At 64.2% G+C, this 53,249-nt stretch overlaps 1 protein-coding gene and 1 pseudogene across 1 annotated transcript; one reads left to right on the forward strand and one right to left on the reverse strand.

The window, feature by feature from the left end:
• Positions 1–2,405: 2,405 nt before the first annotated feature.
• LOC128814275 (sphingomyelin phosphodiesterase 5-like) lies at positions 2,406–16,189 on the reverse strand. The gene is made up of 9 exons (XM_053989948.1): positions 16,128–16,189; positions 9,919–10,653; positions 9,053–9,486; positions 8,907–8,979; positions 7,099–7,239; positions 6,738–6,827; positions 5,831–5,894; positions 3,635–3,779; positions 2,406–2,503 (listed from the first exon to the last, which is right to left on the reverse strand). Exons 1-9 carry the CDS (start codon positions 16,165–16,167, stop codon positions 2,408–2,410), a joined length of 1,818 nt encoding a protein of 605 aa, XP_053845923.1. The 5' UTR covers positions 16,168–16,189; the 3' UTR covers positions 2,406–2,407.
• Positions 16,190–26,268: 10,079 nt separating this feature from the next.
• LOC128808069 (myosin-6-like) lies at positions 26,269–45,874 on the forward strand (annotated as a pseudogene).
• Positions 45,875–53,249: the final 7,375 nt, after the last annotated feature.

A 53,249-nucleotide genomic window follows, 5' to 3' on the forward strand; every position in this document is an offset into this window, starting at 1 on the left:
CAATGCCGGATCAATACTGAGCTAATGCCGGATCAATACTGAGCCAATGCCGGATCAATACTGCACCAGTGCCGGATCAATACTGAGCCAATGCCGGATCAATACTGCACCAGTGCCGGATCAATACCGGATCAATACTGAGCCAATGCCAGACTGGTGCTGGATCAGTGCTGGATCGATACGGAGCCAATAACGGATCAATACTGCGCCAGTACTACGCCAATGCTGGTTTAATGCTGGATCGATACGGAGCCAATGCCGGATCAATGGCGGATCAATACTGAGTCAATGCCGGATCAATGCTGGATCAATGCCGGATCAATGCCAGACTAATGCCCAATCAATGCCCGATCAATGCTGGATCAATACCAGATCAATGCTGGATCAATACCAGATCAATGCTGGATCAATACTGGATCAATACCAGATCAATGCTGGACCCATCCTGGACTGATCAATGCTGGATCAATGCCTGCATCGATCCTGCCCCAATACCAGATCAATACTGGATCAATACCGGATCAATGCTGGACCCACCCTGGACTGGCATTGGATCAATGCTGGATCAATACCTGCATTGATACAGAACTGATCCTGCCCCGATACCGGATCAATACTGGATCAATAGCAGATCAATACCAGATCAATAGAGGATCAATAGCAGATCAATGCCAGATCAATACTGCACCAATACCAGATCAATACTGCCCCAATAGCGGATCAATAGCGGATCAATAGTGGATCAATAGCGGATCAATGGCGGATCAATAGCAGATCAATAGTGGATCAATGGCGGATCAATAGCAGATCAATAGCAGATCAATAGTGGATCAATGGCGGATCAATAGCGCACCAATAGCGGATCAATGGCGCCATTGATCGTCCCCAGGGTCACCCTGGTCAGTGACGTGTGGGGACACGGCCGGGAGCCGGGGTCACGCCGGGGTCACGCCGGGGTCACGCCGGGGTCACGGGGGTCACAGCAGTGTCCGGAGTGTCCGGAGCAGTGTCCGGAGCAGTGACCGGTGCAGTGACCAGTGCAGTGACCAGTGCTGTGTCCGGAGCAGTGACCGGAGGAGTGTCCGGAGTGACCAGAGCAGTGACCGGTGCTGTGTCCAGAGCAGTGACCGGTGCTGTGTCCGGAGCAGTGACCAGTGCTGTGTCCGGAGCAGTGACCGGAGGAGTGTCCGGAGTGACCAGAGCAGTGACCAGTGCTGTGTCCAGAGCAGTGACCAGTGCAGTGTCCGGAGCAGTGACCGGAGCAGTGACCGGAGCAGTGACCGGAGCAGTGACTGCTGCTGTGTCCGGAGCCATGGTCACACCAGGGTCAGAGCAGTGACCGGTGCTGTGTCCAGTGCAGTGACCAGTGCTGTGTCCAGAGCAGTGTCCAGTGCTGTGTCCAGTTCAGTGACCAGTGCTGTGTCCAGTTCAGTGACCGGTGCTGTGTCCAGTGCAGTGACCAGTGCTGTGTCCAGAGCAGTGTCCAGTGCTGTGTCCGGAGCCATGGTCACACCAGGGTCAGAGCAGTGACCAGAGCTGTGTCCAGCACCATGTCCAGAGTGTGGCCACTCTTGGGTCCGAGCTGTGTCCAGCCCCGTGTCCAGCCCCGTGTCCACCCCCGTGTCCAGCCCCATGTCCAGCCCCGTGTCCAGAGTGTGGCCACTCTTGGGTCCGAGCTGTGTCCAGCCCCATGTCCAGCCCCGTGTCCAGCGCCGTGTCCAGCCCCGTGTCCAGTCCTGTGTCCAGAGTGTGGCCACTCTCAGGTCTGAGCTGTGTCCAGCCCCATGTCCAGTCCCGTGTCCAGCCCCGTGTCCAGCCCTGTGTCCAGCCCCATGTCCAGCCCCGTGTCCAGCCCTGTGTCCAGCCCCATGTCCAGCCCCATGTCCAGCCCCGTGTCCAGCCCTGTGTCCAGCCCCATGTCCAGCCCCGTGTCCAGCCCCATGTCCAGCCCCGTGTCCAGCCCCGTGTCCAGCCCTGTGTCCAGCCCCATGTCCAGCCCCGTGTCCAGCCCCGTGTCCAGCGCCGTGTCCAGCGCCGTGTCCAGCCCCGTGTCCAGCCCTGTGTCCAGCCCCATGTCCAGCCCCGTGTCCAGCCCTGTGTCCAGCCCCATGTCCAGCCCCATGTCCAGCCCCGTGTCCAGCCCTGTGTCCAGCCCCATGTCCAGCCCCGTGTCCAGCCCCATGTCCAGCCCCGTGTCCAGCCCCGTGTCCAGCGCCGTGTCCAGCGCCGTGTCCAGCCCCGTGTCCAGTCCCGTGTCCAGCCCCATGTCCAGCGCTGTGTCCAGAGTGTGGCCACTCTCAGGTCTGAGCTGTGTCCAGTCCCGTGTCCAGCCCCGTGTCCAGCGCCGTGTCCAGCCCCGTGTCCAGCGCCGTGTCCAGCCCCGTGTCCAGCCCGTGTCCGTGCGGGGTCAGAGGTCAGCGGGCCCCAGGCGCAGCCGCAGGGCCAGGGGCAGGTGGTCAGACAGAGTGGCCAGCTGGGTGATGACCGAGAAACCGGTGACCTCCTGTGGGGACAGCGGGGTCAGGCCGGGGGCACGGGGGCACTGGGGGTCACTGGGGGTCACTGGGGTCACTGGGGTCATGGGGACACCAGGGGTCACTGGGGGTCACTGGGGTCCCAGTGGTCACTCACGGTGGCCAGCGCGGGGTCCCAGGGGTCATTGGGGGTCCCAGGGGTCACTGGGGGTCACTGGGGGGTCCCAGCGGTCACTCACGGTGGCCAGCGCGGGGGTCCCAGGGGTCACTGGGGTCCCAGGGGTCACTGGGGGTCCCAGGGGTCACTGGGGGGTCACTGGGGGCTCCCAGCGGTCACTCACGGTGGCCAGCGCGGGGTCCCAGGGGTCACTGGGGGGTCACTGGGGGGGTCACTGGGGGTCACTGGGGGTCACTGGGGGGGTCCCAGGCTCCCAGTGGTCACTCACGGTGGCCAGCGCGGGGTCCCAGGGGTCATTGAGGGTCCCAGGGGTCTCAGGGGTCACTAGGGGGTCACTCACTCCCAGTGGTCACTCACGGTGGCCAGCACGGGGTCCCAGGGGTCACTGGGGTCCCAGGGGTCACTGGGGGGTCACTGGGGGGGTCACTGGGGGCTCCCAGTGGTCACTCACGGTGGCCAGCGCGGGGTCCCAGGGGTCACTGGGGGGGTCACTGGGGGGGTCACTGGGGGCTCCCAGTGGTCACTCACGGTGGCCAGCGCGGGGTCCCAGGGGTCCCAGGGGTCACTGGGGGTCACTGGGGGGGTCACCGGGGGGTCCCAGTGGTCGCTCACGGTGGCCAGCGCGGGGGTCCCAGGGGTCCCAGGGGTCCCAGGGGTCCCAGGGGTCATTGGGGGGTCACTGGGGGTCACTGGGGGGTCACTGGGTCACTGGGCTCCCAGAGGTCACTCACGGTGGCCAGCGCAGGGTCCCAGGGGTCACTGGGGGGTCACTGGGGGGTCACTGGGGGTCACTGGGGGTCACTGGGGGGGTCACTGGCTCCCAGCGGTCACTCACGGTGGCCAGCGCGGGGTCCCAGGGGTCACTGGGGGTCACTGGGGGGTCCCAGCGGTCACTCACGGTGGCCAGCGCGGGGTCCCAGGGGTCATTGGGGGGTCACTGGGGGTCACTGGGGGTCACTGGGGGCTCCCAGCGGTCACTCACGGTGGCCAGCGCGGGGTCCCTCCGCAGCAGCGCTCTGTCCACTCTCCGGCCCTGCCACGGCCGCGGGGCCTTCGTGTCCAGCGCCCCGCAGGACAGGATGGGACCCGCCAGGAACCGCTCGCGTCCCCAGGGCTGGGACAGCGTCCTGCGGGGACAGGGGACACGGGACATGGGGACACGGGGACACCGTGGGACAGAGTGACAGGGGACATGGGGACATGGGGACATGGGGACATGGGGACATGGGGACACTGCCGGACATGGGGACACAGTGGGACAGAGTGACAGGGGACATGGGGACATGGGGACACTGCCGGACATGGGGACACAGTGGGACAGAGTGACAGGGGACATGGGGACATGGGGACACTGCCGGACATGGGGACACTGCTGGACACGGGGACATGGGGACACTGCCGGACATGGGGACATGGGGACACGGGGACATGGGGACATGGGGACACTGCTGGACATGGGGACATGGGGACATGGGGACATGGGGACACTGCCGGACATGGGGACATGGGGACATTGCTGGACATGGGGACATGGAGACATGGGGACACTGCCGGACACGGGGACACTGCCGGACATGGGGACATGGGGACATGGGGACACTGCCGGACACGGGGACATGGGGACACGGGGACATGGGGACATGGGGACATGGGGACATGGGGACACTGCTGGATGTGGGGACATGGGGACACAGGGACATGGGGACATGGGGACATGGGGACACTGCCGGACATGGGGACACTGCCGGACACGGGGACATGGGGACATGGGGACATGGGGACACGGGGACAGGGGACATGGGGACATGGGGACATGGGACACGGGGACACGGGGGACATGGGGACATGGGGACACTGCCGGACATGGGGACACGGGGACGCAGTGTGACAGAGTGACAGGGGGCACGGGGACATGGAGACACAGCCAGACACAGGGACATGGGGACATGGGGACACTGCCGGACATGGGGACACAGTGGGACAGAGTGACAGGGGACACAGGGACATGGGGACATGGGGACACTGCCGGACATGGGGACATGGGGACATTGCTGGACATGGGGACATGGGGACATGGGGACACTGCCGGACACGGGGACACTGCCGGACATGGGGACATGGGGACATGGGGACACTGCCGGACACGGGGACATGGGGACACGGGGACATGGGGACATGGGGACATGGGGACATGGGGACACTGCTGGATGTGGGGACATGGGGACACAGGGACATGGGGACATGGGGACATGGGGACACTGCCGGACATGGGGACACTGCCGGACACGGGGACATGGGGACATGGGGACATGGGGACACGGGGACACGGGGACAGGGGACATGGGGACATGGGACACGGGGACACGGGGACATGGGGACATGGGGACATGGGGACACTGGGACATGGGGACATGGGGACATGGGGACACTGCCGGACATGGGGACACTGCCGGACACGGGGACATGGGGACACTGCCGGACATGGGGACATGGGGACACGGGGACATGGGGACACGGGGACATGGGGACACTGCCGGACATGGGGATACGGGGACATGGGGACATGGGAACATTGCTGGACATAGGGACATGGGGACATGGGGACATGGGGATACAGTGGGACAGAGTGACAGGGGACACAGGGACATGGGGACACTGCCGGACATGGGGACACGGGGACGCAGTGTGACAGAGTGACAGGGGGCACGGGGACATGGAGACACAGCCAGACACAGGGACATGGGGACATGGGGACACTGCCGGACATGGGGACACAGTGGGACAGAGTGACAGGGGACACAGGGACATGGGGACATGGGGACATGGGGACACTGCCGGACATGGGGACACAGTGGGACAGAGTGGGATGGAGTGACAGGGGACATGGGGACACAGTGGGACAGAGTGACAGGGGACACAGGGACATGGGGACATGGGGACATGGGGACACTGCCGGACATGGGGACACCGTGGGACAGAGTGGGACGGAGTGACAGGGGACACGGGGACATAGAGGAACACGGGGAGACAGCAGGACACGGGGACAGAGTGGCACAGGGACACTGTGGGACACAGGGACACAGGCATGGAGGACCCCCCACCCCCGCCAGGCCGATGGGTCAGCTGGACCCTTCTTGTCCCCAGTGTCCCCCTGTGTCCCCAGTGTCCCCATTGTCACCTCCTCATCTTCTCAGGGGTGGACACGGGCTCCTCGTAGATCTTGAGGCAGTCGAGCAGCGTCCCTGGGGACAGGAGGGGACAGGAGGGGACAGGGGGGGACAGGGGGGGACAGGAGGGGACAGAGTGAGCACGACCCTGGACACGGGGAGGGGACAGGAGGGGACAGGAGGGGACAGGGGGGACAGGAGGGGACAGGGGGGACAGGAGGGGACAGAGAGTGAGCATGACCCTGGACACGGGGAGGGGACAGGAGGGGACACGGAGGGGACAGGGGGGGACAGGGGGGGACAGGAGGGGACAGAGTGAGCACGACCCTGGACACAGGGAGGGGACAGGAGGGGACAGGGACATTAACGGGTCCCCAGACATGGGAAGGTGACAGCGGGGGCTTCAGGGGGTGACAGTGGGGATCGCAGTGGAGGTGACAGCAGGGTCTCTGGGGAGGTGACAGTGGGGTCCCTCAGGAGGTGACAGCGGGGTCTCTGGGGAGGTGACAGCGGGGTCCCTCAGGAGGTGACAGTGGGGTCTCTGGGGAGGTGACAGTGGGGTCCCTCAGGAGGTGACAGCGGGGTCTCTGGGGAGGTGACAGCGGGGTCCCTCAGGAGGTGACAGCGGGGTCCCTCAGGAGGTGACAGCAGGGTCTCTGGGGAGGTGACAGCGGGGTCCCTCAGGAGGTGACAGCGGGGTCCCTCAGGAGGTGACAGCGGGGTCTCTGGGGAGGTGACAGCGGGGTCTCTGGGGAGGTGGAAGTGGCATCCCCGGGGAGGTGACAGCAGGGTCCCCAGGACGGTGAAAGTGGGGTCCCTGGGGAAGTGACAGCGAGGTCCCCAGGCACGGCCAACACTGGGGTCCCCGGTCAGGGGGTGCCACTGGAGTCCCCGGGGAGGTGACAGCGGTGTCCCCACCGATGGCCCAAGGCTGGTCCTGGCCCGATCCGCGGCGCGCGGGGTCCCAGAACTCCTTGAACAGGGGGTGCTGCTGGTTCAGGGCGTCACCTGCGGGGGACACGGCGCTGCTGTCACCCCCGTGTCCCCCTGTGTCCCCCGATGTCCCGCTACATCCCACTGTGTCCCCCCCGTGTCCCTCCATGTCTCCCCATGCCCCTCTGTGTCCCCTGATGTCCCCCTGTGTCACCTCTATGTCCCCCCATGTCTCCACCATGCTCCCTCAGTGTCCTTCCATATTTGTCCTCTGTGTCCCACCCACGTCCCACACCTCTGCCACCGTCCCCCCAACTCCGTGTCCCCCCGTGTCCCCTGTCCCCACCCTGGGAGCAGTTGTCGAAGTTGAGGTCCCCGCAGAAGACATCGAAGGCCACCAGGTCCCCAGGCCGCTCCTGCTCCCGCCGGAACTCCCGGAGCCACCGGAGCACCAGGGACAGCTGCACGTCACGGATGGTGGCATCGGCTGGGACAGGGACACGGGTCATGGGACATGGGGACATGGGGACATGGGGACATGGACATGGGGACATGTTCAGACACAGGGATGGAGACACAGGACATGGGGACAGTTACAGACACTGGGACAGGGACACATGGACATGGGACATGGACACATGGACATGGGACATGGGGACATGGACATGGGGACAGGTACAGACACCAGGACAGGGACATGGGACATGGGGACATGGGGACATGGACATGGGGACATGTTCAGACACAGGGATGGAGACACAGGACATGGGGACAGTTACAGACACTGGGACAGGGACACATGGACATGGGACATGGACACATGGACATGGGACATGGGGACATGGTCATGGGGACATGGACATGGGGACACCAGGACATGCGGACAGGTACAGACACCAGGACAGGGACATGGGCATGGGGAAGTGGACAGACACTGGGACATGGGACATGGGACACAGGACATAGGGACATGGGACATGGGGACATGGGGACATGGGGACATGGACATGGGGACATGGACATGGGGACATGTTCAGACACAGGGATGGAGACACAGGACATGGGGACAGGTACAGACACTGGGACAGGGACACATGGACATGGGACATGGGGACATGGGGACATGGGACATGGACACATGGACATGGGGACATGGACATGGGGACAGGTACAGACACCAGGACAGGGACATGGGACATGGGGACACCAGGACATGCGGACAAGTACAGACACCAGGACAGGGACATGGGCATGGGGAAGTGGACAGACACGGGACATGGGACACGGGACATAGGGACATGGGACATGGGGACATGGGGACATGGGACATGGGGACATGGACATGGGGACAGGTACAGACACCAGGACAGGGACATGGGCATGGGGAAGTGGACAGACACGGGACATGGGACATGGGACACGGGACATAGGGACATGGGACATGGGGACATGGGGACATGGGACATGGGGACATGGACATGGGGACAGGTACAGACACCGGGACGGGGACATGGGACATGGGGACATGGGGACATGGGAACACATACAGACATAGGGATGGGGACATAGGACATGGGGACATGGACATGGGGACAGGTACAGACACAGGAATGGGGACACGAGACGTGGGGACATGGACAGACACTGGGACAGGGACACGGGACATGGGGACACATACAGACACAAGGACAGGGACATGGGGACATGAGGACATGTACACAGAGACAGTGACACGGGGACATGGACATGGGGACACGTGCACACACAGGAACGGGGACACAGACATGGATATGTGGACACATGGACCTGTACCGACACAGGGACGTGGACACGGGGACATGGGGACACAGGGACAGGGGACACAGGGATACGGGAACGTGGAGATCTGGAAACATGGACATATGGACACATACAGACACATGGACATGGGGACACGGGGACGTGGGGACACAGGCACAGGGGGACCCAGAGTCACAGACAGGGGCATGTGGACACACACGGGCAGGTGGACACAAGTGGACACAGACACCCGGACACAGCTGGACAACACCACACAGACCCAACGCCCCGAGCCCCGCCCAGTGTCACCCCCCAGTGTCACCCCCCAGTGTCACCCCCCAGCGTCCCCCCCGCCGTCACCGTGTCCCCACTCACGGGCGGGCGCCTGCAGGTGGGTGCAGCCCAGGTAGCCCACGACGCGCCGGCCTCGCCCCGTCCCCAGCAGCACCTGTGGGGGACACCAGCCACGTGTCACCTCAGCCACTGTGCCCCCTCAGGTGCCCCCTCAGGTGTCCCCTCACCTGTGCCACCAGCAGCCCCTTGTTGGCCAGCGCGTCCTCGCGGGCGCCGTTGGGGAAGGGGTGGAAGCGGGCGGCCAGCAGCGGGAAGCGGCTGCCCAGGACCAGGCCACTGCCCAGCACCCGCAGCTGGCCACAGCGCAGCCCCCCCGGGCCCACCCCCCACAGCACGTGCGGGAAGCGGTGGCCGAGCCGCCGGCGCAGGGTGGTGGCCGCGGTGGCATCGAACACCTCCTGCAGGCACACGAAGTCGGTGTCCGGCGGGATGTGGTCGGTCAGCACCGGGGGCATCGGGTCGGGCAGCGGGATCGGCCGCTCCGGCCCCGGGCTGGTCACTGGTGATGGGGTAGGTCCCAAGGTTGGGTTGGTCATCGGCAACTCCAGCGTTGGCACCGAGTCAACGGTTGGCCAAGGGTTGGTCATCGGTGTTGGGTTGGTCATTGGTGTTGGGTTGGCCATCAGTGTTGGGTTGGTCATCGGTGTTGGGTTGGCCATCAGTGTTGAGCTGGTCATCGGAGTTGAGTTGGTCATCGGCGTTGAGTTGGTCATTGGAGTTGAGTTGGTCATCAGTGTTGGGTTGGCCATCAGTGTTGGGTTGGCCATCGGTGTTGAGTTGGTCATCGGTGTTGAGTTGGTCATCGGTGTTGAGTTGGTCATCAGTGTTGGGTTGGCCATCGGTGTTGGGTTGGCCATCAGTGTTGAGTTGGTCATTGGAATTGAGCTGGTCATCGCTGTTGGGTTGGCCATCAGTGTTGGGTTGGCCATCAGTGTTGAGTTGGTCATCGGTGTTGGGTTGGCCATCAGTGTTGGGTTGGCCATCAGTGTTGAGTTGGTCATCGGTGTTGGGTTGGCCATCGCTGTTAGGTTGGCCATCGGCATCTCCGGCCACGGCATCGTGCCGGCCACCGGTGCTGCCGGACTGGCCACCATCCACGGGTCCACCCTGGAATCGCCGCCCGGCTGCCCCGGAGCCGCGGTGCTGAGCGTGCCCCCGTAGCCCCCGCCCTGGCCGCGCCGCGGCTCCAGCAGCCCGCGGCGGTGCCCGGAAGGTTCCGCCGGCGCTCCGGGCGCCAGGAGCCGGGCGATGAGCGCCGCGCGCCGCCGCGTGCCGCCCAGGTTGCTGAAGCGAGCCAGGCCGCTGGGCAGCAGGCACAGGTTGGCGGTCAGGAAGGTGAAGCCGCGGGCTCGCCGCGGGTCCCAGGGCTCGGCCGCGGGCGCGGTGGCCACGTGCTGGTGGACGAAGGGCCGGCGCTTGGCCTGCGCCGGGAGCCACAGCAGCAGCCCCAGGAGGGCCGGCGGCAGCGCCAGCAGCAGCGCCAGCAGCAGCGCCGGCGCCGCCAGCAGCCGCGCGCCCACGGCGAGGCAGCGCCCGGCCCGGTGCCGCCGCCAGCGCGCCCGCTGGGCCGTGGTGGGCTGCAGGGCCAGCAGCCGGTCCAGAGCCCAGCAGCCGGGGGCCAGCAGCGCCTCGGCCACCGCGGCCACCGCGGCCAGGGTCCGGCTGGGGAAGGGCGCGTCCGGCAGAGTGGACGGGGGCGGCCACGGCATCGGGGTGTCCTGGGGGTCCCCCCGGTCCGGTTCGGAGGCTCGGGCGCAGTAGGCACAGCCTGCGGGACGAGACCCCGGTGAGTGGGGAGGGACCCCGGCCGCGCCCCTGTCACCGGGAGAATGTCCCCGGATGGAGCGGGACCCTCCGCGTCCCGCGTGCCACCGTGGGAAAATCGGGCGTGACCCCCCCCGTCCCGGTCAGTGTGGGCAACTCCCGTGGCCAGAGTGAGACCCCTCCCCATCCTGGCCACCACCGCGGGAACGTCCCCGGGCCCCCCCCCTCCCCACGTCCCAGTCCCCGTGGGAAACTCACGTGGCCGGAGCGCGACCCCCCCCTGCCCCCGGCCCATCCCGGCCACCGTGGGAAATTCCCGCGGCCGGCAGTGGCCCTCCCCCGCATCCCGGCTGCCACCGTGGGAATGTCCCCCGGCCGGGCCGTCCCCCGCGTCCCCGGCATCCGGGACCGTCCCTGGGATCCGGAATCATCCCTGGGATCCGGGACCGTCCCCGGGATCCGGGATCCAGGACAATACCCAGGATCCAGAACCATTCCCGGGATCTGGAATCATTCCTGGGATCCGGGACCGTCCCCAGGATCCGGGATCCGGGACAATACCCAGGATCCAGAACCATTCCCAGGATCCAGAACCATTCCCGGGATCTGGAATCATTCCTGGGATACAGGACCATCCCCGGGATCCAGGACCATCCCCAGGATCCGGGACCCTCCCCAGGATCCAGGACCATTCCCAGGATCCAGGACCCTCCCCAGGAATCCAGGACCCTCCCCAGGATCCAGAACCGTCCCTGGGATCCAGGACCATTCCCGGGATCCAGGACCATTCCCAGGATCCAGGACCCTCCCCAAGATCCAGGGCCATCCCCAGGATCCAGGACCATCCCCGGGATCCAGGACCATCCCTGGTGTCCAGGACCATTCCCAGGATCCAGGACCATTCCCAGGATCCAGGACCCTCCCCAGGATCCAGGACCCTCCCCAGGATCCAGGACCCTCCCCGGGATCCAGGACCATTCCCAGGATCCGGGACCCTCCCCAGGATCCAGGACCCTCCCCAGGATCCAGGGCCATTCCCAGGATCCGGGACCCTCCCCAGGATCCAGGACCATTCCCGGGATCCAGGACCATTCCCGGGATCCAGGACCATTCCCAGGATCCAGGACCCTCCCCAGGATCCAGGACCATTCCCAGGATCCAGGACCATCCCTGGTATCCAGGACCATTCCCAGGATCCAGCACCATTCTCGGGATCCAGGACCATCCCCGGGATCCAGGACCATTCCCAGGATCCAGGACCATTCCCAGGATCCATGACCCTCCCCAGGATCCAGGACCATTCCCAGGATCCAGGACCATTCCCGGGATCCAGGACCATTCCCAGAATCCAGCACCATTCTCGGGATCCAGGACCATCCCCGGGGATCCAGGACCATCCCCAGGATCCAGGACCATTCCCGGGATCCAGGACCATTCCCAGGATCCATGACCCTCCCCAGGACCATTCCCAGGATCCAGGACCCTCCCCGGGATCCAGGACCCTCCCCAGGATCCAGGACCATTCCCAGGATCCAGAACCATCCCCGGGATCCGGGACCCTCCCCGGGATCCAGGACCCTCCCCAGGATCCAGGACCCTCCCTGGGATCCAGGACCATTCCCAGGGATCCAGGACCCTCCCCAGGATCCAGGACCATTCCCAGGATCCAGCACCATTCTCGGGATCCAGGACCCTCCCTGGGATCCAGGACCATTCCCAGGATCCAGGACCCTCCCCAGGATCCAGGACCATTCCCGGGATCCAGAACCGTCCCCGGGATCCGGGACCCTCCCCCTGTCCGGGAAGCAGCAGAGGGAGCCGGGAGTGGGGGGGTGACGGGCACGGGACCCCCCGTCCCGGTGTCCCCGCAGGGTCCCCGCGGGGTCCCCGAGGCCACCTCAGGTGGGTGCAGCCGGGAGGAGCCGCTGCGGTCCCTTCCCTCCTGCCCGCTGGCCCCGGTGGCCCCGGCAGTGGCCACCCGCGCCCCCGGGTCCCCCCGCAGCCGCCCCCTCACCTGTCCCCGGGCTCAGGGGGGTCGGGGGCCAGCAGGACCCCGCACAGGGTGAGACCGGCCAGGTGAGGCACGGCCCCTCCCCTTGTCCAGGTGAATCCCGGCCCCTCCCCTTGTCCAGGTGAGTCCTGGCGGATGATCCCGGCCAGGTGAGGCCCGGCCCCTCCCCTTGTCCAGGTGAATCCCGGCCCCTCCCCTTGTCCAGGTGAGTCCTGGCGGATGATCCCGGCCAGGTGAGGCACGGCCCCTCCCCTTGTCCAGGTGAATCCCGGCCCCTCCCCTTGTCCAGGTGAATCCTGGCGGATGATCCCGGCCAGGTGAGTCCCGGCCCCTGAGCCTGTCCAGGTGAGTCCTGTCCGGCCGGGCTGGCCCGACAGGTTCCCGGCAGCTCCGAGCCCCCAGGGCCGGACACACGGCCGGTGACTCCTCACCTGGGCCAGTGACTCCTCACCTGGGCCAGTGACTCCTCACCTGGGCCGGTGACTCCTGCCTGACTCCTGCCCCAGTTCTTCCCGGATCCTGCTGACTCTGCCTGAGTCTGCAGCTGCCCAATCCCAGCATGGGATGGTGCCGGACACTGGGGGCACTGGGAATGCTGGGCACACTGGGAATGCTGGGGATACTGGAAATGCTGGGGATACTGGAGTCACTGGGGACACTGGGAATGTTGGGGATACTGGGAATGCTGGGGACACTGGGAATGCTGGGGACACTGGAGTCACTGGGAATGGTGGGGACACTGGGAATGCTGGGAATGCTGGGGACACTGGGGGCACTGGGGGCACTGGGAATGCTGGGGACACTGGGGGCACTGGGGGCACTGGGAATGCTGGGCACACTGGGAATGCTGGGGACACTGGGAATGCTGGGGACACTGGAGTCACTGGGAATGGTGGGGACACTGGGGGCACTGGAGGGACTGGGAATGCTGGGGACACTGGGAATGCTGGGGATACTGGAAATGCTGGGGATACTGGGGCACTGGAGGCACTGGGAATGCTGGGCACACTGGGAATGCTGGGGATACTGGAGTCACTGGGAATGCTGGGGGCACTGGGGTTACTGGGAATGCTGGGGACACTGGAGTCACTGGGAATGGTGGGGACACTGGGGGCACTGGAGGCACTGGGAATGCTGGGGACACTGGGGACACTGGGAATGCTGGGGACACTGGGGACACTGGGGGCACTGGGAATGCTGGGCACACTGGGAATGATGGGACACTGGGACACTGGGGTCACTGGGGATACTGGGAATGATGGGACACTGGGGTCTCCAGGGACGCTGGGGACACTGGAGTCACTGGGAATGCTGGGGACACTGGGGTCACTGGGGATACTGGGAATGATGGGACACTGGGGTCTCCAGGGACACTGGGGACACTGGAGTCACTGGGGATGCTGGGGGCACTGGGGGGGGGGTGATGGCCATACTGGGGATGCTGGGGACACTGGGAATGCTGGGGACACTGGGAACACTGGAGATGATGGGGATGCTGGGGACACTGGGGATCCTGGGCACACTGGAGGGGGTGACGGCCATACTGGGGTCACTGGGTCACCCCCAGGGGTCCCCCCACTCCCAGCTCATCCCTCGGTGCCGTGGGTGGCAGGGCTGGCACGTGCCACAGGTGACTCAGGCCAGGTGTGGCACCTCCGGCCACGGGACGGCCCCGACACCCACGGGGCGGAATTTGTGTCACCGGAGCCTGCGGGGACCGTCCCCAGTGTCCCCAGTGCCCACCCAGAGGGGTCCCAGTGTCCCCAGTGCCCACCCAGAGGGGTCCCAGTGTCCCCAGTGTCTACCCAGAGGGGTCACACTGGCCTCCCAGTGTCCCCAGTGCCCACCCAGAGGGGTCCCACTGGCCTCCCAGTGTCCCCAATGCCCACTCAGAGCGGTCCCAGTGTCCCCATGTCCCCCAGTGCCCACCCAGAGGGGTCCCGGGGTCCCAGTGTCCCCAGTGTCTACCCAGAGGGGTCGCACTGGCCTCCCAGTGTCCCCAGTGTCTACCCAGAGGGGTCCCAGTGTCCCCAGTGTCCCCAGTGCCCACCCAAGGGGTCACACTGGCCTCCCAGTGTCCCCAGTGTCTACCCAGAGGGGTCACACTGGCCTCCCAGTGTCCCCAGTGCCCACCCAGAGGGGTCCCACTGGCCTCCCAGTGTCCCCAATGCCCACTCAGAGCGGTCCCAGTGTCCCCATGTCCCCCAGTGCCCACCCAGAGGGGTCCCGGGGTCCCAGTGTCCCCAGTGTCTACCCAGAGGGGTCGCACTGGCCTCCCAGTGTCCCCAGTGTCTACCCAGAGGGGTCCCAGTGTCCCCAGTGTCCCCAGTGCCCACCCAAGGGGTCACACTGGCCTCCCAGTGTCCCCAGTGCCCACTTAGAGGGGTCCCAGTGGCCCCAGTGTACCCAGTGACCATCCAAGGGGTCAATGCTGGTGTCCCCATGTCCCCCAGTGCCCACCCAGAGGGGTCCCAGTGTCCCCAGTGTCCCCAGTGTCTACCCAGAGCGGTCCCACTGGCCTCCCAGTGTCCCCAGTGCCCACTTAGAGGGGTCCCAGTGTCCCCAGTGTACCCAGTGCCCATCCAAGGGGTCAATGCTGGTGTCCCCAGTGTCCCCAGTGCCCACCCAAGGGGTCCCACTGGCCTCCCAGTGTCCCCAGTGCCCACTCAGAGGGGTCCCAGTGTCACCAGTGTACCCAGTGCCCATCCAAGGGGTCAATGCTGGTGTCCCCATGTCCCCCAGTGCCCACCCAAGGGGTCAATGCCAGTGTCCCCAGTGTCCCCAGTGCCCACCCAAGGGGTCCCACTGGCCTCCCAGTGTCCCCAGTGCCCACTCAGAGGGGTCCCAGTGTCCCCAGTGTCCCCCAGTGTCCCCCCAGGGGGAACAGTGCCAGTGTCCCCAGTGTCCCCAGTGCCCACCCATCAACCCAGGGGTGCCACCGGGCCCTGTCCCAGTACTGGGGCCAGCAGCACATGGCCCGTGCTGGCCCGGTGACACTGGATTGTCCCCTGGGTGCCGGCAGTGTCACTGCCATTGTCCCCAGGGTGCTGGCCCGGTCACACCGGCATTGTCCCCGCGGTGGTGGCCCGGTCACACCGGCATTGTCCCCGCGGTGGTGGCCCGGTGACACTGCCATCGTCCCCGCGGTGGTGGCCCGGTCACACCGGCATTGTCCCCGCGGTGGTGGCAGTGTCACCGGCATTGTCCCCGCGGTGGTGGCCCCGGGGCCGCGTTCTCCCGGGTGTGGCGACCAAGCCCTCCCTGGTGTGGCCCTTGCGGTGGCCGGGGGGCACGGGTGGCACCGCGCCCCGGTGGCCCGCGGGCTGGGCAGCGCCCGGGCCACCCGTGCCAGCTCCGAGCCCATCCCAGTTCCAGTTCCCAGTTCCAGTTCCCAGCTCCCAGTTTCCAGCTCCCAGGTCCCCGCCAGCGCCACTTGTCGCAGCGCCACGTCCCGGCCACCCCCTCACCTCCGCACGCCGCCATGGCCACCACCACCGGCTCGCTCATGGCCACCGGGGGCTACCGGGGGCCACCGCTCGCCCCGGGCCCCCTGGCGCCGCCGCCACCGGAGGCTGCAGGTGACAGACAAACATCCGCCGGCCGCGGGGACACCGCGGCGCCGCCCGGCCGCGTTCCTGTCCCGCTGCGTGGCCGCTGCCACCCCCGGACACGGCGCCGCAGCCCCCCCCGGGCCGCCGCGGGGGACGGTGGCCACCGAACCGCAGCCGCAGGTTGCCCGCAGGTGTGGCCAGACCGGTTCTCCCGGTAGCCCCGAGGAGGAGGAGGAGGAGCGGGGGGGCTGTGGTGGCACCTGTGTCGCTGCCGTGGCACCCGCGCCACCCCCCCCTCACCTGCCCAGGTGCCACCCCCGCGGAGGTGACACGGTCAGGGGTGCCCCGAGCTGTCCCTGTCACCTCCTGTCACCCCCTGTCACCCCCTGCGCCACCCAGCTCGCAGCCGGCCCCGGCTGAGCCCCCACCTGGGGCGGGGGGTGACACGGAAGGTGACAGGGAAGGGGACAGCCCCCGACCACCCCCCCCCCCCCCCCGGGACCCCCCAGGTGACCTCGGTGTCGATCCCCGGCCCCGCTGTCGCCTGCAGAACCGAAAGGAAAAGCGCGGCCGAAAGCGAAAGGAAAAGCGCCGTGACCCCCCCAGTGCGGCCGTGACCCCCCCAGTGCGGCCGTGACCCCCCCAGTACAGCCGTGACCCCCCCAGTGCGGCCGTGACCCCTCCCAGTACAGCCGTGACCCCCCCAGTGCGGCCGTGACCCCCCCAGTATGGCCGTGACCCCCCCAGTACAGCCGTGACCCCCCCAGTATGGCCGTGACCCCTCCCAGTGAGGCCGTGACCCCTCCCAGTATGGCCCCCCAGTACAGCCGTGACCCCCCCAGTACAGCCGTGACCCCTCCCAGTGAGGCCGTGACCCCCCCAGTACAGCCGTGACCCCCCCAGTGCGGCCGTGACCCCCCCAGTACAGCCGTGACCCCCCCAGTACAGCTGTCCCACCACAATGTCCCTCCATGTCCCACCACCCCAGTGTCCCTCTGTCCCACCCCAAATGTCCCTCTGTGTCCCACCACCCCAATGTCCCACCCCAGTGTCCCATGTCCCATCTCAATGTCCCTCTGTCCCACCACCCCAATGTCCCTGTGTCACATCACCCCAGTGTCCCACCATGTCCCATCCCCCCAATGTCCCACCCCAAATGTCCCTCTGTCCCACCACCCCAGTGTCCCGTGTCACATCACCCCAGTGTCCCATGTCCCACCCCACCAATGTCCCACCCCAGTGTCCCATGTCCCATCTCAATGTCCCTCTGTCCCACCACCCCAATGTCCCTGTGTCACATCACCCCAGTGTCCCTCTGTCCCACCCCAAATGTCCCTCTGTGTCCCATCTCGATGTCCCTCTGTGTCCCACCCCAATGTCCCTGTGTCACACCACCCCAGTGTCCCATGTCCCACCCCACCAATGTCCCTCCATGTCCCACCTCAATGTCCCTCTGTCCCATCTCCCCAGTGTCCAATGTCCCACCCCAATGTCCCTGTGTGTCCCCCCCAGTGTCCCTCTGTCCCCCCCAGTGTCCCTCTGTCCCCCCCCAGTGTCCCTCTGTCCCACCCCAAATGTCCCTCTGTGTCCCACCACCCCAGTGTCCCACCCCAGTGTCCCATGTCCCATCTCGATGTCCCTCTGTCCCACCACCCCAGTGTCCCTGTGTCACATCACCCCAGTGTCCCTCTGTCCCCCCCCAGTGTCCCTCTGTCACTTCACCTCCTCACATCCAGCAGTGCTCTCCACCTTCCACCATCTCCTCTGTCCAGGGGGGTCACACAGGTGTCCGGAGGGGTCACAAGTGTCCGGAGGGGTCACAGGTGTCCAGGGGGGTCCCAGGTGTCCGGGGTGTCCCAGGTATCCAGGGGGTGTCGCAGGTGTCCGGAGGGGTCCCAGGTGTCCAGGGGGGGTCCCAGGTGTCCAGGGGGGTCCCAGGTGTCCAGGGGGGGCACACAGGTGTCCAGTGAGGCCCCAGGTGCCCAGGGGGGGTCACACAGGTGTCCGGAGGGGTCCCAGGTGTCCGGGGGGGTCACACAGGTGTCCGGAGGGGTCCCAGGTGTCCGGGGGGGTCACACAGGTGTCCGGAGGGGTCCCAGGTGTCCAGGGGGGGGGTCACACAGGTGTCCGGGGTGTCCCAGGTGTCCAGGGCGGGTTCCAGGTGTCCGGAGGGGTCACAAGTGTCCGGAGGGGTCCCAGGTGTCCAGGGGGGGGCACACAGGTGTCCAGTGAGGCCCCAGGTGTCCAGGGGGGGTCCCAGGTGTCCAGGGGGGTCACACAGGTGTCTGGAGGGGTCCCAGGTGTCCAGGGGGGTCCCAGGTGTCCGGGGGGGTCACACAGGTGTCCGGAGGGATCACACAGGTGTCCGGAGGGGTCCCAGGTGTCCAGGGGGGGTTCCAGGTGTCCGGGGGTGTCCCAGGTGTCCGGGGGTGTCCCAGGTGTCCAGCGAGGTCCCAGGTGTCCAGAGGGTGTCCCAGGTGTCCAGGGGGGTCCCAGGTGTCCGAGGAGGAGCTCAGGTGTCCGGGGTGTCCCAGGTGTCCGGGGGTGTCCCAGGTGTCCAGGGGGGGTTCCAGGTGTCCGGGGTGTCCCAGGTATCCAGGGGGGTCCCAGGTGTCCAGGGGGGGCACACAGGTGTCCGGGGTGTCCCAGGTGTCCAGGGGGGTCCTAGGTGTCCAGGGGGGGTTCCAGGTGTCCGGGGTGTCCCAGGTGTCCAGGGGGGGTCCCAGGTGTCCAGGGGGGGTTCCAGGTGTCCGGAGGGGTCACACAGGTGTCCGGGGGGGGTCCCAGGTGTCCAGGGGGGGTTCCAGGTGTCCGGAGGGGTCACACAGGTGTCCGGGGGGGGTCCCAGGTGTCCAGGGGGGGTTCCAGGTGTCCGGAGGGGTCACACAGGTGTCCGGGGGGGTCCCAGGTGTCCAGGGGGGGTCCCAGGTGTCCAGGGGGGGCACACAGGTGTCCAGTGAGGCCCCAGGTGTCCGGGGTGTCCCAGGTGTCCGGGGGGGGTCCCAGGTGTCCGGAGGGGTCACAGGTGTCCGGGGGGGTCACACAGGTGTCTGGGAGGGATCACACAGGTGTCCAGGGGGGTCCCAGGTGTCCAGGGGGGTCCCAGGTGTCCCGGGGGGTCCCAGGTGTCCAGGGGTGTCCCAGGTGTCCGGGGAGGTGTCCCAGCTCTCCGGGGGGAGGCCACAGCCACCCGTTGTGTCCCTATGGGGCAGGGGTTGTCTCTATGGGGCGGGAGGGGGTGTCTCTATGGGGCGGGGGGGGGTGTCTCTATGGAGCGGGGGGGCTCTCTATGGAGCGGGGGGGTCTCTATGGGGCGGGGGGGTCTCTATGGGGCGGGGGGTTCTCTATGGGGCGGGAGGGGGTGTCTCTATGGGGCAGGGGAGTTCTCTATGGAGCGGGGGTGTCTCTATGGGATGGGAGTGTCTCTATGGGGCAGGGGGGTCTCTATGGGGCGGGGGTGTCTCTTTGGGGCAGGGGGGGGTCTCTATGGGGCAGGGGGTGTCTCTATGGGGCAGGGGGGTCTCTATGGAGTGGGGGTGTCTCTATGGGGCGGGGGTGTCTCTATGGGGCGGGAGGGGTCTCTATGGGGCAGGGGGGGTTCCCTATGGGGCGGGAGGGGGTGTCCATATGGGGCGGGGGGGTTCTCTATGGGGCGGGGGTGTCTCTATGGAGCGGGGGGGTCTCTATGGAGTGGGGGGGTCTCTATGGGGCAGGGGGGTCTCTATGGGGCAGGGGGGGGTCTCTATGGGGCGGGGGTGTCTCTATGGAGCGGGGGGGGTATCTCTATGGGGCGGGGGTGTCTCTATGGGGCAGGGGGTTCTCTATGGAGCGGGGGGGTCTCTATGGGGCAGGGGGGGGTCTCTATGGGGCAGGGGGGGTCTCTATGGGGCGGGGGGGGCTCTATGGGGCGGGGGTGCCTCTATGGGGCGGGGGTGTCTCTATGGGGCATGGGGTGTCTCTATGGGGCGGGAGGGGGGTCTCTATGGGGCAGGGGGCGTCTCTATGGGGCAGGGGGGGTCTCTATGGGGCGGGGGGGGCTCTATGGGGCGGGGGTGCCTCTATGGGGCATGGGGGGACTCTATGGGGCGGGAGTGTCTCTATGGGGCGGGAGGGGGTGTCCATATGGGGCGGGGGGGTTCTCTATGGGGCGAGGGTGTCTCTATGGGGCATGGGGGGTCTCTATGGGGCGGGAGGGGGCTCTATGGGGCGGGGGGGTGTCTCTATGGGGCGGGGGGGTGTCTATGGGGCAGGGGGGGTCTCTATGGGGCGGGGGGGGTCTCTATGGGGTGGGGGAGTCTCTATGGGGCAGGGGGTTCTCTATGGAGTGGGGGGGTCTCTATGGGGCAGGGGGCGTCTCTATGGGGCAGGGGGGGTCTCTATGGGGCGGGAGGGGGTGTCTCTATGGGGCGGGGGGGTGTCTATGGGGCAGGGGGGGTCTCTATGGGGCGGGGGGGGCTCTATGGGGCAGGGGGGTCTCTATGGGGCAGGGGGGGTCTCTATGGGGCGGGAGGGGGGGGTCTCTATGGAGCGGGGGGGTCTCTATGGTGTAGGGGGGTCTCTATGGGGCATGGGGGTTCTCTATGGGGCGGGAGTGTCTCTATGGGGCGGGGGGGGTGTCTATGGGGCGGGGGGGTCTCTATGGGGCGGGAGGGGTCTCTATGGGGCAGGGGGGGTTCCCTATGGGGCGGGAGGGGGTGTCTCTATGGGGCGGGGGGGGGCTCTATGGGGCGGGAGGGGGTGTCTCTATGGGGCATGGGGGTTCTCTATGGGGCGGGAGTGTCTCTATGGGGCGGGAGGGGGTGTCCATATGGGGCGGGGGGGGTTCTCTATGGGGCGGGAGGGGTGTCTATGGGGTGGGGGGGTCTCTATGGAGCGGGGGGGTCTCTATGGGATGGGAGTGTCTCTATGGGGCAGGGGGTGTCTCTATGGGGCAGGGGGGTCTCTATGGAGTGGGGGTGTCTCTTTGGGGCAGGGGGGGGGTCTCTATGGAGCGGGGGGGTCTCATGGGACGGGAGGGGGTGTCTCTATGGGGCGGCAGGGGGGGTCTCTATGGGGCAGGGGGTGTCTCTATGGGGCAGGGGGGTCTCTATGGGGCGGGGGTGTCTCTATGGGGCGGGAGGGGGTGTCTCTATGGGGCGGGGGGGGTCTCTATGGGACGGGAGTGTCTCTATGGGGCAGGGGGTCTCTATGCGGCAGGGGGGGTCTCTATGGAGTGGGGGTGTCTCTATGGGGCAGGGGGGTGTCTCTATGGGGCATGGGGTGTCTCTATGGGGCATGGGGGGTCTCTATGGGGCAGGGGGGCTCTCTATGGGGCAGGGGGTGTCTCTATGGGGCGGGGGGTCTCTATGGGGCGGGGGGGGGTGTCTATGGGGCAGGGGGGTTCTCTATGGGGCGGGGGAGTTCTCTATGGAGCGGGGGGGTCTCTATGGGACGGGAGTGTCTCTATGGGGCAGGGGGTCTCTATGCGGCAGGGGGGTCTCTATGGAGTGGGGGGGTCTCTATGGGGCAGGGGGGGTCTCTATGGCGCATGGGGTGTCTCTATGGGACGGGAGTGTCTCTATGGGGCAGGGGGTCTCTATGCGGCAGGGGATCTCTATGGAGTGGGGGTGTCTCTATGGGGCGGGGGTGTCTATGGGGCGAGGGTGTCTCTATGGGGCAGGGGGGGCTCTCTATGGGGCAGGGGGGGTTCCCTATGGGGCGGGAGGGGGTGTCCATATGGGGCGGAGGGGTTCTCTATGGGGCAGGGGGCGTCTCTATGGGGCGGGGGGGTCTCTATGGGGCAGGGGGGCCTCTATGGAGTGGGGGGGTCTCTATGGGGCATGGGGGTTCTCTATGGGGCGGGAGTGTCTCTATGGGGCGGGGGTGCCTCTGTGGGGCATGGGGGGTCTCTATGGGGCAGGGGGGTCTCTATGGAGTGGGGGGGTCTCTATGGGGCGGCAGGGGGGGTCTCTATGGGGCGGGGGGGGGTGTCTATGGGACGGGAGGGGGTGTCTCTATGGGGCGGCAGGGGGGGTCTCTATGGGGCAGGGGGGGTTCCCTATGGGGCGGGAGGGGGTGTCCATATGGGGCGGGGGGGGTTCTCTATGGGGCGAGGGTGTCTCTATGGGGCATGGGGTGTCTCTATGGGGCAGGGGGTGTCTCTATGGGGCGGCAGGGGGGTCTTTATGGGGCAGGGGGGGGTCTTTATGGGGCCAGGTCCCTCTATGGGGCCCAATGTGGAGGTGCCCCCCCCCCCCCCCCCCCCCCCCGCCCGCAGGAATTTGTCACCTCGCGAGGACACTTTGTCACCGCGGCGATGACAAAGTGGAGCCGTGTCCGGGGACAGCTGCCAGAGCCCCCCGGCCCCACAGCGGCCCCACAGCGGCCCCACAGCGGCCCCACAGCACGGCGAGAGGGGCGAGATAACGCCCCCCCAGCATGTCCCGATATAGAAGCGACAGGGACGGGCTGTCACCGCCCGCCGGTGTGGGGACATTGGCCAGGGACCCCCCTGTCCCTGCCCCACGGAACCTGAAAATGGGGCCCCCCTGTTCGTGCCCCATAGAGTGCCCTAGATGAGGGACACCCCTGTCCCTGTTCCATAGAGCCCTCCCCTGTCCCTGCCCCACAGGCGTCCCCCAAGCAGAGACCTCCCTGTCCCTGCCCTAGAGAAACCCACAAATAAGGGAGCCCTGCCCCATAGAATGCCCCAAGTGGGACCCCCCTGTTCCTGCCCCATAGACACCCCTTAAGTAAGGGATCCCCTGTCCCATAGACAACCCTAAACGTGCTCTGCCGGGCCCTGCCCCACAGACCCCCCCCCCCCCCCACAAATGGGACCCCCCCATAAAACGCCCCAAACGGGAACCCCCTGTCCCTGCCCCATAAAACGCCCCAGACAGGACCCCCCTGTACCTGCCCCATAGAACCCCCCCCAAACAGGGACCCCCCTGTACCTGCCCCATAGAACCCCCCCCAAACAGGGACCCCCCTGTACCTGCCCCATAGAACCCCCCCCAAACAGGGACCCCCCTGTACCTGCCCCATGAACACGCTCCAGTAAGGACCCCCCTCCCATCCCTGCCCCACAGGCTTCCCCCAAATGGGACCCCTCCAGCTCTGCCCTATAGAACCACCCCCAAACCCGGCATCCCCCGGATCTGCCCCACAGTTCACGCTATGGGGCGAGCACGGGGGGGCTCAGACCCCTCAGCACCACGGAGACATCACGGGGTGGGGGAAGGGTGGGGCCGCCCCCTCCCCTTCCTTTATCAGCCCCCTCCTCCCCTCCCCACTGCTCCTCCCCCTGCCACCTCCCCCCACAGCGCCCTATAAAAGCTGTGGGGCCGCGGGGGCTGCCAAAGGCGCTGCTGTGGGGCAGAGACAGAGGGTGGGGGGCGAGGATGTGGGGAGCATTTGGGGTGGGCACAGGGGTTGTATGGGGAGGCTGTGGGGTCTGTGGGGCACCCACTGTTTGGGTGGGTTGCAGGGTGGGTTGTGGGTCACACAGGGGATCTGTGGGGCACGTGGGAAGCCTGTGGGGTCTGTGGGGCACAGGGGATTTGTGGGGTGCACAGGGGTCTGTGGGGTACGTGGAAAAGCTGTGGGTTCTATGGGGGCCACAGTGGGGTGAGTTACAGGGCCTCCAGTTCCTATGGGTCACAGGGTGGCTTGTGGGGCACAAGGGAGGGTCTATGGGGCAGGCATGTCCTTTACTGGGGGGGGGGGGGGGGGGTGTCACAGTGGGCCCATGGGGCGCATAGGGTGGGCTTTGGGGTGCATGGGAACGCTGTGGGTTCTGCGGAGGGGGCAGAGGGGTCTGTGGGGTGCAGCCCCTCACGCCCGTGTCCCCACAGATCCCTCCATCCAACCCACCGGACCCTACAGACTCCAGGTGAGGGGGGGGGGGGGGCGCTGGGAGGGCAACCGAGGGACTCGGGGCGGGGGTGAATGGCTGTCGGGGTCTGTCCCCCTCCCTGTCCCCCTCCCCATGCCCCCCAAGTGACACTGTCCCCATGGGGCAGATGGTGGACGCGGTGCCGGTGGCACTGGTGGGGGGTCCGTTAATGGCCACGAATCTCCATCGCTGGCCACGGGGCTGTGGGTGGGCGTCTGTCCCTGTTCCCCCCCCCAAGTGACAGTGTCCCCGTCGGGGTAGATGGTGGACGCGGTGCTGGTGGCACTGGGGGGGTCCAACTGTTGGCCTTGGGGCTGTGGGCAGGGGTCTGTCCCCCTCCCCATCCCCCCCAAGTGACACTGTCCCCATGGGGCAGATGGTGGACGCGGTGCCGGTGTCACTGGGAGGTCTGGGGTGGCCGTGGCACTCCATGGATGACCACGGGGGTCAATCAGTGACCACGGGGGTCCATCAGTGACCATGGGGGTCCATCAATGACCACGGGGGTCAATCAGGGGGCTGTGGGTGGGGTGAGGTCTGTCCCCACCCCCCCAGGTGACACTGGCCCCCAGGACAGGTGGCGGACGCAGTGCTGGTGACATTGTGGGGTCAGGGATGGCCTTGGCACTCCATGGATGACCACAGGGGTCAATCAGTGACCACGGGGGTCAATCAGTGACCGCGGGGGTCTATCGGAGGCTGTGGGTGGGGTGAGGTCTGTCCCCACCCCCCCAGGTGACACTGTCCCCCAGGACAGATGGCGGACACGGTGTTGGTGACACTGTGGGGTCAAGAATGGCCATGGTACTCCATGGATGACCACAGGGGTCAATCAGTGACCGCGGGGATCAATCAGTGACCATGGTGGCCCATTGGTGACATTGATGACTGTGGGGGGTCAGTGGGTGGGGTGAGGTCTGTCCCCGTGCCCCCAGGTGACACTGTCCCCCAGGACAGACGGCGGACGCAGTGCTGGTGACACTGTGGGGTCAGGGATGGCCTTGGGGGTCAATCAGTGACCATGGGGGTCAATCAATGGCCATGGTGGCCCATTGGTGACATTGATGACTGTGGGGGGTCAGTGGGTGGGGTGAGGGTCCGTCCCCGTGCCCCCAGGTGACACTGTCCCCCAGGACAGACGGCGGACGCGGTGCTGGTGACATTGTGGGGTCAGGGATGGCCTTGGCACTCCATGGATGACCACAGGGGTCAATCAGTGACCGCGGGGGTCAATCAGTGACCACGGGGGTCCATCAATGACCACGGGGGTCCATCAATGACCACCGGGGTCCATCGAGGGGCTGTGGGTGGGGTGAGGTATGTCCCCACCCCCCCAGGTGACACTGTCCCCCAGGACAGACGGTGGACGCGGTGTCGGTGACATTGTGGGGTCAGGGATGGCCATGGTACTCCATGGATGACCACGGGGGTCAATCAATGACCACGGGGGTCCATCAATGACCGTGGGGGTCTATCGGGGGCTGTGGGTGGGTGAGAGTCTGTCCCCACCCCCCCAGGTGACACTGTCCCCCAGGACAGATGGCGGACATGGTGTTGGTGACACTGTGGGGTCAGGGATGGCCTTGGCACTCCATGGATGACCACAGGGGTCAATCAGTGACCATGGGGGTCAATCAATGACCGCAGGTGTCAATCAGTGACCACGGGGGTCAATCAGTGACTACGGGGGTCAATCAATGACCACGGGGGTCCATCAATGACCACGGGGGTCCATCGAGGGGCTGTGGGTGGGTGAGAGTCTGTCCCCACCCCCCCAGGTGACACTGTCCCCCAGGACAGACGGTGGACCCGGTGTCGGTGACACTGTGGGGTCAAGGATGGCCTTGGCACTCCATGGATGACCACAGGGGTCAATCAGTGACCACGGGGGTCAATCAATGACCACGGGGGTCCATCAATGACCACGGGGGTCTATCGGGGGCCGTGGGTGGGGTGAGGTCTGTCCCCACCCCCCCAGGTGACACTGTCCCCCAGGACAGATGGCGGACACGGTGTCGGTGACACTGTGGGGTCAAGGATGGCCTTGGCACTCCATGGATGACCACGGGGGTCAATCAATGACCACGGGGGTCCATCAATGATGACCGGGGTCTATCAGGGGGCTGTGGGTGGGGTGAGGTCTGTCCCCGTGCCCCCAGGTGACACTGTCCCCCAGGACAGATGGCGGACGCGGTGCTGGCGGCTCTGGGCGCGGCGGCGCCGTTCCTGCGGCCGGGCGAGCGCGAGCGCCTGGCGGCCACCACGCGTCCCTTCGACCCCCGCGCCGAGTGCTTCGTCCCCCACCCGGGACACGAGTTCGTGCGGGGCCGGGTGGTGGAGAGACAAGGGGGGAGCGTCACCGTGGAGACCGAGCTGGGAGAGGTGACGTGGGGGGGGTCACGGGGGGCTTGGGGACATCAGGGGGATGTCACCGTGGAGATCGAGCTGGGAGAGGTGACTTGGGGAGGGTCACGGGGGGCTTGGGGACATTGGGGGTCACGGGGGGGCTTGGGGACATCAGGGGGATGTCACTGTGGAGATCGAGCTGGGAGAGGTGACTTGGGGAGGGTCACAGGGGGCTTGGGGACATTGGGGGTCACGGGGGGGCTTGGGGACATCAGGGGGATGTCACCGTGGAGATCGAGCTGGGAGAGGTGACTTGGGGAGGGTCACGGGGGGCTTGGGGACATTGGGACCTTGGGGAGGCTCACAGGGCTCTGGGGGAGGGTCATGGGGGGGTTCGGGGACATGGGAGGGCCACAGGGGTCTCAGTGGGACATCAGGGGGATGTCACTGTGGAGATCGAGCTGGAAGAGGTGACATCAGGGGGGTCACAGGGGGCTTGGGGACATGGGGGGGCCACAGGGGTCTCAATGGGACATCAGGGGGATGTCACTGTGGAGATCGAGCTGGAAGAGGTGACATCAGGGGGTCACAGGGGGCTTGGGGACATGGGGGGGTCACAGGGGTCTCAATGGGACATCGAGGGGATGTCACTGTGGAGGCTGAGCTGGGAGAGGTGACATGGGGAGGGTCATGGAGGTCTCAGGGACATGGGGACCTTGGGGAATGTCACAGGGCTCCAAGGGGGGGTCATAGGGACCTTGGGGTCATGGGGGGCTCGGGGACATTGGGGGTCACAGGGGTCTCAATGGGAAGTTGGGGGGATGTCACTGTGGAGACCGAGCTGGGAGAGGTGACATGAGGGGGGTCACAGGGACCTTGGGGAAGGTCACAGGGCTCTGGGGACATCATGGGGACCTTGGGGTCATGTGGGGGTCACAGGGGTCTCAATGGGACGTTGGGGGGATGTCACTGTGGAGCCCGAGCTGGGAGAGGTGACATGGGGGGGGGTCACGGGGACCTTGGGGAGGGTCACAGGGCTCTGGGGACATCATGGGGACCTTGGGGTCAGGGGGGACTCAGGGACGTGGGAGGCTTGAGGAGGGTCACAGGGCTCTGGGGGGTTTAAGGGGAGCGAGTGAAGGGGCGGCACGGGGGGCATCAACGTGGAGACCAAGTTGTGAGAGGTGACATGGGGGGGGTCACGGGGGTACGAGGGTCATGCAGGTCTTGGGGGGGGTTGACGGGTGACACGTGGTGGAGTTCCGGGGGAGGAATGTCACTGAGGACACCGAGCTGGGAGAGGTGACACGGAGCCTCACGGGGGGCTTGGGGAGGTTCACGGGGGGCTTGGGGGGGCCAAGGCGGATGCATGTTGGAGCTGGTTGAGGGGGTGTCACTATGGAGACTGAGCCAGCAGAGGTGACACTCGGGGGCTCTAGGGGGGTCGGGGGCGGTGGGGGGGCTTGGGGTCATGGGTAGCTTGTGGGGAGGGTCATGGGAGACCTGTGGTGGAGCTGGGGGTGGGATGTCACCGTAGAGAGCAAGATGGGAGAGGTGACACAGGGGAGCCACGGGGAGCCTGTGGTCCTGGGGGCCTTGGCAGGGTCACAGGAAGTTCACTGGGGGGGTCACAGGGGGCTTGGGGGAACCATGGGAGGTGCATGATGGACTTGTGAGGCGAGGAGGCCACTGTGGAGACCGAGATGGAATTGGTGACATGGGGGGATTACTGGGGGGACTCACAATCGCGGGAGGCCAAACCCCTCCCACACGGAGCACCCCCCACCCCCGATGACCCCCCTGACCCCCACCGTGTCCCCCCAGACGGTGACGGTCAAGGAGGGGGACGTGCACCAGCAGAACCCCCCCAAGTTCGACAAGATCGAGGACATGGCCATGCTGACGTTCCTGCACGAGCCCGCCGTGCTCTTCAACCTCAAGGAGCGCTACGCGGCCTGGATGATCTACGTGAGACCCCAAAAATGGTGGGGGGGTGGCAGTGGGGACCCCAAAAATGGGGGGGGGGGGGGGCGAGGTGGCAGTGGGGACCCTGCCCCAAAGCTCAGGAGGGGCTGGAACCATGGGGGAGCTTCCGGGGACACCTGGAATCTGGGGGGGCTTCCAGGGGGGTCTGTGAGGAACCTGGAGCAGTCAAGGTGGTACCTGGAACTTGGGGGGCTATTTCAGATCACTTTGGGCCACCTAGATTCCAGAATGTCACATCCTTGGACGCCCTGAATCCCCCAGACCCAAAATGTCCCATTTCCAGCCCCACAGTGCCACATCCTTGGCTCCCCCAGCCCCATCTCCAGCCACCCTGGACCCCCCAAAACCCCACACCACCCCTTCCCACGCCCCTTGTCTCCCCACACCTGATTGTCCCCTCTTGGGGGGGTGTCCCCATGCGGGGTGTGTCACCCCCAACCCTCCGTTTGTCCCCCCCAGACCTACTCGGGGCTGTTCTGTGTCACCGTGAACCCCTACAAGTGGCTCCCGGTCTATGACCCACAAGTGGTGGCCGCCTATCGGGGCAAAAAGCGCAACGAGGTCCCCCCCCACATCTTCTCCATCTCCGACAACGCCTACCAGTACATGCTGACAGGTGGGACCCCAAAAACGGGCCCGGGGACACCTGGGGCTCACCTGGGCACAAGGGGACCTCCAAGGCCCCCTGTGGTTCCTCTCAGTTTTGACCCAGCTCAGATGGGAGGGTCCAGAAACCCAACATCTCCCTCACCTTTGTCCCACCTGGCAGGGTGGAGAACCCCAACATCTCCCTCACCTTTGTCCCACCTGGCAAGGTGGAGAACCCCAACATCTCCCTCATTTTGGTCCCACCTGGCAAGGTGGAGAACCCCAACATCTCCCTCATTTTGGTCCCACCTGAGAGGGTGGAGAACCCCAACATCTCCCTCACCTTTGTCCCACCTGGCAGGGTCCAGAATCCCAACATCTCCCTCAGTCCCACCTGGCAGGGTGGAGAACCCCAGCCACACCTCAAAACCACCCAGTTTCTCCCCCAACCTCCCCTGGTCCTTACCTGGGAGGCTGGAGACCCCCAAGACCCCCAATTATCTCCCGGCACCTTGGTCCTCACCTGGGGGGGTTGGAGAACTCCAAACCCCAGACCCTCAACATCTCCCCAGCCTCATCCCACCTGACCTGCTCCTCACCTGGGGAGAGCTGAAGACCCCCAAGACCCCTCCTCACCCCCTGACCCCTCTCTCCTCCCACAGACCGCGAGAACCAATCCATCCTCATCACGTGAGTCCCCAACCCTGAGGCCGCCCCACAAGTGTGGGGTGGGACCAGGTCCCCCAGGTGACCCCCGTGACCCCTCAGTGACCCCCTGGTGACCCCCTTGCCCCCCCAGCGGCGAATCGGGGGCGGGGAAAACGGTGAACACCAAACGCGTCATCCAATACTTCGCCAGCATCGCCGCCATCGGCGACCGCAAGAAGGAGGCGGCCAACAGCAGCAAGGTAGGGCGGGGCCCGGCCACGCCCCCCGGGGCGGGGAGGGTCCCCTGGCCGTGTCCCCACCCGCGGTGTCACCCCCACCCCAGGGCACCCTGGAGGATCAAATCATCCAGGCCAACCCCGCGCTCGAGGCCTTCGGCAACGCCAAGACCGTGCGCAACGACAACTCCTCGCGATTCGTGAGTGGGGCGGGGCCTGTGGGGCGGGGCCTGGGTCTCTGCGTCACACTGATGGGGTGGGGCCCATGGGTGGGTTCCATGGGGCAGGGTCTATGGGGTAGGGCCCATTGGGTGGGGCCTGTGGGACAGGTCCTGTGGGGTGGAGTCTGTGGGGTGGGGCACATAGATGGGGTGGAGTCTGTGGGGTGGGGCCTATGGGGTAGGGTTCATTGGGTGGGGTCTCTGGGGTCTGGTCCATGGGGCAGGGCCTACGGCCCCTCACAACCCTCCCCCACCGGCCTTCCAGGGGAAATTCATCCGGATCCACTTCGGGGCCACCGGGAAGTTGGCGTCGGCCGACATCGAGACCTGTGAGTGGCCACAGGGTGGTGGGAGCGGGGGTTGGCCACTGTCCGGCCTCTGTCCATGTGTCCGGAGTCCTCCTCGTCCCTCTGTCCACTTCCTCATCCTCCCATCTCCTCATGTCTCCATCCATCCCTCCTGCCCTCCACATGACCATCGCTCTTCCTGGTTGATGGATCCATGAGTTGTCCATCCCTCCACCCATCTCCTCATCGCTCCATTCCTCATGTCTCCCTCCCTCCCTCCCCATGTCCACCCTTTGTCCATGGCTGAGAGATCCATGAGCTCTTGTCCATCCCTCCAACTCCTCATCCCACCATTTCCATCTCCTCATCCATCCATCCATCCATCATCCATCCATCCCTCCATCCATCCATCCCTCCACATGTTCATCTCTCCATCCCTCTCCATGGTTGAGAGATCCAACGAACAGGTGTCCTGTCCTGTTGTCCATCCCTCCATCTCCTGATCCCACCATTCCCATCTCCCCATCCATCATCCATCCATCCATCCATCCATCCATCCATCCACACGTTCATCCCTCCATCCCTCTCCATGTTTGATAGATCCAATGAGCTGGTGTCCAGTCCTGTTGTCCATCCCTCGTCCCACCAGCCATCTGACCCTCCACCTCCTCATCTTTCCATCTCCTCGTGTCTCCATCCAACCTGTCATTTATCCATCCATCTCTACATCCACCCATGTGTCCATGTCTCCGTCCCTCTCCTCATCCCACCACTCCCTCTCCTCATCCCACCTTCTCCCCATCCACCCTCCCAGACCTCCTGGAGAAGTCTCGTGTCATCTTCCAGCTGAAGGCGGAGCGGAACTATCACATCTTCTACCAGATCCTCTCCAACAAGAAGCCGGAACTGCTGGGTGAGCTGGGCCACCACCGCGGCCTCTGGGCTTCTCCTTCCCCCTCTTCCTGAAATTTGGGGTGGGTTGGGGAGACTGGAAACTCAGTGGTGTCTCCATCCCGCACCAGAGATGCTGCTGGTCACCTCTAACCCCTACGACTACGGTTACGTGTCCCAGGGCGAGGTGACCGTGGCCTCCATTGACGACGCCGAGGAGCTGTTGGCAACTGACGTGAGCAGGGATGGGCGGAGAGAGGGATGAGTCCATGGATGGATGGATGGATCCATGGATGGGTCCATGGATGGATGGATGGATGGATGGATGGGTCCACGGATGGATGGATGGATGGATGATGGGTCCATGGATGGATGGATGGATGGATGATGGATGGGTCCATGGATGGATGGATGGATCCGTGGATGGATGGATGGATGGGTCCATGGATGGATGGATGGATGGATGATGGATGGGTCCATGGATGGATGGATGGATGGGTCCATGGATGGATGGATGGATGGATGGATGGATGGGTCCATGGATGGATGGATGGATCCCTGGATATAGAGGTCCTCAAATGGGTGGATGAGTCCATGGATGGATGGATGCTTCCATGGATCAATGAGTCCTTAGAAGGAGGGATGGAGGGATGAATGGATGGATGGGTCCTCAGATGGATTTGCGAATATATATGTCCTCAAATGGATGGATGAGTCCATGGATTGATGGACTAAGTCCTCAAATGGATTGATGGAAGAATCCATGGATAGGTGAATCCATGGATGGATGGATGGATGGACAAGTCTGTGGTTGGATGGATGAAATTCTGAAATGGATGGATGGATGGATGGATGGATGGATGGATGGACGGATGGATGGATGGATGGATGGATGGATGGATGGATGGATGGATCCAGGATAAATGAATCCTGAGGTGGACAAATGAACCCATGGATGAATGAACGAGTCCATGCACAAGTCCTTCAAGTGGACAAGCCCGTGGCCGGACGTGTCCCCATTGGCCAGCTGGGCCAATGAATGGGAAGGGCAGCGGGAGGTACCCTCAGGTGCTGACCATCACAGGTGGTGACCAGCAGAGGCCATGCCCTCACCTGGCCCCTCCCCCACCCCCTCCACCCCTCCCAGAGCGCCTTCGATGTCCTGGGCTTCACGGCCGAGGAGAAGGCCGGCGTCTACAAGCTGACGGGGGCCATCATGCACTTCGGCAACATGAAGTTCAAGCAGAAGCAGCGGGAGGAGCAGGCGGAGCCGGACGGCACCGAAGGCGGGTCGGGGCGAGGGGGTGACAGGTCAGGGAGGGGTCACCAGGTGAGGTGGCACCTGACCACGAGTCTCCCGCTCCACAGATGCCGACAAGTCCGCGTACCTGATGGGGCTGAACTCGGCCGACCTGCTCAAGGGCTTGTGTCACCCACGCGTCAAGGTGGGCAACGAGTACGTCACCAAGGGGCAGAGCGTCCAGCAGGTCTACTACTCCATCGGGGCCTTGGCCAAGGCTGTCTACGAGAAGATGTTCAACTGGATGGTGGTGAGGATCAACAACTCGCTGGACACCAAGCAGCCACGGCAGTACTTCATCGGCGTCTTGGACATCGCTGGCTTCGAGATCTTTGATGTGAGGCTCGAGGCAGGGCAGAGGCGTTGGGCCTTGCAGGGGTGGCGTTGAGCCAGCTGGGTGTTGAGTGGATCTCCTGCAGCTTCATGGTGACCTTGGGTGGGAATTTGGGTCTTTGTGTTGATGTCATTGTGTGTTGCATTGACCTCATTGATCTCCTTTAGGTGTTGAGTTGACCTTCTTGACCCCACTGGGTGTTGTTTTGAACCCTTTGGGTCTCAGGCTGACCCCGCTGATGTCATTGGACGTTCTGCTGACCCTACTGCGTGTTGAGTTGTCCCTGTTGACCCCCATTGGGCATCACTTTGGCCCTAGCGGGTGTTGAGTTGTCCCCATGGATCCCATTCAACATTGTCTTCACCCCACTGGATGTCGGACTGACCCTGTCCATCCCATTGGGCATCACTGTGACCCCACTGGGTGTTCAGTTGACCCTGTTGACGCTATTGCTCCTTGAGCTGGCCCTGTTCAGTGTTGAGTTGACCCCATGGACTCAGTTGGCCCCGCTGGGTGTTGAGTTTGGCCCTGTTGGTGTTGAGTTGACCCCACGGACTCCTTCACCCGCCTCTCCCTCTCCTCTCCCAGTTCAACAGCTTCGAGCAGCTGTGCATCAACTTCACCAACGAGAAGCTGCAGCAGTTCTTCAACCACCACATGTTCGTGCTGGAGCAGGAGGAGTACAAGAAGGAGGGCATCGAGTGGGAGTTCATCGACTTCGGCATGGACCTGCAGGCCTGCATCGACCTCATCGAGAAGGTACCACCTCCCCCAGGGCCTCCAGGGGCTCAGGGGGCTGAGGGAGGAGGGTCGGTCCAGTTGGAGCCCCTCAGGTGCCCCAGGAGCGGCTTTTGGGTTGTCCTTGGTGTCCTTCTCGGCCAACAAGGTCTGCTTGTCCACAGCCCATGGGGATCATGTCCATCCTGGAGGAGGAGTGCATGTTCCCCAAGGCCTCGGACATGACCTTCAAGTCCAAACTCTACGACAACCACCTGGGCAAGTCGGCCAACTTTGGGAAGCCACGAAACGTCAAGGGCAAGTCCGAGGCCCACTTCTCGCTCACCCACTACGCCGGCACCGTGGACTACAACATCCTGGGCTGGCTGGAGAAGAACAAGGACCCCCTCAACGAGACGGTGGTGGGGCTCTACCAGAAATCTGCCCTTAAGCTCTTGGCCCACCTCTTCTCCAACTACGCCGGGGCAGACTCTGGTGGGTGATGGAGGGGTGAAGAAGAGAGTACCCACAGGAGTTGTCCTTGCTCCCACCTCATCCCACCGCTCTCCTCCGCAGGCGGTGACAGCGGGAAGGGGAAAGGAGCTAAGAAGAAAGGATCCTCCTTCCAGACGGTCTCAGCACTGCACCGGGTGAGGAACCTGCACTGGATCTGCTGTGGGGCAGGGGGAGGACAACCCCTGGTTTAGAAGGTGGTCCCACCACCCCCCAGCCCCTCCCCTGCTCTCCCATTGGTCCCTCTCCCCTCTCCTCCCCAGGAGAACCTCAACAAGCTGATGGCCAACCTCAAGACCACCCACCCCCACTTTGTCCGCTGCCTCGTCCCGAACGAGCGGAAGGAGCCGGGTGAGCCGAGGGTGGGGATGGGAGGTTGGGGCGTGGGTGTGGCTCGTGGCTGACCCCCCACCTGTGTCGCCCACAGGTGTGATGGACAACGCCCTGGTCATGCACCAGCTCCGCTGCAACGGGGTCCTGGAGGGAATCCGCATCTGCCGCAAGGGCTTCCCCAACCGCATCCTCTACGGGGACTTCCGCCAGCGGTGGGGACACGGAACGGGTTTGGGGAGGGGGGACAACCCCACTGGGGCTGAACTCAGGGGTCGTGTCCTCTGTGGCCCCCAGGTACCGCATCCTGAACCCCGCGGCCATCCCCGAGGGGCAGTTCATCGACAGCCGCAAGGGCGCCGAGAAGCTCCTGGGCTCCATCGACATCGACCACAACCAGTACAAGTTTGGGCACACCAAGGTGAGATCATGTGCTCCTGTTCCCTGTGGTCCCACCATCCCTCAGGTGTAGTGGACCCCATGGTCCCACCATTCACGTGTCCATCTGTCCCTCCCTACGTCCATCTGTTCCTTCTGGACCCCTACCCCATCCTTCCACCCACTACAACCAGTTTGATCCCACTGGGTGAGATCTCATGGTCCCTGTTCCCTGTGGTCCCACCATCCAAGGTGAACATGGACCTCGTGGTCCCATGATCTCCATGTCCAACTGTCCATCAACATGTCCATCTGTCCATCTACCCAGACACCACCCCATCCTTCCACCCACCACAACCCCTTTGGACACACTGTGGGGGGATCCCATCATCTCTGTTCCCTTTGGTCCCACCATCCGAGGTGGACATGGACCTCGTGGTCCCACCATCCGAGGTGAACATGGACCGTGTGGTCCCACCATCCTAGGTGGACATGGACCATGTGGTCCCACCATCCTAGGTGGACATGTACCTCGTGGTCCCACCACCTTCTCCCCTCAGGTCTTCTTCAAGGCAGGGCTCCTGGGGCAGCTGGAGGAGATGCGGGATGAGCGCCTGTCCCGCATCATCACCCGCATCCAGGCGCGGGCGCGGGGGCAGCTCATGCGCCTCGAGTTCAAGAAGATCGTGGAACGCCGGTGAGACAGGGGTGGGCCTTCTGCTCACCTGGTCACCCGGTTGGGGATGTGGTGGCACCTCTGTCCTCCTCCTCACAGGGACGCGCTGCTGGTGATCCAGTGGAACCTCCGGGCCTTCATGGGGGTGAAGAACTGGCCGTGGATGAAGCTCTACTTCAAGATCAAACCCTTGCTGAAGAGCGCCGAGACAGAGAAGGAGATGCAGGTGGGAGGGGTGGGCAGGGCAGGGTGGGACCACTGATGGTCTGGGGGGTGTTGGATGAGGGTCTTTGACCCGCTCGGGGTCTCCTGGAGCAGAACATGAAGGAGGAGTACGGGCGGCTGAAGGACGCCCTGGAGAAGTCGGAATCACGGCGGAAGGAGCTGGAGGAGAAGATGGTCTCCATGCTGCAGGAGAAGAACGATCTCCAGCTCCAAGTGCAGGCTGTGAGTCAGATCACCCCAAAACCACATCATGAGTGTGACCACCACCCTCACCACACCCTGGGGCAATCCCGCTTCACTTGCTGTCCCCCCGCCAAAACAGGAGCAGGACAACCTGAACGACGCTGAGGAGCGCTGTGACCAGCTGATCAAGAACAAGATCCAGCTGGAGGCCAAGGTGAAGGAGCTGACAGAACGGCTGGAGGACGAGGAGGAGATGAATGCCGAGCTGACAGCCAAGAAGAGGAAGCTGGAGGACGAGTGCTCGGAGCTGAAGAAGGACATCGATGACCTGGAGCTGACCCTGGCCAAGGTGGAGAAGGAGAAACACGCAACTGAGAACAAGGTGAGGATGGGGAGAGGCTTTGCCCTCAAGGTGAGGGGACTTGGGTCTGCTCAGCCTTGTTGGGTTGGGCTGAGGAGACTCAAGGCTGGTTGGGTTGGGTTGGGTTGGGTTTGTGGGACATAAAACTGGTTGAGTTGGGTTGAGAAGACCCAAGGCACTGGTTTGAGTTGAGGAGACCCAAGGCTGGGTGGGATATGTTAGGCTGAGTTGAGGAGATCCAAGGCGGATTGGGTTGAGAAGATCCACTGTTGGTTGAGTTGGGCTCACCAAGAAGACCCAAGGTTCTTTGGGTTTTCCTGCATTGAAAAGATCTCATTGGCCAAGGTGAACTCAACCTCCCCCAAGTCTGCCCCACCCTGGCACTGAGCTGGAGTCTGGACACTTCTCCCACAGGTCAAGAACCTGACAGAGGAGATGGCAGGGCTGGACGAGACCATCGCCAAGCTGACCAAGGAGAAGAAGGCTCTGCAGGAATCCCACCAGCAGACACTGGACGACCTGCAGGCCGAGGAAGACAAGGTCAACACCTTGACTAAGGGCAAAGTCAAGCTGGAACAGCAAGTGGATGATGTGAGTGTGGCTGGTCCCACCCCAGGCCCTGCTGAAGAACTTCTGGGGCAGAGATGAGCAAAACTTGAGGTTTCTCCCCATTTCTGTGTTCCTGCACAGCTCGAAGGCTCCCTGGAGCAGGAGAAGAAGATCCGGATGGACCTGGAACGGGCCAAGAGAAAACTGGAAGGTGACCTGAAGCTGACCCAGGAGAACATAATGGATCTGGAGAATGACAAGCAGCAGCTGGAGGAGAAGCTCAAGAAGTGAGGCTGGATCCCCCTGCCACGTGAGGTCCAGTTGAAGGTCACAGGTGAGGCCTCATTTGCCCCCCCTTCTTCCACAGGAAGGAGTTTGAGATCCACCAGCAGAACAGCAGGATCGAGGATGAGCAGGCGCTGGCTCTGCAGCTCCAGAAGAAGCTGAAGGAGCTACAGGTCGGGGGGAAGTTGGGACTGTGTCTGGTTCAGTTGGACTGGAGAATCTCCAGGTGGTTGGGTTGAGTTGAAGAGTATCCTGATGGTTGAGTTGGAGAGTCTCAAGGTGGTTGGGCTGAGTAGAAGAGGCTCCATTTGGTTGGGTTGGCGTAGGTTGGGTAGAGGAGTCTCTGACTGGTTGGGCTAGGCTGAGTCTCCAGCAGGTTGGGTTGACCTGAACAGTCTCCAGTTGTAGAGTTGGGTTGAGTGGAGAGGTTGGGTGAATCCCACCCTGCCTCTCATCTCCCTCTTGGCGCGCAGGCGCGGATCGAGGAGCTGGAGGAGGAGCTGGAGGCGGAGCGGACGGGCCGGGCCAAGGTGGAGAAGCAGCGCTCGGAGCTGTCACGGGAGCTGGAGGAGCTCAGCGAGCGGCTGGAGGAGGCCGGCGGCGCCACCTCGGCGCAGCTGGAGCTCAACAAGAAGCGGGAAGCGGAATTCCAGAAGCTGCGGCGGGACCTGGAGGAGGCCACGCTGCAGCACGAGGCCACGGCGGCCGCGCTGAGGAAGAAACACGCCGACAGCGTGGCCGAGCTGGGCGAGCAGCTGGACAACCTCCAGCGCGTCAAGCAGAAGCTGGAGAAGGAGAAGAGCGAGCTCAAGCTGGAGCTGGATGACCTCAGTGCCAATGTGGAGCAGCTGATCAAGTCTAAGGTAGGAGGAGGTTGAGATGGACAGCAGAGAATCGTGGGATGGTTTGTGTGGGACAGGACTGCTGGGATCATCCAGTTCCATCAACCCTTGGGGAGGGACACCTTCCACTAGACCAGGCTGGGTTAGATTGAGATGGGGCTGAAGAGTCTCCAACTGGTTGAGTTGGGATGAGCATCCACTTGGGTTGAGTTGCTTTGAAGTACCTTCAGCTGGTTGAGCTGAAGAGTCTCCGCATGGCTGACTTGACCTGAGGTGGTTTGAAATGAAGACTCTCCACGTGGTTGGGGTGGGTCGAGTGCAGGGTTGGGTGAATCCCACCTGGGGACACCTTCCACCAGACCAGGTGGCTCCAAGGCCTGTCCGGCCTGGCCTTGGACACCTCCAGCAATGGGGCATGTCCACTCCACGGTAGCCTCCAGCCCCATCCCTCCTCTGGCCCCGCCCTGCAGGTGGCCATGGAGAAGGTGTCGCGCTCCATGGAGGACCAGGCTGCCGAGCACTTGGCAAAGCTGGAGGAGACCCAACGTGTCCTCAACGATGCCAACACCCAACGGGCCAAGCTGCAGACGGAGAACGGTGGGAGCTGACCCAGGGTGGCCCCACCCCTGCCCCACAGCTGCACCCCCATCCCCCAGCCCGCCTTATCTCCACCCCCCCACCTGAAGCCCCGCCCACCCATGCAGGTGAGCTGTCGCGGCAGCTGGAGGAGAAGGAGGCGCTGGTGTCCCAGCTGACCCGCGGGAAGGTGTCCTACACCCAGCAGCTGGAGGACCTGCGGAGGCAGCTGGAGGAGGAGATGAAGGTGGGGTCTGGTGGGGGGTGAGAAGACCTGGGGGGGTCCAGGTGGGTCACAGGTGTCCTTCACCCTTGTGGTCACTGGTTCAGAATGGTTGGGTTGGCTGGGTCCGTCTACAGGTAGTTCCACCATAGAAGGTCCAGTGTGGGCTGAGTTGGTCTGGTGGGGGTTGGGTTGATCTATGTAATGTCCAAGGAGGGTTGGGTTGGTCTATGGAAGGTCTGGCTGGGTTGAGGTGATGAAGACCAGCTCCTGCTGAGCTGGAGACCCCAAGAAGTTCAAGTTGACCTGGATCCAATGGTACCACCTTCTCCTGAAGGTGTAAGGAAGGTTGGGTTGATCTGGAAGAGGTTGGGTTGGTCTACAGAGGGTCTGAGGAAGGTTGGGTTGGTCTAATTAGGGTCCAAGGAAAGTTGGGTTGGGTTGGCCTGGAGAAGGTTGGCTTGGTCTGCAGATGGTCTGGTTGGGTTGTGGTGATGAAGACCAGCTCTTGCTGAGCCAGAGAAACCCAAGAGGCCTCCAGGTGACCTGGAACCAACGGTGCCACCTTCTCCTCACCAGGCCAAGAACGCGCTGGCGCATGCGCTGCAGTCAGCCCGGCACGATGGGGACCTGCTGCGGGAGCAGTACGAGGAGGAGACCGAGGCCAAGGCCGAGCTCCAGCGCTCGCTCTCCAAGGCCAACTCCGAGGTGGCCCAGTGGAGAACCAAGTATGAGACAGATGCCATCCAACGCACCGAGGAGCTGGAGGAGGCCAAGTGAGTCATGGCCCCATGGGTGGAGCTCCTGTGGGGTCAGGGGTGGAGACCACCTTTGGGAGAATGTTCTGGAGAAGGTTTTGGAGGAGGCCAAGTGAGTCATCGCCCCATGGGTGGAGCTTCTGTGGGGTTAGGGGTGGAGACCATCTACAGGAGACGTTTTGGAGATTTTAGAGGTTAAGTCATCTCCTCATGGGTGGAGCTCCTGTGGGGTCAGAGGGGTGGAGACCACCCACTGGAGAAGGTCCTGAAGAAGGTCCTGGAGGAGGCGGAGTGATCTGGAGATGGTAGAGGAGATGCAAGAAGAACCTTGGCCAATGGCTGAGTGGGAGAAGGTTCGAGTGGCCCCACCTGGCCTGCGGGTGACCTCAGGTGGTCCCTGGGGCAGGAAGAAGTTGGCACAGCGGCTGCAGGAGGCCGAGGAGGCCGTGGAGGCCGTCAACGCCAAATGCTCCTCGCTGGAGAAGACCAAGCACCGACTGCAGAACGAGATCGAGGACCTGATGGCTGACGTGGAGCGGTCAAACGCGGCTGCCGCTGCCCTGGACAAGAAGCAGAGGAACTTTGACAAGGTGGGCAGGTGTGGCAGGTTGGGGGTGGCTGGGTGGGGCCAGGTGGCTGTGGGGTGACACCTGGCTGTCCCCAGGTGTTGGCCGAGTGGAAGCAGAAGTTTGAGGAGTCGCAGACGGAGCTGGAGGCGTCACAGAAGGAGGCCAGGGCTCTCAGCACTGACCTCTTCAAGCTGAGGAACATCTATGAGGAGTCCCTCGAGCACCTGGAGACCTTCAAGAGGGAGAACAAGAATCTCCAAGGTGACACCACAGGTCCCTCTGCCCACCTGGGCGTTCCCCACCCATTCCCACGGGGTCTGACGGGGTCTCACCTGGGCAGAGGAGATCTCGGACCTCACGGAGCAGCTCGGCGCCGGCAATAAATCCATCCACGAGCTGGAGAAGGTCCGGAAACAGCTCGATGCCGAGAAGCTGGAGCTCCAAGCTGCTCTGGAAGAGGCTGAGGTGGGACAAGCCCCATCCCACCTGATCCCTGCATTCTCCTGGTCCATCCTCTGTGGTCCTCAAGGTCCTCTCTGTCCTCCCAAGGCCTCCCTGGAGCACGAGGAGGGGAAGATCCTGAGGGCGCAGCTGGAGTTCAACCAGGTGAAGGCGGAGTACGAGCGGAAGCTGGGTGAGAAGGAGGAGGAGATGGAGCAGGTGAAGCGCAACCACCTGCGCGTGGTGGAGTCGCTCCAGACCTCGCTGGACGCCGAGACTCGGAGCCGCAACGAGGCCCTGAGGCTGAAGAAGAAGATGGAGGGCGACCTCAACGAGATGGAGATCCAGCTCAGCCACGCCAACCGTGGTGCCAATGAGGCCCAGAAGCAGGTCAAGGCTCTGCAGGGCTACCTGAAGGTACGTGTCCATGTGGCGTGGAGGGGTAGGAGATGCCTGAAGGTTCCATGGGGACATGGAGGTGCAGGAGGTACCTGAAGGTTCCATGGAGATATGGAGGTGCAGGAGGTACCTGAAGGTTCCATGGGACATGGAGGTGCAGGAGGTACCTGAAGGTCCCATGGGGACATGGAAGTGCAGGAGGTACCTGAAAGTACCTGTCCATGCGGGGTGGAGGGGTAGGAGATGCCTGAAGGTTCCATGGGGACATGAAGGTGCAGGAGGTACCTGAATGTTCCATGGGGACATGGAGGGGGAGGAGGTACCTGAAGGTTCCATGGGGACATGGAGGTGCAGGAGGTACCTGAAGGTACCTGTCCTGCAGGATATGGAGGTACCACCTCAAGGTATCACAGGGACATTGGGGCGTAGGAAGTATCTGAAGGTATCTGTCCACAGGGACATTGAGGTATAAGAGGAATACGGGGGTATAGGAAGTACCAGAAGAAACCTGTCCATGGGGACCTTGGGGTGTTGGAGGTCCCACCACCCAACAGGGGTGGTTCAATGGACCTTCCCCTCCCTCCCCACCAGCCCACAGTTGGGTGGACCCACCACCCTCTCCCCACCCCATGGCCGGGTGGACCCACCACCCTCTCCCCACCCCATGGCTGGGTGGACCCACCATCCCTTCCCACCACCCCCCAGGACACACAGCTGCAGCTGGACGATGCGGCAAGGGTCGGGGAGGACCTGAAGGAGAACGTGGCCATGGTGGAGCGCAGGAACACGCTGCTGCAGTCAGAGCTGGAGGAGCTCCGGGGCCTGGTGGAACAGACCGAGAGGGCCCGGAAACTGGCCGAGCAGGAGCTGATCGAGGCCAGCGAGAGGGTCCAGCTCCTCCACTCACAGGTGAGACCTCACCTGCCAGCCAGGAGAGGGGCCACCTCCATCCAGGGATGCTCCAGGCCAGGAGAAACAGCTCTGATTGCTAGCTTGGGGAGCTCAAGGTGGCTCAGAGTGGTGCAGACCCAACGTCCCCCCCCCTCCTCCTGAAGGGTTGGTCTGGAGGAGGTTGGGTTGGTCTAAAGAAGGTCCAAGGAGGGTTGGGGTTGGTTGGAGGAGGTTGGGTTGGTCTAAAGAAGGTCTGGTTGGATTGGGGTGATGAAGACCAACTCTCGCTGAGCTGGAGACCCCCAAGGTATCTCCAGCTGACCCGGACCCAACAGTGCCACCTTCTCCTGAAGGTCTCAGGAGGGTTGGGTTGGTCTGGAGGAGGTTGGCTTGATCCATGAAAGGTCCAAGGAACACTTGGTTGGTCTACAGAAGGGTGGTGTCCATTTCTGTGTTGTGTCACCAAGATCTCCAGAAGATCCGTCAACCTGCAGAGATAAACAGGGGTCTCCAAGGCCTGGGGGTTGTGAGGGACAGGGCAGCTCCCCAGGGACACCTCCCGAGGTCCCTCCCTGTCCCCCCCAGAACACCAGCCTCATCAACCAGAAGAAAAAGATGGAGGGTGACATCTCCCAGCTGCAGACAGAGGTGGAAGAGGCCGTCCAGGAGTGCCGGAACGCCGAGGAGAAGGCCAAGAAGGCCATCACCGACGTGAGTGTCACGGTGGGGCCGTCACCGGGGCCAGCACGGAGGACGTGCCATGGACCCCCTGCTTGTCCCCCCACGGGCAGGCGGCCATGATGGCAGAGGAGCTGAAGAAGGAGCAGGACACGAGCGCGCACCTGGAGAGGATGAAGAAGAACATGGAGCAGACCATCAAGGACCTGCAGCTGCGGCTGGACGAGGCCGAGCAGCTGGCGCTCAAGGGGGGCAAGAAGCAGCTGCAGAAGCTGGAGGGGCGCGTGCGGGAGCTGGAGAACGAGCTGGAGGCCGAGCAGAAGCGCAACGCCGAGAGCGTCAAGGGGCTGCGCAAGTCCGAGCGGCGCGTCAAGGAGCTCAGCTACCAGGTGAGACCATGGAGGTGAGACTCAGGTACCACGTGAGACCATGGAGTTGAGACCATGGGGGTGGGTCAAGGAGCTCAGCTACCAGGTGAGACCATGGAGGTGAGACTCGGGTACCATGTGAGACCATGGGATGAGACCATGGGGATGGGTCAAGGAGCTCAGCTACCAGGTGAGACCATGGAGATGAGACCATGGGGATGAGACTCAGGTGAGACCATAGGGATGAGACCATGGGGGTACGTCAAGGAGCTCAGCTACCAGGTGAGACCATGGAGGTGAGACTCAGGTACCACGTGACACCATGGGGATGAGACCATGGGGATGGGTCAAGGAGCTCAGCTACCAGGTGAGATCACGGAGCTGAGACTCAGGTACCAGGTGAGACCATGGAGGTGAGACTCAGGTACCACGTGAGACCATGGGGATGAGACCATGGGCATGGGTCAAGGAGCTCAGCTACCAGGTGAGATCACGGAGCTGAGACTCAGGTACCAGGTGAGACCATGGAGGTGAGACTCAGGTACCAGGTGAGACCATGGAGGTGAGACTCAGGTACCAGGTAAACCATGGGGATGAGACCATGGGGGTGGGTCAAGGAGCTCAGCTACCAGGTGAGACCACAGAGATGAGACCACGGAGGTGAGACCATGGAGTTGAGACCATGGGGGTGGGTCAAGGAGCTCAGCTACCAGGTGAGACCATGGAGGTGAGACTCAGGTACCAGGTGAGACCATGGAGGTGAGACTCAGGTACCAGGTAAACCATGGGGATGAGACCATGGGGGTGGGTCAAGGAGCTCAGCTACCAGGTGAGATCACGGAGCTGAGACTCAGGTACCAGGTGAGACCATGGAGGTGAGACTCAGGTACCAGGTGAGACCATGGAAGTGAGACTCAGGTACCAGGTAAACCATGGGGATGAGACCATGGGGGTGGGTCAAGGAGTTCAGCTACCAGGTGAGACCACAGAGATGAGACCACGGAGGTGAGACCATGGAGTTGAGACCATGGGGGTGGGTCAAGGAGCTCAGCTACCAGGTGAGACCATGGAGGTGAGACTCAGGTACCATGTGAGACCATGGGATGAGACCATGGGGGTGAGTCAAGGAGCTCAGCTACCAGGTGAGACCATGGAGATGAGACTCAGCTACCAGGTGAGAGCACCTGGGCAGGTCATGGAGATCAGGTACTGATGAGACCATTGAGGTGGCTCATGGAGCTCAGCCACCAGGTGGATCAAACTCCCCACCACCTGGGTAAGTCAAACTTAGCTACCAGATGATGCCACCACAGCACAGCCTCTCTTCAGTCACACCTGTGGGGGATCAAACATGGGCAGAGATGGTGGCCCCAGGAACGTGGTCAACCCACAATGTTGATGGGGTGACCACAGGGACACAGGTGGCCCAAGACATTGACTGCGTGGGCACAGGGACAAAGATGACCCAGAACATTCATTGGGTGACCAAAGGGATGTGGGTGACCCAGAACATTGACCTGGTGGCCAAGTCGGGACACGGGAAGTCTCTGGGAAGGGAAGCTGAGGCCCAGGAGTTCTGGCTGTGCTCTGGTCCAGTGTCGGGACACTGTCCCTGTTCCCCCAGACGGAGGAGGACAAGAAGAACCTGCTGCGGCTGCAGGACCTGGTGGACAAACTGCAGATGAAAGTCAAGGCCTACAAGAGACAGGCAGAGGAGGCGGTGGGTGAATGGGACAGAGGGAGGGATGGATGGATGGATGGATGGATGGATGGATGATGGATGATGGATGGATGGATGGATGGATGGATGGATGGATGGATGGATGATGGATGGATGGATGGATGGATGGATGATAAATGGATGGATGGATGGATGGATGGATGGATGGATGGATGGATGATGGATGGATGGATGATGGATGGAGGATGGATGGATGGATGGATGGATGGATGGATGGATGATGGATGGATGATGGATGATGGATGGATGGATGGATGATGGATGGATGGATGGATGGATGGATGGATGGATGGATGGATGGATGATGGATGGATGATGGATGGATGGATGATGATGGATGGATAGACAGACGCTTGAAGCCATCTCAGCTGTGGGGGTGGCAGGAGGATGTCCTTCCCTAGAACCAACCCCCCCGACCCACTGTCCCCCCAGGAAGAACAGGCCAACACCAACCTGGCCAAGTTCCGGAAGGCACAGCACGAGCTGGATGAGGCCGAGGAACGCGCGGACATCGCCGAGTCCCAGGTCAACAAACTGCGGGCCAAGAGCCGCGACATCGGAGCCAAGGTGGGACCTTCTGTCACCCCCTGTCACCCCCTGTCATCCCCTGTCACCCCCCACAGCTGCCCCACAACCCCCCCGGACCTTCTGTCTTTTCTCCCACCCCACTCCAGAAGCTGCACGATGAGGAGTGATCCATCCCTATGAAGGACTCGCCATGAGTGGCCCACCACCATGAGTGACTCCACTGCCACCACGAGGGACACACCATGATGAAGGTCCCATCATGACAATGACTGACCAACCACGATGATGAGGGACCCACCATCACCATGAGGGGTCCATCACCCCATATTGAGGGACTGACCACCATAGTGGACTCCCCACCATGATAAGAGACCCATGACTACCACGATGAGTGACCTGACCCCGTGCTGAGGGATCTGCCACCACCATGAGGGACCAGCCATGGTGACACCATGAAGGACCCCCCACACCACAATAGGGGACCTCCCCACCATGATACACGTCACTCACCACCACCAAGATGGACCCACAATGATGATGAGATGAACCCACCACCAACATGATGGACCCATGATGATGATGATGGACCCACCATCATGAGTGACTCCCAAACCCACAGTGGACCCTCTCCCCACCGGTGACACGCCCTAGCCCCTGTCCAAGACGAGGGGACCCTGACGCCATCATGAATTCATTAATGAGCCACAGAAGGGACACAATGTCCCCTCGGCCACCCTGCCCCACCCCACCCCACCCCAAAAACACGACCCTGAGCAGAACCAGCTGTGGGACAAGGTTTAATTTTTGGGGTGGGGGATGGCGGACTGGACCCAGAGGACAATGGGACAGTGGTGGGGGACGGTGACCATTAGCTGCCCTCCATGTCAGGATCTGGAGGAGGAACAGTTGGAGATGGTGGAGGAAGAGGATCAATGTGTCCCTGAACCCCACCCAAAGGTGCCCCAGATGTCCCCTCACCTTACCCAAGGTTGCCCCAGATGTCTCTCCACCTTACCCAAGAGTGTCCCCCAACCCCACCCAAGCGTGTCCCAGGTGTCCCTCACCTTACCCCAATGGTGTCTCAGGTGTCCCCCATCCCACCCAAGGGGTGTCCCAGGTGTCCCCCACCTCACCCATGGATAACCCAGGTGTCCCCCAACCCCACCCCAGGATGTCCCAGGTGTCCCCAGCCCCACCCATGGGTGTCCCATGTGTCCCCCAACCCCACCCCAGGCTGTCCCTGGTGTACCCAACCCCACCCCAGGGTGTCCCAGGTGTCCCCAACCCCACCCCAGGGTGTCCCAGGTGTCCCCCAACCCCACCCCAGGGTGTCCCAGGTGTCCCCCACCTCACCCATGGATAACTCAAGTGTCTCCAGCCCCACCCATGGATAACCCAGGTGTCCCCAACCCCACCCTAGGGTGTCCCAGATGTCCCCTCACCTTACCCCAGGGTGTCCCCAACCCCACTCCAGGGTCTCCCAGGTGTCCCCACCCCACCCCAGGGTGTCCCAGGTGTCCCCAGTGCCCCTCACCCTGTCCCAGGGCCACCCGCGTGCGGAAGGTGACGAAGGTGTCGAAGGCGAAGACCAAGGCCAGGACGAGGCTGAAGGTCTGGGGGGAGGGCAAAGGGGCGTGGCCCGGTCACTCGGGGGCGGGGCTCAAGGAGGGGGCGGGGTTTCGGGACACTCACGAAGGTGGTGGCAGCCAGGGCGTCACGTGAGGAGGCCAAGGCCACCAGGGCCGCCACGAGGAAGATGAGGGTCCCACTGATGGCCCGGAGCAGGTCCTGGAGGGACAGTGGGGGGGACACCATGGGGACACCCGGGGGATGGGGGTGGTGACAATGGGGACACCAGGGGGACACCATGGGATGGGGGTGGTGACAATGGGGACACCATGGGGACACCAGGGGATGGGGGTGGTGACAATGGGGACACCATGGGGACACCATGGGGACACCAGGGGATGGGGGTGGTGACAATGGGGACACCATGGGGACACCAGGGGATGGGGGTGGTGACAACTGGGGACACCATGGGGACACCAGGGGATGGGGGTGGTGACAATGGGGACACCATGGGGACACCAGGGGATGGGGGTGGTGACAACTGGGGACACCATGGGGACACCAGGGGATGGGGGTGGTGACAATGGGGACACCATGGGGACACCGGGGGGACACCAGGGGATGGTGACAGTGGGGACACCATGGGGACACCAGGGGATGGGGGTGGTGACAACTGGGGACACCAGGGGATGGGGGTGGTGACAATTGGGGACACCATGGGGACACCAGGGGATGGGGGTGGTGACAATGGGGACACCATGGGGACACCAGGGGGACACCAGGGGATGGTGACAGTGGGGACACCATGGGGACACCATGGGGACACCCGGGGGGTGGGGGTGGTGACAATGGGGACACCATGGGGACACCAGGGGCTGGTTACAATGGGGACACCAGGGGGACACCCGGGGGATGGGGGTGGTGACAACGGGGACACCATGGGGACACCAGGGGATGGGGGTGGTGACAATTGGGGACACCATGGGGACACCAGGGGATGGGGGTGGTGACAACTGGGGACACCATGGGGACACCAGGGGGACACCAGGGAATGGGGGTGGTGACAACTGGGGACACCATGGGGACACCAGGGGGTGGTGACAGTGGGGACACCATGGGGACACCAGGGGGACACCAGGGGGTGGTGACAGTGGGGACACCATGGGGACACACGGGGGGTGGGGGTGGTGACAATGGGGACACCAGGTGGACATGGAGGAGTAGCAGCAGGATGCCTTGGGGACATGGGGGGACACCAGAGGGACACTATGAGGACACGTAGGGGGACACCCAATACCATGGGGATGTGGGGTGGTGACAAGGGGACACGCCATGGGGATGACATGAAGGGACACCACGAGGACGTGGAGGGGACACCATGGAGCGACACCCTGGGGACATGTAGGGGGCACACCATGGGGTGACACCAGGGTAGGGGACACCGAGAGGATGCAGCATGAAGGGACACCAAGACAGTGACACCCTGGGGGGACATCAGGAGACGGAGGGATGAACACAGAGGGGACACCGTGGGGACAACGCCAAGGTGGGAACCAGGAGGTGACACCGTGGGGACAGAAGGGGACGCCTTGGGGTTGACACCAAGGGGTGACACCTTGGGGACATGGAGTGACATGGGAGGGACAGCAGGGGGACATGGGGGAGGATGAGGGGGGGTTGGGGAGGGACACGACATCGGGGACACCATGGGGACATGGTGGGGACATGGAGGGGAGACGTGGTGACGTGGAGGGGTGGCACTCTGGGAGGGTCCCCAGAAGGTTCCGGAGGGTCCCTCGGGTGCCACCGCGGTGTCCCCGTACCAGGCAGGTGCCGTAGCCGGGGGGCAGCCGGGGGGGGTCCCGCAGCAGGAGACCCCCCAGGGCCGCCGCCCCCGCCAGGGTCTGGAGCAGCGCCGGGGCCAGAGTGGGGGGCGCGGGGGGGGCCAGGAGTGCCACCACCCCCCCGGACAGCACCTGGGGACACAGAGGGGTCACGGGGGGGTCACGGGGGGGCCAGGAGTGCCACCACCCCCCCGGACAGCACCTGGGGACAGAGGGGTCACGGGGGGGTCACGAGTGCCACCACCCCCCCGGACAGCACCTGGGGACAGAGGGGTCACGGGGGGGTCACGGGGGGGGTCACGAGTGGCACCACCCCCCCGGACAGCACCTGGGGACAGAGGGGTCACGGGGGGGTCACGAGTGCCACCACCCCCCCGGACAGCACCTGGGGACACAGAGGGGTCATGGGGGGGGGTCACGGGGGGGTCACGAGTGCCACCACCCCCCCGGACAGCACCTGGGGACAGAGGGGTCACGGGGGGGTCACGCGGGGGGGGCCAGGAGTGCCACCACCCCCCCGGACAGCACCTGGGGACAGAGGGGTCACGGGGGGGTCACGGGAGGGGGGGTCACGAGTGCCACCACCCCCCCGGACAGCACCTGGGGACAGAGGGGTCACAGGGGGGTCACGGGGGGGCCAGGAGTGCCACCACCCCCCCGGACAGCACCTGGGGACACAGAGGGGTCACGGGGGGGTCACGGGGGGGGTCAAGAGGGACAGGAGTGCCACCACCCCATCGCAGAGCACCCTGGGGGCACGGGGGGGTTACGGGGGTGTCACGGGGTTCACACCAGTGGGGTCCCCAGTGCCCCCCAGTGCCCCCCAGTGCCCCCCAGTGCCCCCATACCAGTCTCCCCAGTTCCCCCAGTGCCCCCCAGTGCCCCCATACCAGTCTCCCCAGTTCCCCCCAGTGCACCCAGTGCCCCCATACCAGTCTCCCCAGTCTCCCCAGTTCCCCCCAGTGCACCCAGTGCCCCCATACCAGTCTCCCCAGTTCCCCCAGTGCCCCCCAGTGCCCCCATACCAGTCTCCCCAGTTCCCCCAGTGCCCCCCAGTGCCCCCATACCAGTCTCCCCAGTTCCCCCCAGTGCACCCAGTGCCCCCATACCAGTCTCCCCAGTCTCCCCAGTTCCCCCCAGTGCCCCCATACCAGTCTCCCCAGTCTCCCCAGTTCCCCCCAGTGCCCCCCAGTGCCCCCATACCAGTCTCCCCAGTTCCCCCAGTGCACCCATACCAGTCTCCCCAGTCTCCCCAGTTCCCCCCAGTGCACCCAGTGCCCCCATACCAGTCTCCCCAGTCTCCCCAGTTCCCCCCAGTGCACCCAGTGCCCCCATACCAGTCTCCCCAGTCTCCCCAGTTTCCCCCAGTTCCCCCCAGTGCCCCCATACCAGTCTCCCCAGTCTCCCCAGTGCCCCCCAGTGCACCCAGTGCCCCCATACCAGTCTCCCCAGTCTCCCCAGTTCCCTCCAGTGCCCCCATACCAGTCTCCCCAGTCTCCCCAGTTCCCCCCAGTGCCCCCCAGTGCCCCCATACCAGTCTCCCCAGTGTCCCCCCCCCAGCCTACTCAGTACCTCCACACCAGTTTCCCCTCAGTGCCCCAGTCCCAGTTCCTCCAGTGCTCCCAGTATCCCCAGTAGCCCTGTACCAGTCCCCCCAGTATCCCCAGTATCTCCATACCAGTTCCCCCAGTGCTGCCAGTATCCCCATACCAGTGCTCCCAGTATCCCCAGTATCCCCAGTATCCCCATACCAGTTCTCCCAGTGCTCACAGTATCCCCATACCAGTGCTCCCAGTATCCCCAGTATCCCCATACCAGTTCTCCCAGTGCTCCCAGTATCCTCATAGCAGTGCTCCCAGTATCCCCATACCTGTTCCCCCAGTGCTCCCAGTATTTCCAGTATCCCGTCCCAGTACTCCCAGTATCCCGTACCAGTTCCCCCAGTATCTTGTCCCAGTGCTCCCAGTGCTCCCAGTATCCCGTCCCAGTGCCCCCAGAACCCCTCCCAGTTCCCCCGGGTATCCTGTCCCAGTGCTTCCAGTATCCTGTCCCAGTTCCCCCAGTACCCCATCCCAGTTCCCCCAGTTCCCCCAGTACCCCATCCCAGTTCCCCCAGTTCCCCCAGTTCCCCCAGTTCCCCCAGTATCCCATCCCAGTTCCCCCAGTTCCCCCAGTACCCCATCCCAGTTCCCCAGTACCCTGTCCCAGTTCCCCAGTACCCCGTCCCAGTTCCCCCAGTTCCCCAGTACCCCGTCCCAGTTCCCCCAGTATCCTATCCCAGTTCTCCAGTACCCTGTCCCAGTTCCCCCAGTATCCCGTCCCAGTTCCCCCAGTATCCCATCCCAGTTCCCCCAGTACCCTGTACCAGTTCCCCCAGTTTCCCCAGTACCCTGTACCAGTTCCCCCAGTATCCCATCCCAGTTCCCCCAGTTCCCCCAGTACCCCGTCCCAGTTCCCCCAGTTCTCCCAGTATCCCGTCCCAGTTCCCCCAGTATCCCATCCCAGTTCCCCCAGTACCCTGTACCAGTTCCCCCAGTATCCCATCCCAGTTCCCCCAGTTCCCCCAGTACCCCGTCCCAGTTCCCCCAGTTCTCCCAGTATCCCGTCCCAGTTCCCCCAGTATCCCATCCCAGTTCCCCCAGTACCCCGTACCACTTCCCCCAGTTCCCCCAGTACCCTGTACCAGTTCTCCCAGTTCTCCCAGTACCCCGTCCCACTTCCCCCAGTTCCCCCAGTATCCCATCCCAGTTCCCCCAGTATCCCGTCCCAGTTCCCCCAGTTCTCCCAGTTCCCCCAGTACCCCGTCCCAGTTCCCCCAGTTCCCCCAGTACCCCGTCCCAGTTCCCCCAGTTCCCCCAGTTCCCCGTACCAGTTCCCCTGCCAGCAGCAGCCCCCGGGGGGTTCTCAGCACCCCCAGGTCGAAGACCCCCGGCGGCTCCGGCTGCCCCATGGGGGGCGGGGGGTGGTCCCGGGGGGTTCTGGGGGGTCCTGGGGAGGTCTGGGGGGGTTCTGGGGGGGTCCCGGGGGTTCCCGGGGGGGTCCTGGTAAGATCTGGGGGGGTTCTGGGGGGTCCCGGGGGGGTCCTGGGGAGGTCTGGGGGGGTTCTGGGGGGGGTCCCGGTAAGATCTGGGGGGGTCCCGGGGCTTCTGGGGGTTCCCGGGGGGGTCCTGGTAAGATCTGGGGGGGTTCTGGGGGTTCTGGGGGGTCCCGGGGGGGTCCTGGGGAGGTCTGGGGGGGTTCTGGGGGGTCCCGGTAAGATCTGGGGGGGTCCCGGGGGTTCTGGGGGACCCCGGGGAGGTCTCTGGGGGTCCCTGTGGGGTTGGGGGAGGGGCGGGTACCGGGGGGGGGACACGTGGGTGTCCCCCCGCCCCTCCCCCCCCGTGACAGGCACCGGCGGGACCGGGACAAAGGGACCTTGTTGGGGACACTGGGAGGGACTGGGAGGGGCTGGGGGGGACTGGGATGGACTGGGGGGAGACTGGGAGGGGCTGGGAGGGACTGGGATGGACTGGGAGGGGCTGGGAGGGACTGGGGGGAGACTGGGATGGACTGGGAGGGGCTGGGAGGGACTGGGGGGAGACTGGGATGGACTGGGGGGAGACTGGGAGGGGCTGGGAGGGACTGGGATGGACTGGGATGGACTGGGAGGGACTGGGAGGAGACTGGGATGGGGCTGGGAGGGGCTGGGAGGGACTGGGGGGAGACTGGGATGGACTGGGAGGGGCTGGGAGGGACTGGGGGGAGACTGGGATGGACTGGGATGGACTGGGAGGGACTGGGGGGAGACTGGGAGGGGCTGGGAGGGGCTGGGAGGGACTGGAAGGAGACTGGGATGGACTGGGAGGGACTGGGGGGAGACTGGGATGGACTGGGAGGGGCTGGGAGGGACTGGGGGGAGACTGGGATGGACTGGGATGGACTGGGAGGGACTGGGGGGAGACTGGGATGGACTGGGAGGGGCTGGGAGGGACTGGGGGGGGACTGGGATGGACTGGGATGGACTGGGAGGGACTGGGGGGAGACTGGGATGGACTGGGAGGGGCTGGGAGGGACTGGGGGGAGACTGGGATGGACTGGGAGGGGCTGGGAGGGACTGGGGGGAGACTGGGATGGACTGGGAGGGGTTGGGAGGGACTGGGGGGAGACTGGGAGGAACTGAGAGGGGAGTGGGGGGGACTGGGATGGACTGGGATGGACTGGGAGGGACTGGGAAGGGCTGAGTGGTTACTGGGACTGGGAACTGGCGAGAACTGCTGGGTGGGCCCTGGGCGTGTACTGGGACGGACTGGGAGGCACTGGGGAGGGACTGGGAACTGCTGGAGGGGCTTTAGGCGCATACTGGGATTGACTGGGAGTGACTGGGAGCCGACTTTGCGAGGGGTCTGGGCGGGACTTAGGACTGGGCGGGAGAGGCTGGGGAGAGGCTGGGAGGCAACTGGGATGGACTGGGAGCTGCTGGGGAATAACTGGGATTGGCTGGGGAGGGACTGGGAGGCAACACGTAGTGGAAACTGGGGAGACTGGGAGCAGCTGGGATTGACTGAGGGGGTGACTGGGAGCTGAGAGGATATACTGGGATTGACTGGGAGCAGTCGGGGGATGGCTGAGAGGAAACTGGAGGGGAACTGGGAGGCACTGGGAATTGCTGGGGGAGCACTGGGAGGCACTGGGAGTCTCCAAG

This window comes from Vidua macroura, chromosome 1 (genome assembly GCF_024509145.1).
Source record: "Vidua macroura isolate BioBank_ID:100142 chromosome 1, ASM2450914v1, whole genome shotgun sequence".
Taxonomy (NCBI): Eukaryota; Metazoa; Chordata; class Aves; order Passeriformes; family Viduidae; genus Vidua; species Vidua macroura.

What these genes read in the sequence shown, in the direction of transcription:
- LOC128814275 (XM_053989948.1), bottom strand. Translation starts at nt 16,167, where the DNA reads ATGAGCGAGCCGGTGGTGGTGGCCATGGCGGCGTGCGGAG. An exon ending in CCACCTGCAGGCGCCCGCCC is followed by an intron (nt 7,240 to 8,906) that starts GTGAGTGGGGAC and finishes TCCCTGTCCCAG; the next exon opens with CCGATGCCACCATCCGTGAC. An exon ending in GGACCAGCCTTGGGCCATCG is followed by an intron (nt 5,895 to 6,737) that starts GTGGGGACACCG and finishes TCCTGTCCCCAG; the next exon opens with GGACGCTGCTCGACTGCCTC.